This window comes from Scyliorhinus canicula, chromosome 4 (assembly GCF_902713615.1).
Source record: "Scyliorhinus canicula chromosome 4, sScyCan1.1, whole genome shotgun sequence".
NCBI lineage: Eukaryota > Metazoa > Chordata > Chondrichthyes > Carcharhiniformes > Scyliorhinidae > Scyliorhinus > Scyliorhinus canicula.
Window position 1 is genome coordinate 80,590,116 of NC_052149.1, and position 53,301 is coordinate 80,643,416.

Sequence of the window (53,301 nt, forward strand, 5' to 3'; positions counted from 1 at the left end):
CGTGGGAAGGGAAGGATCAAAGTAATGGGGATTAAAATGGGAATGAGAGGTGAGTATCTTCGCTACTGAGGTTGTAGTCTCTGTAATCGGCTATCTTCTTGGCTCGTGAAGTGCTGAAACCATCAGCTGGTTTGGATCTTCTGGCTGTAGCCTTCAGGCTGGATTCTCAGGCTATGGGATCCTCTCTGGGGTGACACTTTAATGTGTGTTGATCTGAGCCTTACCATAGAAGATGCACTTCAAGACTGTTCAGTCGCTTATCTGTTGTCAGCTTCAACAGGCTGACCAACAGTTTGTCTCAGTTAAACAGAATATCAGAGCAGCAGCTTTAACGAGGCCTTAGGGTGATCTAGTCACCTTAAAGGAAGAGGTATCCGGAAAGTCCCTCACTCCCCTCCCCCCCCCCCCCCCCCCCAATCCCCACCCCACAGCTCTGTCAGCAGGCTTTAAATACTCACTAGCTGGATAGCAAGAAAACACTGGTTGCTCTGTTTACCTGCAATGACGCCCAGTGAGATATCAGAGAGACAGTACCACCCTTTCTGGGAGGGACATTTAACAGAGTTTTGCTCAGCTCCTGAGCTCTGATCAAAACTGAAACCCACACAGACAGAGTCACACAGCAAGGAGACTTCCGGAACAAACCTGACCAGTCAGCATCGAGTATTTGCTAAGTCCCGAAATTTCAATGGCTGCTGGCCAAGTCCATCAAAATGTCATCACTGGATCAGGTCAAATAACCCATTGTTTAGGAGAGGTGTTCCTGCAAGTCCAAAGAGCATCTTATACTGGGGTTTGTTCTCGTTCAGAAATAAAGGCTGGGATACTGTGGAAGCCAGCAGCACAGAGAAAAAAGAAATTACACAAGGAAAGCAGGGAATAAAACAGGGAAAGGAAGGTGTAAACATGAGAATCCTTACAATCTTCCTTTCTAATCCCTGTTTGAAGATGGTCTTGACAGCTCTCAGGTGTGACATTCCATGTTAGAACATAGAACATAGAACAGTACAGCACAGAACAGGCCCTTCGGCCCTCGATGTTGTGCCGAGCAATGATCACCCTACTCAAAGCCACGTATCCACCCTATACCCGTAACCCAACAACCCCCCCTTAACCTTACTTTTTAGGACACTACGGGCAATTTAGCATGGCCAATCCACCTAACCCGCACATCTTTGGACTATGGGAGGAAACCGGAGCACCCACGCAAACACGGGGAGGACGTGCAGACTCCGCACAGACAGTGACACAGCCGGGAACCGAACCTGGGACCCTGGAGCTGTGAAGCATTTATGCTAACCACCATGCTACCGTGCTGCCCCGTTCTTTCAGGACTAGTCGGCCAAGTATAATCCACACAGAAATTTTCGAAATGGTGGTTACGTTTGTGTGGACAATACTAAACATCGCCCGGTTGAGGCCTCACCGGGGAGGCTGTTAGTTCCCAGACACTGGAAGAATCCATTGGATGCATATTTATGGCTCATTTAAATATGCTGTCTGGATCTCACCCAGTGTGAGCAAGATGCAGATCTCCCTAGGTTCAGTTGAATCTCACGAGACATCTCAAGCGTAACAAATCTTGCAAGAGGCCTTCAAATCGGGCACGACGGGGCCGGTAAATTGCGCCAGGTTTTCTCATGTCTGTCGCTATTGGTTCTTTTCCCAACCACCCTAAATCTGCACCCTTTCATTCTCCATCCGTCACAAAGGATGTACTCTGTCTAAATTCCTTATGCTTTTGAATACAGCTACCGAATCTGCTTTAAATCCTCTCTTCTCTAAGGAGAAAAACCCCAGCTTCTACGAATTATTCTCATAACTGAACACCCTCTAGCCACTATCTCTGGGGGAGACAATGGGACATAATGGGAGACCAGAAGATCCCGTCACCGGCTAATGGCTGCTGAGAAACATGTCACCACTGGGGTGGCCAGAAAATCTCGCCCCAAAACAAAAGTTCTGATTTTTGTTTGATAGGAAATGATCTCTTATGTTAAAGTGGAGCAACTATTGACTTAAGTTGACCTGATCAAGCTATGCACAATAATGTGACTTATTTCAAGTGATCAAAGTTGGAAAAGTTAATGATAACGAACTTTGCATTTCTTTCAGTTATCCCAAAAATTTATTATAATGGAATGTGGAAAATGACCAAGGAAATTTTGGGCTCCATTCTCAGGAAAAATATGGTAGCGAGCAGGAATTTCCACGAGCTTCCCAGCGCTCAGCCCAGCGAGGCTGGCAACGCTATTCAATGTTAATTGGCCCACTTAAAGAGGCTTCACGGGCTTCTCACCACAAATGTCAGCTTGCCGTTGATTCACCGGTGTCATGATATGTGTATTAACTGGGATGTAAAGAGTTAACAAGTTAATGATAATGCTTCTTACCACCAGAGGGAACCACAGAACAGTTTATCATGTGACTTCTGGAATTCTGGGTAAAAGATGGTTAGCCATGAGAGAGATCAGTTGTGTATTTGAGCGTTCTGCAGTTAAAGATATCATAGTTTAATTCAGGAACCTCACACTTTAGGAATATGTACGAATCTTATATAGTAGTGTTGATAAATGAGTTTTGTTTGTTCACAAAGCTTGTTGTTCTTTGTTCAACACTACGCATCCAAACCATCCAGGTAAAGTAAAGCAGAGAGTAACACAGCCGGGACCACGCTCGCCAGCTCCCTGCTAACAAGGCCGAGTGGCTCTTCAGCTGTATTTTCACAGCCAGCGTGCAGCAATGGCACCAAGGAGACCAGCCCCAAGATTTGGTGGTGCTGACCTAGAGAGGCTCCTAGGTGCAGTGGAGGCAAGGAGGGATATCCTGTTCCCCCGAGGGTCCCGGAGGGTGAACCATAGGGCAGCCTGTGCTGCCAGGGACAAGGTGCGGCAGCTGTGAGCTCGGGGAGTGTGACCAGAGGGACCAGCCTCCAGTGCCGAAAAAAGGTCAACGACCTACACCGGGCAACACGAGTGAGCAAACACCAATGCCCACCACCACCCCAAGGGAGAATCCACCCCCAACCCCCTCCCCTTTCAAACTGTACCCCAACCCTCCCTTCACGCCCCCCCCCTCCCCCTTCCCACCACTGTGAGTCACGTGTGTGTCTAACGATGCCCCTTCTGTGTCTCCTCAGGAAAGCCCAGACTGGCGGAGGGGTGCCCGACTTAAGAATCCTCACCACCTTTGAGGAGCAAGCCCTGGAGGCGACTGGGTGGCCGAGGACCGAGTGGTCACCAATGCGGTGGCTGGTGGACGCCGTAGAGATGAGGGACCACCGGAGGACCTGTCAAACATGAATAATGATTGCCTTCCTGACTGACCCATCCCTCTCACTGACCACTTGTCCATTCTCCCGCAGGCCCTCCAGCCGGCGGTGCAGGCTCATCCCAGGCAGCCCCCTCTCCTGCCAGAGAGCAGCTCGGAGGAGAGCTCCGAGGATGCCGCCATTTTAATCACAGCAGAGCTGTCATCCCCACCCTCCAAGAGCGCAGATACACACATCTCGATGGGACATGTTAGTGGTCAGGCTTCAGAGGCACAATCGGATGAGCACCACACCGCTGATGATGCACATCAGTTGGAGGCAGGAACCCCCAGGCGAGACAGCAGTCAGAGGTCTGCTGTATCCCAGGACCCAACTGGGCCCCAGCCTGATTCTGAGTCTGTGGAACAGGGTTACGCGGAGCTCATGGAGCCAATAGGCAGCAGCCAGGACATTCCGAGGGAGATATCAGCATCACTCCAGCAGATGCATAGCCGCTTGGAGGAGTCCCAGAGGCTACAGGCGCAGGAGATGTCGCTGGCAATGCGTGGCATCGAGACCAACACTGCTAGGATGGCGTCCACAGTGGAGAGCCTGGTGCATGACGTGATTACCATTAGTGAAGTGTCCAAGGTGACACGCAGTCAGTAACGGCCATGGCTGAGGGTCTCGGCAGAATGTCTGCCTTGCTGGGGATGTCACCCAGTACCAGGCTGATCTTGATGAGGTTCTGCGGGATATGTCCTGCTCTCAGATGGGCATGACCGAGGCGCTGCGGAGCTTGTCCCAGTCGCAGCTGGGCATTGCCGAGGCGCTGAGTCACTGAGGAGCATCACTAAGGGCGTCAATACAATGGTGCGGATCATGGGGAACCGCCAGGGCTGGCAGAACCAGATGATGCAGGGGCAGCCGGGGCTTGAACCAGCAATCCCTCCATCCCAAGATGAACCCCAGGGCTCTATGGGCACTGAACAGGAGAGTTGGCTAAGTGCCAACTTGGACACGTCCCATGGAGTGGCGACGGTGGCCACCAGCTCCCCGGGTGCCATCCCTCTGATCAGGCCACATCTCAAAGTCAGCACATGGGTCAGGGCACGGCTGTACATGTGTCGCCGACAAGTGAGCCAGTCCCTCCGGCCTCAGCGCCCCAGAGGACCCCCACCAGGGGCATCAGAGCCCATGGGACGAGGTAAGCAGCTGGCTGCCTCCACCTCTGATGTGCATCCTGGGGAGACACATAGACGTAGCGGTCGGCCTAGGAGGGCCAAGCACATCGAGGATCACTGAGGGCAACGGGAGGGGGGAGTGGGTGGGGGGTGGCAGCACCATTTGGAGAGTGGGGACTTGGATTACACATTATACACTCTTGTGCACAACGAGTATGCCGCCTCTGTCACTTTCCTCCTCAATGCGGGCTGACCTCAGAACCCCTGGCCAATCTCGGCAGGCATCTCCCCATCTCCTTGGCACCAACCCACCCTCCGGCCGCGGACATGTCCCCGGAGCTGTGTTCCATCCCCTGGGTGTTCGGATGTTGGCTGCTGCGTGTATGGTGTTGCCTCCCACAATTTTCAGGTACGGTATCCATGCAGCAAGGTGTGATTGGGATGCTGGGCAATGACTCCCACCTGCTACATGGTCCGCCCACCCACGGGGGTCCACTTGGGATGTGTGACGTGCTCACTTAACCACAATTGGCAATTCCCTATGAGCGATAGCCAGGGGCCTCGGCAGTCGGCTGGGGTTATGGGCGTTGGGTGGGGCAGACAGGCAGGGACAAGGGCTGCCCCCAGGAATGGATAAACACGATCCAGGGGTTGGCATGGTGGTGCTATGAGCCCCCCCAGTTGCCCCCTCAGTGCCTGCCGACCACCCTCCTATGGCGGCCCACCTCTGCGGAGGGACCCACCCCCAGCCGAGGACCCCAACCCCTGCTGAGCACAGGGCTTGGAATCCCAGTACCACCGGGCTCTTCACCAGTGAGCAAAGGTGGCTACTCCCTCTTCTTTGAAAAAAACTCACCCCCAACAGAGCAAAAGTGAAGCAGTAGGCAACACATCAGCATAAATACTCCCCTTCAAACAGTTCTCTTCACAACGGCTCCAATTTCTTCTCTCTGATGAAGGCTTCTATTTGTTCTAGGGTATCGAAGTAGTGATCATTTGAATCCAATGTATCCCACAGTTGCGCTGGGAACACCAACCCAAACCGCAGTCCCCTCTTATATGCTACTGCCTTTGCCCTGTTGAACGCCGCACGCTTCTTTGCCAACTCCATCCCAATATTGTGATATATTTGGACCGTATGCCCGTGCCAGTCGATGTTCCAAATCCTTTTTCCCACTCCGAGACCATGTCCTTCCTTTGATAACTATGGCAGTGGATTAGCACAGCCCTCGGTGGTTTGTTTGGTCTTGGTTTTTGCTTGAGCGACCGGTGTGCTCCATCCAATTTCAGAGGGGCGAACATTTCATCCCCTCCCACCAGCCGAGAAAACATTTTAGGAAAGTACTGGGGTGGCTTAACCGCTGTGACCTATTCTCAAAGTCCTCCACCTTGAGCCTCAGGCCCTTGTTGCTATCTTTCACGATCACTATCTCAGCCTCCAATCAGGCAAGGTGGTCCTTGTGCTGCAACGGGCCTTCTCCACTCCTTTCAATGCCTCGCCTTCTGCTTTCACTACGTTCAAAATTCGCACCAACTGCTCATGAATCGACCCCCAAAGCTTCCTCAACCGTGGCTTTAGAAGATCTTTTAATCTCCAATCCCTGCCACTTGAACTGCTGGTCCATTTATTTGCCAAACTTTTCAAATTCCTGCGCCATTACCATGTCCAGCTGAGATGAAGAGGAACCTCTTCAGCCAGATGATGGTGAATCTGTGGAACTCATTGCTGCAGAAGGCCGTTGAGGCCAAATCACTGAGTGTCTTTAAGATGAGAAAATATCAACCATTATTGAATGGTGGAGCAGACTCGATGGGCCGAGTGGCCTAATTCTGCTTCTATGTCCTATAGTCTTATGGTTTTGCAAAGGGACATGTCTGTAAGTGCTGGTGATGTCGTCTGTGCTGTTTGCTCCAGCTAAATATTCTGTGAATCCTGTGGTAGTTTCTACGTTAAATATATGGCGGCAATTCCGCCAGCATTGTAAGCTGAGGACGGTGTCACGATGGGGCGCTATCTGTAGCAATCATTTGTTTGAGCCGGCAAAATTGGATGCAACATTCGGGAGCTGGGGAGGCAAAGGGTTGGGGAGGGTGAAAGGGCTGGGGAGGGGCGATTCTGGAGTTGAGACAAGTTGAAGGAGAAAGCAGGGCTGGTGGGGTTGAGCATGTTCGGGTACTTTCAGGTGTGGAACTTTGCCTGCTGGGCATTTTCGGCATTCCCAGAGGCACCATCGTCTACCCTGTTGGAAAGGATACTCTCGTGTGCGGGGTCGGAGGAGGACGGCTCATCTGGGATATATGGGCGAATCGAGGGGAAAGTGCGGGTGGGATGGAAGAAATGAAGGGCAGGTGGGAGGAGGAGCTTGGACCCATTCTGGAAGAGAAGGTATGGAGTGAGTCCCTCCGTATAGTGAATGCTACGTCATTCTGCGCAAGGTTGAGTTTGATACAGCTCAAGGTGATGTTTAGGGCACACCTCACCTGGGCCAGGATGAGTTCATTTTTCTGAAGGGGTCGAGGATAAGTGAGCGATGCTCGGATGGGCCAGCTCATCACATGCACATGTTCTGGTCCTGTCCCAAGCTGGTGGGTTTTGGGGGGCTTTTTTCAGCACCATATCGGCAATCCTGAAGGTCACTTAAAACCCTGTCTGTTAGCTGCTGTATTTGGGGTGTTGAACCAACTGGAGTTGAGGACGGGGGTGAGAGCGGTTGCATTGGCATTCGCATCGCTGCTGGCCCAGTGACGGATATCGTGGAGCTGGAGACAGGCGGCACCACCCAGTGTTGCAGCATGGCTGGCTGGTTTAATGCAGTGTTTGTCAAACTATTTCTCCCGGGTCCCACGTTTGCCAACTGGTTGACCTTCAGGACCCACTTGATGGCCGGCACAGACACGAAGGGCCTCTTCATGTACTGTAAAACTCTGACCTGTTGCTCGTTATGCTCTCTCCTTAATTTGCTCTGTTTTAATTATGCGAGCTCAAGAGTCGCCAGGTATCCTTTCGATACCGCCACAAGGTTCAAAACCGAATACTGATCAAAGACTCGATACACCAGTTAGTAAGTTTGAAATCAATGCACATTTATTTACACACACAGTCAATTATACTCATGCACAAACTCTACTCACTAAACTATCACTACTACTAAAAGCCTATACTTAGCTTTGGGTGCCCACTCAGTCAGAGGAACAATGGCCGTTGTCCGGTTCTGAGGCTGCTGGCATCGAACTGGTATAGAATAGTAGCTAGGAGCGTCTATCTCGTAGCGTGCGTTGACATTAGACTTACTTGGCTGGTGCTTGGCGGGTCTCTCGTCGCTGAGAGCCAAGGCCAAGATGATGAAGAAGAGAGCGATCTGTCTTGGGGGCTCCTCTTTATGCCCCAAAGGGGCTTCGCGCCCTTTTGGGCGGTCCTTGAACTTGGCTCCAATTAATTGGACCATGTCCTAATCATTTGTATTGATTTTCTCCAATAAAGGGGTAGTTGCTTGATCGCTGGGCGGGCCCTAGGTGACCGTTGGCCTGCCTTTGTTTTAGTCTGCACTGGCGCCGGGGAGTCTGCTCTGGTATAGTTTGCTTAAATGTTTCTCTTTTGTCCCCGGAGATAGCTCATTACTATGCTAATGGCTGGTAGTATCGGTTTTGTCTGGGAGCTGCAAACTCCAATCCACAGACAAACCTTGCACCTGCTTGTTTTCTTAGCATTGTCCAATTTCCCCTTTACTCTTTGCAACTGTCCATTTTGAAGTCGGGACGTGGCCACCCCAGGTGGCTACAGACCCTATGAAAGTAGAAAGATATTCAAAGTGCAGAGGAGAGCCACAAGATTGATGTAAATGTTTGAATTATGGAAAAAGACAAGATTTGCATTTTGCTAGCGCCTTCACAGCTACATGACTACAAAGTAGTTTGCAGCCAATGAAGTACAGTCATTGCTGTAATGTCAGTTTATTCACAACACAGCAAATTCCCACAAACAGCAATGTGATGAGGACCATATAATCTGTTTTGGTGATGTTGATTGCGGGATAAATATTAGTTGGGACATCAGGGATAATTCACTGTTCTTGTTCAATGTAGACCCATGGAATCTTTTACAGCCACATGAGAGGCCACTTAACATGGTAACTGAAAACCCCCATTTCTAACAGGACAGCACCCCTGCAGTACTACACTGGGGTGTTAGCCTAGGTGTGGAGGTGAACCCACAGCCAACAGTCTGATATAGAGACAAGGGCGTTACCCACTGAGCCACACCTAACAGGAAGGAAAGACTACAGAACTTCAGGCTTTACAGCTCTTGATCTTAAAGATAATCTTGCAGGATAAGATGAAGTTTGCTAATAAATGGTTGGGAAAGATGGATCCAGAACATTACTGTATATTAAACTGTGAGAGTTAGGCAAAGGGATATAGGTTTAAATTCGAGAAGGCCGCTTTTAGGGTTGATAAAAGATTTTTTTCACTTACGAAGCAAGGTATTTTTGTGGGGTTGGTGGGAGGGGGTGGGGTGCAGACAAAGGCAGTGAGTTTGCATAAAGTTCGGAGGATTTCCTTTGGTAGCTGTTGTGAAAGAGTCTGAATGAAATTGCTCTGTTCCAGGTTTCATCTGGTAATTGCAGTAAGTTTTGCTGCAGGTGAGGAAAGAACCCAGAAAGAAAGAAGATGGTTTTCTACAAACCCTATTGGATTGGATTGGATTGGATTGGATTTGTTTATTGTCACGTGTACCGAGGTACAGTGAAAAGTATTTTTCTGCAAGCAGCTCAACATTTTGGCCCTCAACATATATATATGGGGGGCTGGTTTAGCACTGGGCTAAATCACTGGCTTTGGAAGCAGACCAAGACAGGCCAGCAGCATGGTTCAATTCCCGTACCAGCCTCCCCGAACAGGCGCCGGGATATGGCAACTAAGGGCTTTTCACAGTAACTTCATTTGAAGCCTACTTGTGACTATAAGCGATTTTCATTTTGAATAGAACAAAGAAGAACAAGAAACGTACAGCACAGGAACATGCCCTTCGGCCCTCCAAGCCTGCGCCGACCATGCTGCCCGTCTAAACTAAAATCTGCTATACTTCTGGGGTCTGTATCCCTCTATTCCCATCCTATTCATGTAATTGTCAAGATGCCCCTTAAATGTCACTATCGTCCCTGCTTCCACTACCTCCTCCGGCAGCGAGTTCCAGGCACCCACTACCCTCTGTGTAAAAAAACTTGCCTCGTACATCTCCTCTAAACATTGCCCCTCGCACCTTAAACCTATGCCCCCTAGTAATTGACCCCTCTACCCTGGGAAAAAGCCTCTGACTATCCACTCTGTCTATGCCCCTCATAATTTTGTAGACCTCTATCAGGTCGCCCCTCAACCTCCGTCGTTCCAGTGAGAACAAACCGAGTTTATTCAAATTCTCCTCATTGCTAACGCCCGCCATACCAGGCAACATCCTGGTAAATTTCTTCTGCACCCTCACTAAAGCCTCCACATCCTTCTGGCAGTGTGGCGACCAGAATTGAACACTATACTCCAAGTGTGGCTTAACTAAGGTACTGTACAGCTGCAACATGACTTGCCAATTCTTATACTCAATGCCCCAGCTAATGAAGGCAAGCATGCCGTATGCCTTCTTGACTACCTTCTCCACCTGTGTTGCCCCTTTCAGGGACCTGTGGACCTGTACACCAAGATCTCACTGACATTCAATACTCTTGAGGGTTCTACCATTCACTGTATATTCCCTACCTGCATTAGACCTTCCAAAATGCATTACCTCACATTTGTCCGGATTAAACTCCATCTGCCATCTCTCTGCCCAAGTCTCCAAATTATCTAAATCCTGCTGTATCCTCTGACAGTCCTCATCGCTATCAGCAATTCCACCTACCTTTGTGTCGCCTGCAAACTTACTAATCACCAACCTTTGTGTCATCTGCAAACTTACTAATCAATGTCGGAGGGTGAGCTGTGAGGAGGATGCAGAGATCCTTCAGTGCGATTTGGACAAGTTGAGTGAGTAGGCAAATGAATGGCAGATGCAGTATAATGTGGATAAATGTGAGGTTATCCACTTTGGTAGCAAAAATGAAAAGGGAGATTATTATCTGAATGGCCATAAATTAGGAGACACTGATGTGCAACGAGAGCTGGGTACACCAGTCACTGAAGGTAAGCATGCAGGTGAAATGAAAATCGCTTATTGTCACGAGTAGGCTTCAATGAAGTTACTGTGAAAAGCCCCTAGTCGCCACATTCTGGCGCCTGTCCGGGGAGGCTGGTACGGGAATCGAACCGTGCTGCTGGCCTGCTTGGTCTGCTTTAAAAGTCAGCGATTTAGCCCAGTGAGCTAAATCAGCCCCTGCAGCAGGCAGTAAAGGAGGCAAATGGTATGCTGGTCTTCATTGCGAGAGGATTCGAGTACAGGAGCAGGGATGTCTTGCTGCTATTATGCAGGGCCTTGATGAGGTCACATCTGGAATATTGTGTGCAGTTTTTGTCTCCTTATCTGAGGAAAGATGTTCTTGCTCTAGAGGGGGAACGGCAAAGGTTTAGCAGACCGATTCCTGGGCTGGCAGCACAGGAGAGATTGAGTCAGTTAGGATTGTGTTCACTGAAGCGCAGAACAATGAAGGGGGATCTCGTAGAAACCTATAAAATTCTAACAGGACTAGACTGGGTAGATGCTAAAAGAATGTTCCCGATAGTGGGGGTGCCCAAAACCAGGGGACACAGCCTGAGGATACGGGGTAAACCATTTAGGACAGAGATGAGGAAAGGTTTCTTCACCTAGAGAGTGGAATTTGTTACCACAGGAAGTAGTTGAGGCCAAAACATGTACGTTTTCAAGAAGCAGTTAGATATAGCACTTAGGGCGAAGGAGATCAAAGGATATGAGGGGAAAGCTGGATTAGGCTATTGAGTTGGATGATTAGCCATGATCATAATAAATGGCAGAGCAGTACCCTCTACCCCTGATTGATGCTATATTTGCTAGGTTGGCTGGGGGCCAGCACTTTAGTCAAATCGATCTCAGTCAAGCATATCTTCAAATGCATGTGGATCAGGGATCACAATAGTTATTGACAATAATGACACATTTGGCATCACTTCAGTGCCAGCATTGTTACAATGAGCTATCGACCAAATCTTCAAAAGATTAGACGGAATCCAATGTTACCTGGATGGCCTCTTGGTTACTGGAAAAATGAGGAAGAACACTCCGCAACATAGATGCCACACTCCAGAGATTAGAAGATTATGGATTAAGAGTCCTAAAAGACTAATGTGAATTTTTCCAATCTTCATTTGAATATCTGTGTCATATCATCAACCCCAAAGTACTGCAGAAGTTGCCTTCGAGCGTCAAAACCTTTACCAAGACATCTGTACCGCAGAATGTCAACCAAATTTAATCTTTCTTAGGCTTACGAAATTACAACAGAAGGGTTTTCCCTAATCTGCTGACTATTCTAAAACCCTGGCATAATCTACTGTGTCAAAATAAAAAATGGAAATGGGGGGGAACCTTTTTGGACACTAAGGGCAATTTAGCATGGCCAATCCACTTAACCTGCACATCTTTGGACTGTTGGAGGAAACTGGAGCACCCGGGGAAAACCCACACAGACACGGAGAACGTGCAGACTCCGCACAGTGATCCAAGCCGGGAATCAAGCCTGGGACCCTGGAGCTGTGAAGAAACTGTGCTAACCACTGTGCTACCGTGCCCCACTCTACCTGCGCTAGATTTGAAGAGAGCCATTGAGCTAGCGGGACAGGGCTAGCTCAATGGCTCTCTTCAAATCTAGCGCAGGCTCAGCCAACAGCTTCCTCTGTGTGGCCATGTTATTCATTCCACACACCAGCCAATCCCTCAGCATCTCAGAGAGGGGTGGCCCAAACTCGCAATGCTCAACCAGCCGTCAGAGTGAAGTCAAGAAATCCCTAACCGACTCCCCCCGAACAGCAGTGTTGAACCAGTACCTTTGCATGATTACAAACAGTTTCGGGTCATAATGGTTGGATACCAGCTCTTCCCAATTCGTCAAACGATTTTGAATCCGGCACAGCTGGGTACGTGAGGGTTTTTATAATATCAAAGGTTGGGTCCTGCAAGCAATCAGGAAGATTACCTTATGTCGGTCCTCTCCAAAGATGTCATTGGCCTGGAAAAAGAACCTCATCTGCTCTGTGTACTGAGCCCAATCTTCCAGGTCTGCATCAAAGTTTCCCGAAGTGCAGCACTTTAAAAAGTCAGTTTTGCACGTTGCTACTGGGATGTCCAGAATTGGAGTTAAAGTTCCTTTGCTTCATCATCAGTATTAAGGGCCAGGAAGCCGAATGGTAAGGTGAACATTGTTTTATTACGGTGAGATGAAGTCTGCCTATGACAGCGAATGTATTTACAGAGTACAGTCCCCTAGAGAAAATTCACATGCTGGTCCCTCTCTGGGCTGGCCTTTATACAAAGTTCGAATCAACCCCAGCTGGACAGGCCTCTGCTCACCAGCAGGGAAGCTTATATTCCATGAGTCTCACGGGGAGATCAACAGGGTATCCTCGTGGATCTCGTGGGGGTTCTTACACTTGCCACACTTCTTGTGTCCACACGCCTGCTCCGTTGAAGTGACCGAAAAATAATATTCGGCAGGTTGTAAATCCAGTATTTCACTCAATTACCATGGATTTCCCACCATTGAGTTTAGTTAAAATTATCCTTGTAATTATTCAACATGCCAAGCTGTTAGGGTTCGGTTTATCAAAAATAATATAAAAACAGAAAATACTTTGCAGGCCTGGTAGTACAATGGAGAGAAACAGAGTGAATGTTTCAGGTCAATGACTTTTCAACAAGAGCTTTTTAGCAAAACATGTGTGGTGGTGATTTGCCGAAGGGCAGGTTCTCTACTAATTTCTCCAGGCCTCACGGTCCTGCATTTTCCTCTTCAATTGCTTCTCGGAAACACCCATTTTTCACTTAATTGAGCAATATGGTTGGGGGGGGAAAAATATATAATGTGGTTTCTCACTGCCTTTTCCGTATGTGTTTAAAGGAAACCCCAGTCCTCTTCCCAATGGATCGTCTGCCAGTAAGCAGCCATTGTCCTTTGTTGGGAGGTTTTAGCTCTTGTGCTGGCACCACTGAAAATACACATGTTCCACTATTAGCCTATAACCCTGAACATGGGACTTTTACTTGGGCTGGGGTGACTGGCAAAAGGGCAGGGTCAGCCATCTCCTGTGCTATATATTCTATACAATCCTATGTATACACTAATTGCACACATCTAGGATTAGCCAGTTTAGCTCAGTGGACTAGCTGGTTTGTAATGTAGAACTATGCCAGCAGCGTGGGTTCAATTCCTGTATAGAATTTGCTTAGAATTTTCAAGTGTAGAAGGAGGGCATTCGGCCCATCGAGTCTGCACCGGCTCCTGGAAAGAGCACCCTACCCAAGGTTAACACCTCCACCCTATCCCCATAACCCAGTAACCCCACCCTACACTAAGGGCAATTTTGGACACTAAGGGCAATTTTATCATGGCCAATCCACCTAACCTGCACATCTTTGGACTGTGGGAGGAAACCGGAGGAGCCGGAGGAAACCCACGCACACACGGGGAGGATGTGCAGACTCCGCACAGACAGTGACCCAAGCCAGAATCGAACCTGGGACCCTGGAGCTGTGAAGCGATTGTGCTATCCACAATGCTACCGTGCTGCCCCAAAACATTTTTTTTTCCAATTAAGGGGCAATTTAGCGTTGCAATTCACCTACTCTGCACATCTTTGGGCTGTTGGGGTGAGATCCACGCAGACACGAGGAGAATGTACAAACACCACAGGGAAAGTGACCCAGGGCTGGGATTCGAACCCGGGTCCTCAGTGCCATAGTCCCAGTGCTAATCACTGTGCCACGTGCCACCCTCTACATCCCTACCGGCTTACCTGAACAGGCGCCGGAATGTGGCGACCAGGGGCTTTTCACAATAACTTCATACTTGTGACAATAAAAGATTATTATTATTGTATAGAATATATAGCACAGCAACAGGCCATTCATCCCAACCAGTCCATGTCACTGTTTAATTCAATTCAATTTCACTTTATTGACCATATGGAAATTAATTTTGGGTGCATTGTACCACTGGAGCCACCTCCCATCTCTCCTCATCTAAATCTATCAGTGTAGCCCTCCATTCTCTTCTCCCTCTATGTTTGTCAAGTTTCCCCTTAAGTATATTTAAATGATCCCCTGTGGTAGTGAGTTCAACAATCTCATGGCTCTTTGGGTAAAGTTCCCTATTGGATTTCTATATGACTGCCTTACCTACCCTCTCTCATAAGAGAAAACAATCTCCTTGAATCTACTGTAGAAAAACCCTTTACATATTGGGTCAGTGATTAGCACTGCTGCCTCACGGCGCCAGGGACCCGGGTTCAATTCCAGCATTGGATGACTGTCTGCGTGGAGTTTGCATTTTCTCCCCTTGTCTGTGTGGATTTCCTCCGGGTGCTCCGGCTTCCTCCCACAGTCCGAAGATGTGCAGGTAATGCGGGTTTATGGAGAAAGGACAGAAGAGTGGGCCTAGGTAGGATAATCTTGCAGAGGGTCGATGCACCAAATGGCCGCCTTCTGCACTAGGAATTCTATTCTATGTTTATTAGGTCACCTCCTCAGCCTTCTTTTTTCAAGGGAATAAAGACCCAGCCTGTCAATCCTTTTCTGATATGTATACCCACGCGCTTCAAGTACCTTCGTTGTAAATCTTTCCACTTCAGTGCCTCTATATCCTTTAATAAAGATGTGATTGCACTAGCGAAGGTGTTGAGAAGATTATGAGGATGTTACCTGGGCAGGAGCGTTTCAGCTATGAAAAGAAGCTGGCTGGACTGGGGTCGGTTCCTGGGTGATAGGGGTTATCCATTGCAGTTGCGGTTGATGTTGCCTGTCCGGAGGCCACAAACCGACGCCGAGACCCGCTACAGCGACACTCATGCAGCAGGCAAGGGTGTGATCGAGCGGTGCTTCGGCCTCCTGAAGATGTGGTTCAGGTGTCCACTCTGGAGGGGCCTTTCAGTATGGCACGGAGAGGGTTGCCCGCATCATGGCGGCCTCCACAACATCGCGCAGCAGAGGGGCGATGTGCTGCAGGAGGATGAACGCTAGGCCTCATCCGATGAGGAGGATGTGGGGGAGGGGGAGGATGGGTGGGGCCAGGCAAGCACGCCCGGCCGTACAACGTGTGCACCAGGGCCAACGCATACGGGACGCTCTGATCATCTCCAAGTTCACCAACTGTGGCGAGGGGGGGGGGGGGGGGAGGCAACTGGCCTGGGGCACAAATACTGTATCCCACGCCCCGCCCCCCAAATACAATCCCCTGCCTGATACATACCTGCTGCATTGCCGGGTGTGGGCCCTAGGTTGGCAGTAACAGTGGGGCCTGGTCCATGGGATGGAGGATGATAACAACCCACCCTGTGATGAGCTCTGATGCTCTGCATCGTATGACGACATGACTCCCTCCCACAGTAGCACTTTTCACTGTCCACTTGGGTGATCCGAGCTGGTCATTCGATCACACAATGCCATTGGTTCCCTGGGGTGGTGGTGGTAGGGACGTCGCGGGGGGGGGGGGGGGGGGGGGGCAGCTTAGCCCACCTACAACATCTGCCCATCCCTCACTTCCCTGGCCCCTCTCTGGCCAGCTCATCCCTCACACACATCAGAGCGCCGAGGCAGGCTGTAACAGTGTTTACAGGTGTTTAATGTGCACAAATATATACAGATACGTGCCCTAGCCCTTATAACTAAACCGTACTCTGCACCTGTGCCAACGTAACTGGTATCTAACGTTTTGGCCTTCCGGGCCCTAGCATCAAGGTGCATCCCCAGACGGTACATCGGGAGTGGAGGCGGCCTGCTGTGATTTCCGCCCTGCGACTTGGGTCCTGTTGGCGGGCTTCTCCCGGGGCAACCCCTGGCCTGGAAGCGCCAGCTGCTGCTCGAAAGTCCCAGGTGGCGTGGTGCTTCCCTGTTCTGCCCGTTGCTTTCAGATGCGCCAGGAAGAGGAGAGGGGTGGGGGGAGTCCGAGGTGCTGCAGTGTTCCATCAGCTCCTCCTCCCTCGGGGTGCCCGATAGCCCCCGGCTACTCCATGGGGTGGGGGTGTGAGCGGAGCTATCCCCTGAGGCACCCCTGCACCTGGCACTGGGTGCCCGCTCTGGTCTGGACCAGGGTCTGCATGCTCACGGCCATGGAGCACAGGGAGTGGACCATCACCATCTGGGACTGTGCCACATCACACTGTGATTGCGCCACCTCCCTGTGTGTCTGTGTCACATCAGCCAGTGACTGTGCCATCTCCCTCTGTGTCTGTGCCACGTCGGCGACTGAGTTGACTTCTCCCAGAATCCTCTTCTGCCACCTCTGCTGGATAATCTTCCTCCTGGTTGTCACTGGAGGGGTTCTTCGGCTACCCACCAGTACAGTCGGGGTGACTGGGTTAGCTGACTTCTACCCAGTAAAGATCAACCATGATTGAATGGCTTACAGGCTGAGGGGTGGAATAGGTCCTTGTTTTGAGTTCTAGTGATGTTACAATAACAGTGGACAGATGCATCTTTTCTTCTTAAAATAACACCAGGTTAAAATCCAACAGGTTTGTTTCAAACACTAGCTTTCGGAGCACTGCTTCTTCCTCAGGAACGTGGGTGTGATTCACCTGTGGAAGGAACAGTGCTCCAAAAGCTAGTGATTGAAACAAGCCTGTTGGACTTTAACCTGGTGTTGTAAGACATCTTACTGTGCTCACCCCAGTCCAACGCCAGCATCTCCACATCGTAAAATAAATAAATAATTTGTTTACCAAAGTAATTTGCAATTTTTTATGTCGTTGCTGACCTGTGGCACAACTTTTAGTAATGGATGTATTTGTGATCTGAGATTTGCATTCCTCCCCACCTAGACTCGCACCTTCCAAGTAGTCCTATCCGTCCGACCCCACATTGAGTCTTGTTTGTTTCTGGGTCAGAAACATTCTGCACCAAAACTGATGTGGAGATGCCGGCGTTGGACTGGGGTAAGCACAGTAAGAAGTCTTACAACACCAGGTTAAAATCCAACAGGTTTGTTTCAAATCACTAGCTTTTGGAGCACTGTTCCTTCCACAGGTGAATGAAGAGGTAGGTTCCAGAAACATATATAGACAAAGTCAAAGATGCAAGACGATACTTTGAATGCGAGCATTTGTAGGTAATTAAGTCTTTACAGGTCCAGAGAGAGGGGTATTCCCAGGTTAAAGAGGTGTTAATTGTCTCAAGCCAGGAGAGTTGGTAGGATTTTGCAAGCCCAGGCCAGATGGTGGGGAGTGAATGTAATGTGACATGAACCAAGGTCCCGGTTTAGGCCGTACTCATTTGTGCGGAAGTTGGCTATAGGTTTCTGCTCGGTGATTCTGTGTTGTCACGCATCCTGAAGGCTGCCTTGGAGAACACTTACCGGAACGTTTGGGTAAGCATTCTACAAGGCAGCCTTCAGGACAGGCGACAACACAGAATCACCGAGCAGAAACTTATAGCCAAGTCTGAAACACACCTGTTGGACTTTAACCTGGTGTTGAAAGACTTCTTACTGTCTTACACCAAAACTGACCGAGGCTAAACGTGACCAGGCAGGGTCTCGGCGCGCGTACACGCAGGAGTGGCGCGGGGGCGCACGGCTGGCCCGGCTCCGACCCGGCCCCGGCCCCTCCCCGGCCAGGCCCAGCTCCTCCCCATTCCCCTCCCCTGTGCGGAAGCGCCGGCCTCCGTTTACTTTGGGCTTCGGCGGGCGGCTCCTGAGCGAGAGGGTTTGAGGCTGCTCCCGGTCCCCGACATGTCCAAGAACACCAGAACCGACAAGTTCCGCCGGGTTAATGTCGATGACTACGACGAGAACAACTACGTGGACGACGATGATGGAGGAGAGAACCAGATCGGACCTGACGAGGCCGAGGTGGAAGCTTCCATCAGGCAATATCCTTCCTGAGCTGGGCCGCGGGGTGGCTGGATGGGGAGGGGTCTGGGGCGGTGAGGATGGGGTGTTGAGCGGGGGCAGCGGGCGGGCGGCCGGGCCTGGGCTTCAGGCCGCGGTGGGGAGCAGTCAGGGCGGGGGGCTGCCCGCCCACTCAGGAAGTCCCCTGACGGCTGCACTCGCTGCATTTCCCTATGCTCTCTGGGCGTGGTTTTTGCTTCCACTTCAACGGCTTAAAACATTAAGGGTCTACTTTTGTGCTTTTGCGTTTAATGCCATTTTAATTAAAATACCTTTATTTAATTTGAGAGATTTAGTGCAAGGACATCTTGTTCTTACACAATCCCAGTTATTGTATTCAAATGATGAGTGGTGGTTAAATAAATTTAAACTACTGTACTCACTGAAGGACCTGGCTGCAGATTCGGCTTTGAAGGGGAAGAAGAGGAATGTCACAGGGTGCAGGGTCAAGACACTAGTGCTGCATTAAAATATGCAAAGAAGGTACAGCAGAAGATTCACAGATAGAGAAGGGGCGGGGTTGTGAAGAGATTTGGAGGTGAGGACTTTATTTTACTTCAGTATGTTTAGGTGTGTGTTACTATATATTGGTGAGGGTAGATGTGGCAGGAGTGGAGAAGATTGGACCTTTTGAAGGATGGAACTCAGGAGAAATTGCAGATTGTATTGGATTAATGAAACTGAGTTGATCAACACTAACTTGCATTTATTTAGTGCCTTTAATGTCGTGAAATGTCACAAAGTTCTTTTCAGAATTTCAAACGACTTCAGGACACATCAGGACCAAAAGCTCATTCAAGGAGGTGGGCTTCAGTCAGCATCTTAAATGAAGAGAAATGGTAAGTGTAGGGAAGGTGTTCCCAGATCTTGGGAGCCAGTGGTGAAGAAGTGAAAAATCAGAAATGAACGAGAGATCAGATTTGGAGGAACCAGTGATCTTGAGGATTGTAGAGCTTGAAGAGATTTCAGTTACAGTAAGGGGCAAGGCCACAGGATTTGACAGCAATGAGAAGAATTTTGAGGCCAAGGTGTTGTCAGAAAATGAGACTCGGTGCAGGTCAGTGAACATGGGTGATGAGTTAGGGAATGGGCAGCACAGTTTGAGGAGGATGTAAAGTAAGATGTTGGCGTCAAATGTACAGCAAATAAAGGCATGGATGAGGGTCTAAGCAGCAGATGAGTTGAGGTAGGTGTGGTAGCAGGTGATGTTACCAAGGTGTACATGGCAATCTTGGCGATAGAGGAGTTGAAAGCTCAGGTGAAGGCAAATAGGATGCTCATGTATTTGCTCTGTTTGGCCCCTTGTTCCACACTAACCAATCACTGTTTGTCAGTGTACCATTTGTCAATGTTCTCTGTTGATTATTCTTTTGTCTACTACATATGTAGTGTGTACATTCCCTCAGCTGCAGAAAAATACTTTTCATTGTACTTTGGTACATGTGACAATAAATCAAATCAAGTCCTGAACTGTCTAACTCAGCCTCAGATGGTGACCAGGATGAGACATGTAGTCAGTGGCTAGGGAATGCAGTTTGACAGGGACCAAAACAATGGGTTTTGGTCTTCCTAAGACTTGGAGGAAGTTCTGCTTATCAGGTACTTTTTATCGGACAGGTAATGGAAAGTTTGAGAGGGATGGGGTAAAATAGAACTGAATATTGTTGACGTACATGTAGGACTTGAACAGTTTTGGGATGATATTGTAGAGGGGCAGCATTTGATGAGAAATAGGAGTGAACCAACGATAAGAGATGTCAAGAGGTAATTGTTGGGGCCAGAGTCAGAGCGTGATATAAAGCTCGAAATAGGCAATCCCAGTGGTGGATAAGATGTGGCTTTTGAAGATCTTCTCAAGGTCAAACAGGACATTGATGCATAGTGTCAAGTTCAATTGTCAGAAGGTGGACTGGAGCTAGAGGGTGGCTGCAGAATTACTTTTCTCAAGATGAAGGAAGTACAGGTACTCATTTTGAAACATTCTCGTCACTTTCTCATGCAGAAGGAGGAAGATGTTAATTTGTGAAGTATTTATGTGGAAAACAGTCTGAGGCTCTCACCGAGATCCTTAGCAGATTAATTTTTTTTAAGGATCATAAAAATACAACGTGAAATGAAAATCGCTTATTGTCACGAGTAGGCTTCAATGAAGTTACTGTGAAAAGCCCCTAGTCGCCACATTCCGCGCCTGTCCGGGGAGGCTGGTACGGGAATCGAACCGTGCTGCTGGCCTGCTTTAAAAGCCAGAGATTTAGCCCAGTGAGCTAAACCAGCCCCAACATGGATGTATCCGTGCACTATCATCAACTCTCCAACGGTCGCATGTGGTTAGCACGGTTGCTTCACAGCTGCAGGGTCCCACGTTCGATTCCCGGCTGGGGTCACTGTCTGTGCGGCGTCTGCATGTTCTCCCCGTGTCTGCGTAGGTTTCCTCCCACAGTCCAAAGATGTGCAGGTTAGGTGGATTGGTCACGCTAAATTGCCCTTAGTGTCCAAGAAAATGATTCACTGGGATATTGGGATAGGGTGGAGGCGTGGGCTTAAGTAGGGTGTTTTTGCCAAGGGGCGGTGCAGCCTCGATAGGCCGAATGGCTTCCTTCTACACTGTAAATTTTATGATTCTATTCTATGACGCACGCACTTACACAGACAGATGGACACGTGCGCTCACACAGACGGACCGAAGGAGCCACTCACACAGAGGGGCCAAAGCGCACAGGCCGCGCTCACCCGGAAGGGCCGAAGCGCGCACGGGGGGGGGCGCTCACCCGGACTGGCCGAAGCGCGCTCACCTGGACGGGCCGAAGCGCGCGGGGGGGCACTCACCCGGACGGGCTGGCGCACGCCAACTGTACTGAGTGAATTTACCTTGGACAGGGTGATAACGACACCATAATTGGTTCCGGACTAGGAAGAAGGAGGAAAATCAATCTGGGTTATCACTCGTGCTCTTGATCCTGGCGATCTCCCTGAAAAGTACATGCATCTGCACATCTCATTGAGTACTGAGCCAGTTTATTATGTGATATCTTCCATGATCAACGAACTTAACCTCTCTAGCCCCATGTGAAGTCGAGTTGTTGGAGGGCCCCTGTAGTACTGCAGCCTAATATATTCTTAATCTGCAGATGATTGATAGTTTGCTGTGTAACTTGTTTTATAAATTTAGAGTACAGAATTCATTTTTTCCAATTAAGGGGAAATTTTAGCGTGGCCAATCCACCTACCCTGCACACCTTTGGGTTGTGGGGGCGAAACCCACACAACACAGGGAGAATGTGCAAACTCCACATGGACAGTGACCCAGAGCCGGGATTGAACCTGGCACCGTAGCGCCGTGAGGCATGCAGTGCTAACTACTGCGTCACTGTGTTGCCTTGCTGTGTAACGTTTGAATAGCAAATCAGAATGTGCTCATGATAGGGGGATTCAGAATTGAATTCCCTGACAGCATTGCCATATTGCTCAGAATATGATTATATGGTGAGATGCAAATAATTTAGTAATTGGTTGCAGCAGATGTCAGTCCAGCGTCTCCCGGCATTGCAGCTTTGTTCATGTAGATGACTGGGCAGGGTGGGTTGTCAGTAGAAGAGATGGTTCAGCAACTTGGAAGTGTGTTGAACAGATCACAAACTGTCTGCCATACAAGTTGGATAATGTGACACAGACAGAAACATATCACAGTTCTGGGTGGCGCAGAGGTTAGAACTGCTGCCTCCGGCCGTCATCGAGGACCCAGGTTCAATCCCAGCCCTGGGTCACTGTTCGTGTGGAGTTTGCACATTCTTCCCGTGTTTGTGTGGGTCTTACCCCAAAACCCAAAGATGTACAGGGTAAGTGGATTGGCCGCGCTAAATTGTCCCTTAATTAGAAAATAAATTAATTGGGTACTTTAAATTTAGTTTAAAAATGAAACATGTCAGTGTTAACAGTGCTGCCTGATGTGTTGTGTTTAGTTAAGCATTGCCATGGCTGCTTTGTCATACCTGCATTTAGTTTCCACCAAAATATAGGTATCATTTATAAAGAGTCAAGTTTTTACTAATGATGAAGCTTTTCTATGAACATAATTTTCTTTAAACATAATTCCTATTTGCCATGGGGGTGCAAAATGTGCATTATTGATGCTTTCAAAAGGTTCACCTTGTTTGCTGTGTATTATGATGTACTTCACACCCAACCTTTACTTTATGGTCAATGAAAACAAAATACTGTAGCTAGTGAAAATATGAAATTCAAACAGGAAATGCTAGAAATGCTTCGCAGATCAATCGATATCTGTGAAAATAAGAGCGTAGAGTTAATGTCTCAGTTCGATGATGTTACATCAGATAATTTGCAGTGAAAATTGTGGAAGTGAATTGCAGAACACTGTATTTTCACTCCTAATCATAAAAGTTAAGGCTGTTGGTTTGTGGTTATTGGGGAAAGTCTACTGTCTAACATCTGAATACATTGAATACAGATAACGTAATTTTAAAGCCACTGAGTATGTCTTGATGTTTTTAAGTTAGTAGTGTGGATTTGGCTAATGGTGTGCCCCACCTTTTCCTGGCTACTGATGCCTAATGCCATAACCACTGTGATAACTTTTTAAAAGTCTTGGCAAGATCTTCAGCCTGAACCCAACTAATTTTGAATAGGGAAGTACCACACTTGCACATTACTGTTTTAAAATGGAGGTTTACGTGCGGCCTCCAGAGAGCCTGCATGTAATTTGTCCCTATTTTTTTGTAAACCTGATCTAGTGTTTCTCCAGGAATCTTTGGAAATGACCAATTGTCCCATTTTATCTGTGCTGGAAGTAGCTCTTCAATGGAAAAGCAGGTCACATTTTAACTTCTAATAGCATCTTAATAATCTTTATTAGTGTCACAAGTTGGCTTACATTAACACTGCAATGAAGTTACTGTGAAAATCCCCTAGTCGCCACACTATGGCGCCTGTTCGGGTACGCTGAAGGAGAATTCAGAATGTCAATTCACCTAACCAGCACAGTTTTCAGGACTTGTGGGAGGAAACCGGAGCACCCGGAGGAAACCTATGCTAAGATAATCCCGAGCTTTTCTTCGTTGCTAACCAGCTGCTTAAACATCCAACAAGTGTGATGAGCTTGTGCACTTCTTTTGTCACGAAGAATGAGACCATTCGGCAGCCTTTGCTACTTCATCTCTGCATGTCCACCGAGACAAACCTTCCCCTACCTTAGCTATAATCATGGATCCTTCAAGTAATTTCTGTCTCTGATATCATCTTCTCTATGAAATCCATCTCTTGCCTCCTTAATTCCACTAAACTGGTGATGTCTACCCTCACCCGCTCCCAAATTCCCTTCTGGGCCCAAACTATAGCCACTCCCCCAACTCCCCCTCCCAAAACCACTGTCCTGGCCAGTTGACATTGGAAATGGTTCCTTCTCCCCTGGTATTGGCTCCCCTCAACTTCTCTGTCGCTCGCTTCCTCACAAAAAACAATGCATATAGCCCTTTTCTTTCTTGCAGTCATCGTATTGCTACATTCCCTTTCCTTGCCAAAGTCCTTGAAATTGGGAAGCATCAGCAAGTTTATATTCAAGTTTCCCACAGCAACAGATTTTTAAAAAAAACAGATATATACTTGCCAATTCAATGATTTTTTAAATGTTTACCTTCTATGACCACTAAAGACAAAACGCAACAAGTTTTCTTTTATTTTAAAAAGAGGATAGTTTTTGGTAGTATAGAACTTGACATTGCTGAAAAGACATTGGTGAAGCTTTTCAACTTCCACTCATCAGTGCAATTTGCAAGAATACCAAATATAATGGAAACAACAATTTATATTGCATGAGAAGAGAGTGCTGATTGGTTGGCAAGTGGACTCTGATTGGTAGAGGTATTGCCGTGGAAAATACACCCAGGGAATGACTGTCACCTATATTCTTTAGTTGAAAGGCGCAATGTGTGTACATGTTTTTTCCTTCTGCAATGAACAGGACCCTGTGTATTAATATATGCAGCTTCTAGTACGTATAAGTGAGCCACACTATGAGCCTGACTGATCATTTTAAGTTGGTTGGCAGTGTAATTCTTAGCACACTTTGTGCCAGGTATGACTCCAACCAGCGGAGAGTTTTCCCCCAACTCCCATTGACTCCAGTTTTGCTAGGATTCCTTGATGCCTTACTTAGTCAAATGCTGCCTTGGTGTCAAAGGGAGTCACTCTTGCCTCACCTCTGGCATTCAGTTCTTTGAACCAAGGCTGTAATGAGGTCAGGAGTTGGGTGACCCTGGCGGAACCCAAACTGCGTACATGAACAGCTTATTGCTGAGTAAGTGCTGCTTGATAGCACTGTTAATAACTCTTTCCATCACTTTGCTGATGATGGAGGGTAGACTCTTAGGGCGGTAATTGGCTGGGTTGGATTCGTCCTGTTTCTTGTGTACAGGTCACACTTCTGGCCAATTTTCCACATTGCAGGGTAGATGCCAGTATTGTAGCTGTGCTGGAACAGCTTAGCTCAGGGTGTGGCAAGTTCTGGAGCTCAAGTCTTCAATACTATTGCCGGAATATTGTCAAGGCCCATAGCCGTTGCTGTATCCAGTGCATTCAGCCAATTTTTGATATACTTGATGTTTCTCCTTGCATGTTCTCCTGCACTCTTCATTGAACCTCTGGCTTGGTGGTAATGATAGAATGGGGGATATGCGGGTCATGAGGTTGCAGATTGTGGTTGAGTACAACTCTGCTGTTGCTGATGGCCCACAGCCTCAGAGATGCCCAGTCTTGAGTTGCTAGATCTGTTCAAAGTCTATCCCATTTAGCATGGTGGTAGTGCCACACAACATAATGGAGGGTATCCTCAATATGAAGAAGGGACTTTGTCTCCACAAGGACTGTGCAGTGGTCAGTCCTATCGATATTGTCAAGGGCAGATGCATCTCCGGCAGGCAGGTTGGTAAGGATGAGGTCAAGTCTGTTTTTCCCTCTTGTTGGCTCCGTCACCACCTGTTGCAGTCCCAAACTGGCAGTTATGTCCTTTAGCACCCAGCCAGCTCGATCTGTGGTGCCACTACTGAGCCACTCTTGGTGATGGACATTGAAGTCCCCCACCCAGAGTATATTCTGCGCCTTTGCTTCCTCCAAGTGGTGTTCAATATGGAGGAGTACTGATTCATCAGCTGAATGTGGACGGTCTGTGGTAATAAGCACGAGGTTTCCTTTCCCATGTTTGACCTGAAACCATGAGACTTCATGGGGTCCAGAGCCAATGTTGAGGACTCCCAGGGTAATTCCCTCCTGACTGTATACCACTGTGCTGTTACCTCTGCTGGGTCTGTCCTGCCGTTGGGACAGACATATCCAGGAATGGTGATAGTGGTGAATGGGACATTGTCTTTAAGGTATGATTCTGTGAGCATGACCAGACAGGCTGTGGCTTGACTAGTCTATGGGACAGCTCTCCCAACTATGGCACAAGCCCCCAGATGTTAGTAAGGAAGACTTTGGAGGGTTGACAGGGCTGGGTTTGCCATTGTCGTTTCCGGTGCCGAGGTCAATGCTGGGTGGTTCGTCTTTCTGTTTTCGTAGTGGTTGAATAGGACTGGGCTTGCTAGGCCATTTCCGAGTCAACCACGTTGCTGTGGGTCTGGAGTCAAAAGTAGTCATAACAGGTAAAGATGGCAGATTTCCTTCCCTAAAGGACATTTGTGAATCAGATCAGTTTTTAGACAATGGTTTCATGGTGGCAGTGGTATTGTCAATAGACTAGTGATCCAGAGACCCAGCGTAATGCTCTGGGGACCCGGGTTTGAATCCCACCATGGCAGATGGTGAAAGATCTGGAGTTAAAAGTATAATGATGACGATGAAACCATTGTCGTAAAAAAACAACTTGGTTCACTAATGTCCTTCAGGGCAGGAAATCTGCTGAGCTTGCCTGGTCTGGCTACATGTGACTCCAGATCCACACGTTGAAGCGGTTGACTCTTAACTGCCCCAGTTCAAGGGCAATTAGGAATGGGCAACAAATGCTGGGCAAGGCAGCAAAGCCCACATACCAAGAACAAATTTTAAAAAAACTTTAAATTCCAAATATTTTATTTAGTCTGCTGTGGTGGGATTTAAACCGGAATCCCCAGATTATTACCCCCAGTCCCTGGATTACTAGTCTAGCGACAATATCACTACACCACTGCCTCTCCATATGGCCTACATACCTAGGACCATGCTATACTGAAATTCATATACTACATTACTCTTGTATGATATGCAGAACGTCATTTTGGCTTGATGGCAACATCCTGTTAGTGGTGAACACCACTGGTGTTGCTATTGCATTATAGCAGCGTGAAGCAGCTAGCTTCACCAGTTGCTCAAATGGTCTTATCAGCGTGCAAGCTTGATGCTGAAATAGGGCACATCAGAGCTATCCTGTGAAGTAATAACTACAGCTGATCAGACCATTGCTCGCTGCAGATCCCTAAGTCATGAATGGGCCTAACGCCACCACTTTCGGTCCCAGAAAATGTTCAGTCTACCTCCAATTACCCTGGGAGGGTATGGTGTATCAAAAATGTCAAACAATCTAGTGCCTTTGCAGACAGCTTATCTCCATTTCAGTAGATTTGGAATGTAGCAGGTACAGTGATGCATATGTGCAATCCTCTTTGACTATGATTCTAAATCATGGGAATGTGCCTGGCCTTTTTTAATCAATTAGGGGTTTCGGCCAATAAATTCAAAACTCATTTTTGATATAAAGAAGAGTTTCAGAGCATAATTCTGACTGTGAACATGGTGCAGTTTCTATACTCCCTCTTCTCAACAGTTCTGTAGCCCTACCTCTTGCACCAACCCCTTAATTGTTCAGCGGATAAGGACTGCCCTCGCCTGGTTCTAACCTTTCAGAGCATTCCTCCTCATGAGCTTTTCTTTCCACCCTGTTCTATTATTTTTAGGATCCCCTCTGAATTTGTGTATGGGCCTTACCTCTTTCTCATCTGTGCCCTGTCCTGTCCCTTAGTGATATATTTTAAACACTTTGCATCAAACTTATGTTGACACCCAGGTCCACTGGCTACCATCCTGATGACATCAGTGTTTTCCGACTGCTTGGCCAACATCCAGTCTTGGATGAGCTTTTGATCCTTCTTCAAAGTAATCCACCTTGGCAAAGCTTTTTTCACTTTCTCCTAATATCTTCATTTGTGATTCTGCCTCTGTTTTTGCCTTAATATACCTTTGAAGTGAATTGAAGTCCAACAAGTTAGTTGCTTACACTTAAAACCCATGAAGGAACAGACAGTTTTGATCAAGAGATCTGTCAATGTTCTGATTCTCCTTGAATAAGAACCTAAATTCTACTGACGCTCTGGGTGAAAGGTCGCTTTTGAGGCAGGTAATTCTGAGCTAACTGCTTGTCTGTAAACTGTATGAAACCACATACCTAGTCTGGTATCTTTAGGGTGGAGGGTGCGGAGAGAGATGGTATATCTGACATCCATCAGATGTCCTAAACAATATTCCTAATTACTGTAGCAGTAGTCCATATTCCCTAGTAGTTGGCTGCCTTTGTTGGTGCCTTTCATCCCATCATCACAAAGCCTTTGCCAGCTTTACTCCTGGCATTTCCCTGCACCCTCCATCAGTGATTATTTTTACAGCCACGTTACGTGCCTACAGAATATTAAATTCACCTCAAAGTAATTAATTGGGAATTGCTTTGAGGTGTTGTTCAGATGCAAGGCATTTTATAAATATGAATCATCTTTTGCAATCTTGCTGTACTAGCAGTGGGAGCAGTAGTTACTGATGTCTCTCAGTAATGGCGGCAGTCGAGTTGATGTTCATTGCATTGAAAAGCTTGAAGTGCTATGAGCACGGCCATAGTCACCTGAAATTTGAGACTTGCACTGACATCAGATGTCAGTGGTGCCAAATGAGGACTTGGGTGTTGTGATGTGTAGACATACACACTACAAGTGACTGTGACTCCCACACATGAATGCTCTTATTCTGGGTAATGTTGCTCATTAGCTTATTTTCTGTCCACCGTTCAATGCTTCCCTTTTCCTGCTTCTGACTCTGAGCTCATTTGAAAACTTTTGGCGTGCTTTCAGATTAATTGTTCTCTATTCTTAACTGTAACCAGTTTGTATCTCATGTTAAGCCCATTTAAGGATATAACAAGAATGAATTAAGAACAACGGTTTAAAATAAGAATTTTGAAACATTTTCTCCAGTGAGGTGGTGACGTGATTAATCTCGGGAGGGAGAATGAGAGGCAACTGAATTATATATTTGTAAAGAGGATGAAGGAGCCTGCGGCTGGTTTAGACATGCATCTCTTTAACAATATCAAGGTAAGTTGCAAAAGCACAGAGCTTGAATCGAGGCAAAGCACAAAAGCTTGGTTAGGCCTCAACTATTATGTTCAATTCAGGGCACCACACTTTAGGAAAGTTGTCAAGGGTTTCGAGGTGGTGCAGAGAAATATGCAGGAACAGTACTGGAAATGAGGAATTTCAGTTATGTGGAGAAGCTGGAGTTTCTCTCGAGTGGAGAGGGTTAAGAGGAAGATTTGATCTAGGTGTTCAGAACCATCAACAGTTTTGTTAAAGTAAATAAGGAGGAATTGTTTTCAGAGGCAGAAGGGTTGGTAACCAGAGGACACAGATTTAATGTGAACCTGAGGCGACATGCAGAAACAATTCTTTACGCAGTGAGTTGTATGATCAGGAATGTACTGCCTGAAGGGCTAATGGGTGCAAATGAAACAAAAGTTTTAAAAGAAATTGAATAAATACTTGAAGAGAAAACATTTGCAGGGCACTGGGGGACGGAGAGGGGCAGTGCGATTTATTGGTGAGCACTACCAAAGAGCTAACCTGGGCCCAAAATGACCACATATGCTCATTCTTGTATTACTCAATAGAAGAGCATTTGATGTGGAAGCTGAAGTTTTAATAACATTTTGATGTGGCTCTAATTTATAACCTTTGGTTTTTTTTCTCTGCAGGAAGCCCAGAATCTCATTACATTAAATATAATTTCCAGACATGTTATTCAGTTATCGTGTGCCATATCATACATCACGGATATCTCAGTGCTTCACATAACAGTGAATAACTGAAATAATTGGCCAGTCTCTGATTGTTTAGAAAATTGAGTTAGCTCTATTCAATTTGTTGTGTACAAATGTTTTACATACTGCAGACCAGTGGCTGCGCTAATGTGCAATTTGTGCTGGGTTAATGTGTCACGGAGCAGAAGGGGAGTTGTAGCCTGCATGATGCAGTGGAGCACGCTACCACAGGGTAAGCAAATATTTTGGTGCATTTGAGGGGACAACTAGGCAAGCATATGAGGAAGAAAGGAATAGAGAGATACAATGATAGATTTAGGTGGAGAAAGATGGGAGGAGGTACGAGTAGAACGTAAACCTCAGCATGGACTAGTTGGCCCAAATGGCCTGTTTCAGTGCCATATATCAAGAACCCTATGGATTCCATTGTATGTTGTTTTATAATTTAATTGTTGAAAGTCAGCCATGATTTACAGGTTGCATAGCAGAAAGCTTCTTGGGGATGTTGAAAGGTTAATATAGATGGTACAGTGTGAACTTGCAGCTGTCTATTCCCAGCCACACCGGAAGCCTCAGCTTGTGCTGTGCAGTGTTGAAGCTGTGAAACTATTGCATTCTCATCGGGACATGAGGTTTGTCTCCTCATACATTCAACTTTGAGTGACTTTGACGGGTGAGTCAGTTCCTGAGTTAACCAGACTTGTTTCCTGTATCTGTATCCAAATATACCAGAACACCATTGCCCATCTTTTTGAGGATAAATTGCAGCTGGAATTTAAGAGAATATTTTAAAATAATTTCGCTATTGAAAGGAATCTTGGTCAAAGTCATGTTTCAGATTTGTTTGCAATAGACACCAAAATGGCTGCATTCATTTTCTAAAATGTTTTTATTAAGGCATTGCCAAACACATCCAAAACCAAAAATAGAACAAACAGGAAATCATATTACAAATAAATGACGAACACCTCTGCGCCCCCACCCTCCCTGCTGTTACCCTCCACCCACCCTGCCTCTTTTTTTCATCCCAGAGTCTCCCACTTCTGACTTCTTAACTATCCTTGAAGAAGTCGTTAACGGTTTCCATCTCCGGGCAAACCCCTCCACAGTCCCTCTCAAGGCAAACTTGATTTTGTTTTCCAAACTAAGGAAATTCGTGAGATCGTACACCCACCTCAGTTTCGGCGGCCTTGAGTCCTTCTATTCCAGCAAGATCTGTCTCCGAGCTACCAGGGAGGCCAAGGCCAAGACGTCAGCCTTTCTTGCTCCCTGGACTCCCGGTCTTCAGACACTCCAAAAATTGTGATTTCTGGACTCGGGACAACCTTCACCCTCAGCACCTCAGATATAACATGGGCAGCATGGTAGCATAGTGGTTAGCACAGTTGCTTCACAGCTCCAGGTTCGATTCCCGGCAGGGTCACTGTCTGTGAGGAGTTTGCACGTTTTCCCCGTGTGTGCGTGGGTTTCCTCCGGGTGCTCCGGTTTCCTCCCACAGTCCAAACGTGCGGGTTAGGTGGATTGGCCATGTTAAATTGCCCTTAGTGTCCAAAAAATGTTAAGTGGGGGTTACGGGGATAGGGTTGATACGTGGGCTTCAGTGGGGTGCTCTTTGTAAGGACTGATGCAGACTCGATGGGCCAAATGGCCTCGTTCTGCTCTGTAAAGTCGATGATAACGTCAGCAAACCCCAGGCAGAATCCCTCCAGTTTCAGACAGGCCCAAACATGTGGCCATGGTTCGCGGGCCCACCTGCGCACCACCCACATGTATCCTCCACTCCTCGAAACTCCAGGTGGATTTTGTGGTGGTGTCTACGGGTAAGGCAGTGGGGCAGTTGCAGAGGGCCAGGGGTGCAGTCTATGAGTATGGGGAGAAGGATGTTGTCTCATCAACTGAAGAAGCGGAAAAAAGGTGAGGGTGATTAGAAAGGTGAAGGATAGGAGGGGAAGAGTGGTCTTAGACCTGGTGGGGGTTAAAGGGGTTTTCGAGGACCTTTATAAAGAGGTTATATGAATCGGAGCCAACGGCCAGGGTGGAGTGGGGGGGAAGAGAATGAGGCATTTCTGGATGGGTTGGAGTTCCCCAAGGTGGAGCAGGACCTGATAGAGGGGTTGGCAGCACCCATTGGACGGGTAGAGGTGATGGAGGGTATGAGGGCGATGTAGGCAGGAAGGCACCAAGCCCAGATGGCTTCCTGGTAGAAAGCTTTTGGGGATCCTGCAGCTAAGGGCATTTAATGAGGTGTGGATGTGCGACCGCCCACTCTCATGGCTGCCACCGGAAGTCCCTAGGCTGCATTCATTTTTAGACTAGAAATTTTAATACCTGGCAGAAGTGTATATTTTGAGATTTGGAAAGAAGCTCAAATATTAAATCTCTAGACATGTATAATACACTCCACGGTATCAACAATGGGGAAATAAGTTGTTTGACTTTGGTCAGACATCACAACCTGTCTTCTTCACTTGAGCATTCGGATTATCTGAACTTCTCTGGAAAAGTTGGTATTTGAAACTTTAGGAACTCGAGTGACTGGATGTTGCCAATTAAAATATTAGGATATGGATCCGAATGGCTCCTTACAATGCAGAAGTGTCACAATTGTCCAGACATTTAGGGAAATAATTCATGACTCTCAGCAAAAATACATCCCAGTGAGGAGAAAAGACTCTTAAGAGGCGGAAGAACCTGCCATGGATAAGCAAGAAAGCTAAGGAGGGTATTAAGTTGAAAGTGGAAATATATAACATGGCAAAGATCAGTGGTGGGCCAGAAGAATGGGATGCAGTTATTCAGAATGCAGAAAAGATGGACGGGAAGAAAATCAGGAAGGAGAAATTAAACTTGAGGGCAAACCAGCGAGAAACATAAAAACAGACAAAAGCTTTTTTAAGTATATTAAAAGGAAGCGAGAAGTAAAAGAAAACATTGGCCCCTGAGAATTAAACTGGAGAAGTAATTATGGGGAACAAGAAAATGGCAGAGGAATATTTTGCATCAGTCTTTACTGTAGATGATACTGCAAGGATCCCAGAAATAGTAAAAGTTACGGGGGTGGAAATAAATACAGTAACCTTCACCAGATAATTAGTTTTAGGCAAACTAATGACATTAAAGGCTGATGAGTCCCCTGGACCTAATGGTTTGCACCCCAGGATCTTAAAGGAGGTAGCTACAGAGATTGTGGATGTGTTGGTCCAGAAATCCTTGGATTATGGAACTGTGTCAAAGGATTGGGAAACTGTCAATGTGGTACCCTTCAAAAAGGGAAGAAGCAGAATGCAGGAAACTACAGGCCAGTTACGCTAACTTTAATTATTGGAAAAATATTAGAATCAATTACGAAGAAGAGTATACCAGTCCATTTGTAAAGACATAATTTGATCAAGATAATCAGCGTGGTTTCATGAAGGGTAAATCATGTCTGACAAATTACTAGAGTTGTTTGAGGACCTATCAGCCAGAGTAGATAGAGGAGAATAAGTTAGTGTTGTATATTTGGATTTTCAAAAGGCATTTGGTAAGGTGCCACACATGTTGGAGTTAATATTCTGGCAGGGAAGAGGATTGCCTAAGTAACGGGAAGCAGCGAGTAGCAGTAAGCCTTTCTAAGATTGGAGGGCAGTAACTTGTGGAGTGCCACAGGAATCAGTGATGGGACTGCAGCTTTTCACAATATAAATGATTTGGAGGAAGGAACAGACTATACTGTGGTCAAATTTGCAGATAATGCAAAGGTGGGAGGGAAGGCAGGTTGTAAGGAGGATGTAAATAATTTCCATAGATATTAACAGGTTAAGTGAGTAGTTAGAAAATTGGCAAATGGAATTCAATGTGGGAAAATGTGAGATTTATCATTTTGAAAGAAAGAATGAGAAGGTTGATTATTATTTAAGTGGAGAGAGACTGCAGAAAGGGACTTTGGGGTTCGGGGGGGGGGGGTTGTAGTTCCTTGTCCATAAAACCCAGAAAGCAAGCATACAGGTGCAGAAGGTAATAGGGAAGACAAATTAAATGTTTTACCCCAGGAAGTTATGGAGGCTGAATCCTTGAACATTTTTAAAACTGAGATGGATCGGTTTTTAGCCAGTAGAGAAATTAATAAGGCAGGAATGTGGATGTAGTGAGCGCTATTAGATCAGCCATGATCTCATTAAATGACGGAGCAGGCTCGAAGGGCTGAATTGCCTACTCCTGTTACTATTTCTTACAGTCTTACAGTTACTGAGCATTTAGTTGTGGTCATTCAGTTTCCTTTGTACTTGCAATCAATGAATACGAATGTGCCTCCCCGAAATGAGCTTTTCTGCTTGTACTAATTCTTAATCACGTTGCTGAGCTGTTATATTCATCCACTATCTCGCATTACTTTATTTTTAGATAAGTTCGAAGTTAAATTTATTTCCTTTTCAGAAGTGCTGTTTCTAAAGGCAGGTCCTTGGCTCGACTGCTGATGCTTTATCCAGAGAAATTTCCTTGCCCGTTTTTGTCGGTAGTGATTTGCCATTGCCTTCCACTCTTAGGGGCAAGGCAAGGAGGTAGATCCCAAGTCTACCTTAGCTGGAACAGAAATTGAACCCACGCTGTTGAGATGAGATGTTAAACCAAGGCCCATCTGCCTTTCAGGTGAAGGTAAAAGATAACATGGCACTAGTTTGAAGATGACCAGGGAAGTTTCACTCCGTGTCATGGTTAATATTTATCCCTCAATAAACATCACATCAGGTGTTATCCTGAACCACACACTAGCCATCTAACCAACTGAGCTAACCAACCCCAAATCTTTTTCTGAAATATGTAAAATTACTTTTATAAAGGTCTGCATTTATCTAGTGCTTTTCAGGACCTCTGAATGTCTCGAAGCACTTTACAGCCAATTAAATCAGTTGACGTTTAGTCATTGTTCTAATGTGGGAAATGAGGAAGCCACTTTGTACACAGCTAGCTCTCACAAATAGCAACATGATAATGACTAGATAATATGTTTTTGTGATGTTGATTGAGGGATAAATTCTACTTCTATAGCAAGCTTTACACCTTGGATCCTCCCCCGGGGCGGGAGGGGATGAGACACTTTCTGGAGGAACTGACCTTCCCAAAAGTGGGCAGGGGATTGGTAGACAGGTTGGGGGCCCCGATCAAAACTGACGAAATATTGGGGTGCTTGAGGGCAATACAATCGGGTAAAGCCCTGGGGCCGGATGGGTATTCGGTGGAGTTTTACAAAACGTTCTCCGAGATAGTGGGGCCGGTGCTGGCTAGGGTTTTTAATGAGGCAAGAGACAGAGGGGTATTACCCCCGACGATGTCACAGGCCACCATCTCCCTGATATTGAAACGGGAAGCATGTGGGTCCTATAGGCCGATCTCTCTGCTCGACGTAGATGCTAAAATTCTGGCCACGCTCTTGGCGGCTAGGATTGAGGACTGTGTGCCAGAAGTCATTATGGAAGATCAAACCGGTTCGTTAAGGGCAGGCAGCTGGTGGCCAACTTAAGAAGGCTGCTGAATGTGATTATGATGCCCCCGGAGAGAAAGGAGGTAGAAGTAGTTATGGCAATGGATGCGGAGAATGGTTTTGACTGGGTTGAGTGTGACTTTCATTGTACGCCAACGTGGCTGGGATGGATGAAATCATGGGAATCCTGAAGGATTGGGGTACAAACTGAACATGGCAAAGAGTGAGTTGTTTGTAGTCTGGACGAGGGGCCAGGAGGATAGGGTGAGGGTCAGGCTAGTGGGGGACAGTTTTAGATACAGGTGACGCGGGACTGGGGCCGTCTGCACAAGTTGAACTTGTCTCGGTTGGTTGAACAAATGAGGACTGAGTTCCGGAAGTGTGATGTGCTCCCGCTGACACTAGCCAGGGAGAGTGCAGATGGTTAAAATGACGATCCTCCCGAGATTCCTGTTCGTCTTCCAGTGTCTCCCCATTTTCATTCCGTGGTCCTTTTTCAAGAAGGTTAATAAAATGATTATGGGATTTTTGTGGACGGGAAAGTCCCCGCGGGTGAAGAGGGTGACGCTCGAGAGGAACCGAGGGGAAGGGGGGCTGGCACTGCCAAACTTCAGTAATTACTACTGGGCAGCCAACATAGCTATGATAAGGAAGTGGATGGTGGTTGCTGGTCGGTTTGGGGGCAGATGGAGGCCGCTTCGTGCAGGGGGACCAGTTTGGTAGCCCTGGTTACGATGCCCCTGCTGCTCCCGCGAGCACGGTATTCCACCAGCCCCATAGTGGTGGCGACTTTGCGGATCTGGGGCCAATGGAGAAGGTACGTGGAATGAGTAGGAGCATCAGTTTGGTCCCAAATTTGCGACAATCACCGGTTTGCCCCGGGAAATATGGATGGTGGGTTCCGAGCATGGCGGAGGGCTGGAATTGAGAGGATGGGGGATTTATTCTTGGAAGGGAGCTTCATAGAACATAGAGCATACGGTGCAGAAGGAGGCCATTCGGACCATCGAATCTGCACCGACCCACTTAAGCCCTTACTTCCACCCGGGGATGGGACAATTGGGCGCGGCCGTTTTGGCGTGGCCGTTTGGACGCAGCCGTTTGGGCGCCATGGGACAATTTGGCGCGGCCGTTTGGGCACAGACGGCAGAAATTCTTTTAGTTTTTGTGGCTAGTAACTTGTTGCAAATTGTTGCAAGTAAATTTAAAAACCTTAAATTAGTTCATTTAGTTTAGTTCATTTGGTGATTATGAGCAAGGCTCCTCAAGTACTCAAATTTTCAAATTTAAGAACACTTTCATGTATTTTATCTTTATTGTAAATTAAAAACCTTAAATTAGTTCATTTAGTTAAAAACTAAAGTTAAAAAACCTTTAGTTAGTTCATTTGGTAATTATGAGCAAGGCTCCTCAAGTACTCGATAGCATCCATGTTTTCAAATTTAAGAACAGTTTCATGTATTCTTTTATTTGCATCTCTATACTTTTTTAGTTTTTGTGGCGGTTCATGGCCGGCTAGTAACCTTTCATAATATGCATCTCTACCTTTCTGTACTTTACGCAGGCCATCAATTAGTTTCCATATGGTGGGATAATGCATGCCAAGTTCATATTTCAATCGACGGTGGGCTGCCTCCGCATTATTGTTTGTGCGGTCTTCCCCGTTTAATGTTCTCTGATAAAGGTTCCAAATCTCAGGGCGAAATAAAGGTGTTCGTCTACCATTTCCTCGTCTGTTCGGATGACCAACATATGTATCTTCAAACCAGTTGAGTAAATCTTGAAGTTCTTGCGGCAGTTGGGTCGCTAAAGCATCCAGATATTCATCGATTTTGTTCAAAGGTACAAAGGCAATGGCAATAATCATTTTAGCTTTTAACGCAAAATCTGGATCAGTGTTATACAAACTACGGAACCCCATACTAGCTAGATGTTTTTGCATATTTTGAGCTAAATGAAAAAAACATCCTTTTATTTGAACATCAGGGAATATGTCTTTCATAGCACTGTGCGCAGCTTGTTCATAATCACAGACGATTGAACTGGGTTTCAAGTTGGGTTCGATTTCTTTCAATAATGCGAACATTCTCGCATATGTGGTGCGTTGCTTGTTGGGCAAAAGAGCATAAACCGTAGGAGTAACTCCTCCGTGTTTTTTTACCATAATTACATAAATCTGAGAAAAGAGGCTGGGAGCAATACTGAATGTGCCATCTGCAAACCACATATCAGATGTCAATAAGTGCTGTAGCCAGCTCTGTCTTCCGAAGATTAATATCCGGTCGTGACCTGGTCCGCTATCACAAAGTAAAAAATTTTCTTCCACTCCTGGTTGAGGGACATATATCCTGTAGCATTCTGGCACAATCAATTGTTGTAAATCACTTGGATTGGTGGGGGCGTTCAATACATAATTACGCTTTCTGCTTATCATTCTCCTCAAAGCAGATATATTAGGAATGGCTGGTAGACTAGCTTGGGATATGTCTGTCAAACATTCATTAACAACTACAGTTGGTGCCTCAAGGGTTTCCTGTGCTCTCTTTTTTTATTTTAGTTTTCACGAGTGCAACCTCTACTTGTGCAGCAGAAGCATCATGCGAATGGCTGTTCAGCTGCCTCACCACGTTTGCAGCTTTAGTATGGAGACGTGCTTTGCACCGGTTTTTTTGCTCACAACGCCAAAATTTCACTTCGCTGTCACCTTTGCTTGTTTTGTCAAAGACGTAAAGGAATCCGTTATAAACAAATTTTTCTTTACCACGTTTCGTTGATACTGCCTCAGCCATCATATGGGTATGCGAATTGGTTTAGTTAAAAAATATATAAAAAGATGGTGATAGAACGCACCAGCACCCAACTCAACGCACCCGCACCAGCAGCCAACTCACCTGAGGCTAATTCACAAATAAAGAAATGTTATTTTGGCGCCAAAACGGCCGCGCCCAAATGGCTGCGCCAAAACGTACCTAACCCCTTCCACCCTATCCTCGTAGCCCAATAACCCCACCTAACCTTTTTGGACACTAAGGGGCAATTTAGCATGGCCAATCCACCTAACCTGCACATCTTTGGACTATGGGAGGAAACCCATGCAGACACGGGGAGAACATGCAGACTCCACACACACACACTGTGATCCAAGCTGGGAATCAAACCTGAGATCCTGGCGCTGTGAAGCACAGTGCTAGCCACTTGTGCTGCCCATGCATGAGGGCGTTAGAGGAGAAATTTGGGCTGGTGAGAGGGAATGAGTTTAGGTACCTACAGGTGCGGGACTTTCTACACAGACAGATTTCGTCCAATTGAGCATGGCCAGTCCACCTAATCTGCACATCTTTGGACTGTAGGAGGAAACTAGAGCACCCGGAGGAAACTCACGCAGACAGGGGGTGAAAATGCCAACTTCAAACAGACAGTCACCCGAGGCGGGAATTGAACCCGGGCCCCTGGAGCTGTGAGGCAGCAGTGCTAGCCACTGTACCAACCCTGACAGCAAGACAATGTGAAGAGACTGCCTCTCTTTTGTTCTGTGCTTGAGCATGGCCCAGTTGTGGCTCTGTTGGTAATAGCATTTTTCTCCTTTGTTCAGAAGATTGTGTTCAAATCCCACTCCACGACTTAATGCAAAAATCAAGACTAACACTCCACTGCTGAAGGAGTGACACTGCAATTCTAGAGGTGCCATCTTACAAAGGAAACATCAAACTAAGGCTTTCCTCTTATGTGGGTGTACAAGATGTCATAGTCCTACTTCAAAGAGAGTGTGCATAATCCCCAGTGTCCTGTATTCCTATGCGTGAAATATGAAATCTGTTATCCTTAATATCTGTGCACAGGAAATCTAAATGCAGCTCTCCAAGCAGCATTGAAAAATCCCCCGATTAATACAAAGAACCAAGCTGTTAAGGTAAGGCTGAAGGATTGAACATCCTTTCCGTTGCAACATTTTGAAACTTCCAAGAATCTTGCAATTAGGATCCAATCTGTTTGCCAAATTCATGTGAGATGGAAAACTGATATATTTTGATGTACTGATTTTGTTTGCTGCTTAAGTTTGTCAACTTTATGGGCTAGATTTCAATTTGACTTGTACTTGGATTAATGTGCAAAATTTAGATTAATAGGCTGAGTAGATTTAATTCAGTTTGGTGAATGGCATAGTTTACATTTGGCAGATCTTTTTTAAATTGAGACCTAATTGAATTTTTAGCAGCAAAAACACTGACTTCAAAACTACTATTATTTGCTCAAATTCTGATCTGTGTACATCCTGACCCACTTTGGCATTGGTTTTGCACTTGAATAAATTGGGGCATGTGCTATCACAATCTACAACATGTGGGACAGTGATCTGTGTATCATAGTGTCACTTTTCATGCTTTAAAAAAAATAAATTTAGAGTGCCTAATTATTTTTTTCCAATTAAGGGGAAATTTAGTGTGGCCAGTCAGCCTATCCTGCACTTTTTGGGTTGTGGAATGAGACCTACACACTGGGAGAATTTGCAAACTCCGCACGGGCAGTGACCTGGGGCTGGGATCAAACTTGGGTCCTCGGCTCTGTAAGGCAGCAGTGCTAACCACCACCACCATGCTGCCTTACTCTTTATGCTTATATACAGTTGAACTGCATGTTGTGTCTGCCCAAGCAAATGCACATAACATGCATCTGAGTTGTTAAGGGGGAGGTTGTGGAGTGGGAAGCAGATAAAGCCTTTTGTGAGCTGCCTTATTGAAAGTACTCTATATAACTTTCCACTCCACTGATTTACTTAAGTTTAATAAATCTGGGGACCTCAATAGTACAAGCTATTTGGTGGAGGTAGTAAGTTAATGCCCCCTGCCCTATTATTGTTTAAAGCAAAGAAATATGTGTTATTCAGTTTGTAACAATTGTAAGTATAATATTACCACTGATGAAGCTTCTATTTGTCTTTAACAGGATCGGGCAGAAGCTACTGTTGTTAAAGTGTTGACTTCATTTAAAAGTAATGATATTGAAAAGGCCGTTCAATCCCTTGACAAGAATAGCATTGACCTCCTGATGAAGTACATCTACAAAGGTTTTGAAAAACCATCAGATAATAGCAGTGCAATTTTACTACAATGGCATGAAAAGGTTAGTGGAGCTTTAGTATTTATCAATGTATGAAAAATGAATCCATTGCATTTCCTATACAAGAGCGTAGCCCACCTTGGTAGGTTCTGGGGAAACTATGGCCTCAATATTAATATGATGGTGGTTTCTGGTAGGGAGGGGGAGTTGCATGGAATTTGGCAATTTACCCAGCAGCTTTTTCAATTAATTAATTTGCCTTCTGGGTTTTGTGTCCCTAAGCTGTGCAGTGGATGTGATGCACATCGCCATGACTCTATATTTAAAAGGAAAATGTGCAAACAGAAATTGAAGGTGGTCAGAAGGGATGATGAACATTGGAGCAAGGGAAACACCCATAGTTAATGATACATTCCTAGAATTACTACTAGGTGCAGTCAGGAGGAGGAAGAAAATATTTTTCCCAGCAACGGGACAAACCTGCAGTTCATCAACAAGACCTGGTTGCGGATGGTTGAGGAGGAGAACAGCAGAAAAATTGTGTCCCAGTCTTGAAAGCCATGTGGGAAGCAGTTTAATTGCCTAACTAGGTTAGGGAAAGTGAGTAAATTGCTGAGTCAACGATACCCTTTGGTTTAAGCTCCGATCCCCTCTCACTCTAACTTGCTAAGCATTCTCCATCACATTAATTCATTCACGCTCAACTATTAGTTGCTCCCAGCTTCACTTGCTGTGCACTTCTTCAGATCCCTAGTTATTCATCAGTGCCACTTACTCTAATTCCTATGAAATTTAATGCATTTGTCTCAGTCACCTTCACTGATGGCACTGCATCCATTGGGTGAATGTTTGACCTTCACTCATCCACAGGTCTGTTTTCTAACCTCTTTAGAAGTGAGTGAAAAGCATGAGGGACAGGTCTGGAGGTGGACTGCTGCAAATAGTCCAGCTAACTGATCCCAAGGAGGAGACCCTGGAAATAAGTGACTGCATTCTTGGTGAGCTAGGGATCTCACTGATAGCTGGCGACAGAATTACAGATACATCTAACAGGCAAATGCTTACTTTAATTCATTATCGACTAAACTAAGAGAAGATGGTTGTCAAAATTGTGGCTTTGCCATGATATAATATTCCTTTCTTTTGTATTTCAGGGATTTTATTATTTCTGTACAGCATGAGGACCTCAGTTATTCTGAGGGTGCACGGTCATAGGACATACAGACATGCACCAGTCAAATACTCTCACTTTAGTGGATCCACTTTGATAGTCAGTTGTCGTTTCATTTGGTGATTCACCCCCCACAAGTGAGCATGAGCAGACACTGGTGACGGGGACAGTGGTGCAGTCCACATTGGGGAGCATAATCCTCTCCAAGCTCTGCTCAGCTAAACACTGAAGCTGCATCCTGGAGGTGCTGTTGTTGAGTAGGAGAATATTAGGGATGTATCAGCAACGTAGCCAGGTACTGAAGATGTGCTTGGTACGCTTTCAACAAAAGAATGTTTACCATGGTAGAGTGACCGCCTTCATGGACCTTCAAGCACGACTCTGAAATAGGTCTGTAAAAACATGACTGTACAGATTCAATCTTCTCTGCGGCCTTAAACGTTGATGCCATACAGTCCCTGTGACCCTCCAACATGCCACTGATCTCCACCAGACTGGTCTGCAACCAAGTGGTAGAAGGGATGAAGGGGTTGGCTCAGGATTGGATAAGAGGGGGCATTTCCACTCAAAGCAGCTGCACTCTTCCCCAATCCAGTAATGGCATGCTGTCTCACCTGATGGTCAAGTCATTCCTGTGTTTTTGCACGAGAAATAACACTTGGCAGAACTCTTTGGCTTCTAAATCCAGCAGGTATAGATGAAAAACATCTCCCCAGGCAGCAGAGCAATATGTCTATACCTCAAAGGATGCACAATATGCACAGGGGCTGGTTTAGCTCACTGAGCTAAATCGCTGGCTTTTAAAGCAGGCCAGCAGCACGGTTCGATTCCTGTACCAGCCTCCCCGGACAGGCGCCGGAATGTGGCGACTAGGGGCTTTTCACAGTAACTTCATTGAAGGCTACTCGTGACAATAAGCGATTTTCATTTCATATACAATGTAGCAAAGCTCAAGAATTGTAATTCATCAAGGGTGTGATCACGGATGTTTGGCAAAATGTAAAGTTTTGAATGATGCCACAAAATGTATTGATCAGTATTGCTTCTACGTCTTATTTATCATTGCATCTTGGTGCTAATTTACTCTTTCCTTGTTTCATCCTGAATGTTGGTACATGATATGGCCCACTGGAGGAATGAGGATTACAGGACTGTTTAATGCATATGGAGCAGACGGCAGAATTTTGTTCCTTGTGTTTTCCACAAGATGAACCTTTGCAATATTAGGACATCCTTGGCATCATGAACAGCAACGTATAATTGGCTGATCTGGTACTGGGTGCCCCATTTTCATCTTCCTCTTTCATGCTCACTTCATCCAGAGCTCGTTGATCCTTCTCTGCCTTCACTCCTCTGTATGCATTGTGTAGTTTGCAATACAACATTGTAATTATGGAGACACTTGCTGGCGAAAATTGAAGGGCACCTCCATCCATATTGCTGCATCTCGTCAACATTGTGATGGTTTACTCTATGATGCACTCAGTATTCATGTGGTGGGGTCCCTCACGGCCAGTTTAAAGGAGATATCCCTTGTCTCCTATAATCGAGCCCTCAAATCAGTGGGACGTCTGTTGTCCCAGAAGGATCCAGAGGCAAGGGAAAAAAATTGGTGTGGTAGTGATTTTCATTTTTTTTATAAATGTTTTTATTGGGTTTTTGAACAAGATATATTTACCATTATGTACACAGAATAAGAAATATATATATATATATATACATATTATATATACATATATATATATATATATATATATATATATATATAGAAGAGAAGCGCACACCCAAACATACCAATAAAAAAAGTAATAATAAAATAAAATAGAATAACTGTTAGGGTATTGTGCACCAGCTCATCAGCAGCAACTCTGTACAACTGGCAAAATTATTTACAACACTTAAGTAGACAACTGTTTATCGGGGGGAGGGGTGGGGCGGTGTGGAGACTGGGGAGGTAAATATACATTTGGGTGCTAGAGAAACAATTACGGAGGGCAGTACTCGAATGGGTTTGGTGTTGGTGTTGTCACTTGCTTCTCACAGACAGATCTCGCTGCCGTTGTCGTCTCGCACTCACCTCCGCTTCAGCTGTTCCTCCCGTCTTTCGCCTGTATTTTAGCACGGCTAAATCGCTGAAAGCAGACCAAGGCAGGCCAGCAGCACGGTTCAATTCCCATACCAGCCTTCCCGAACAGGTGTGGAATGTGGCGACTAGGGGCTTTTCACAGTAACTTCATTTGAAGCCTACTTGTGACAATGCCTCTCTTCCCCCCCCGATCTCCCTGGTTCTCCTCTCTTGTTCCCTGTCTGTTTCCTCTTTCCCCCCCCCCCCCCCCCCCCCCCCCCCCCCCCGTGGTTCGCCTTTCTTTCCTCTTAGGTTTAGCTGTACCCCTCCCCTCTCCCGGTCTATCTCTCCCTCTCATGCTTGGCGACTTTCCCATAATTCTTGGCTACCTGGCTATTGCTCGTTGGCCACAAACGGGTCCCGGAACAATTGGGTGAATGGCTCCCACGTTCTGTGGAAGCCGCAGTCTGACCAATGGACGGCGAATTTGATTTTCTCCATTTGGAGAGATTCCGAGAGGTCGGACAGCCAGTCTGCAGCTTTGGGTGGTGCTGCTGACCGCCACCCGAACAGGATTCTACGGCGGGCGATCAGGGAGGCAAAGGCAAGGGCATCCCGCCCTCCTCCTTAGGAGTAGACCTGTCTGGTCTGAAACCCCGAAGACCGCCACTTTAGGGCATGGCACCACCTCATCCCCACCACTTTGGACATAGCCTCGAAGAAGGCTGTCCATAACCCAGCAAGCCTGAGGCAAGACCAGAACATGTGGGTGTGGTTGATCGGGCCTCCTTGGCATCATTCACATCTATCCTCCACCTCCAGGAAGAACATACTCATTAAGTGGGCTCTGTGTACCACTTTTAACTGCGTCAGACTGAGCCTTGCGCACATGGAGGTGGTGTTGACCCTGTGCAGTGCTTCGCTCCAGAGTCCCCACCCTATTTCAATCCCCAGGTCCTCCTCCCATTTCTTACTTGTTGCGTCCAGTACGGTGTCGGCCCTCTCTACCACTCGGTCATACATGACGCTACAGTTTCCTTTATCTAGTATGCTTGCGTCCAGTAATTCTTCCAGTAATGTCTGTCGTGGCGGTTGTGGGTACGTCCTTGCCTCCTTTTGTAGGGAGTTTTTGAGCTGTAGATACCTTAGCTCGTTTCCCCTGGCTAGCTGGAATTTCTCTGTCAGTTCGTCCAGTGTTGCGATCCTGCCGTCCGTGTATAGGTCCCTGACTGTCAGTGTCCCTCCGTCCTGCCCCCACCTTTTGACGGTGGCGTCAGTCAGTGCTGATGTGAACCTACGTTGTTGCAGATGGGAACTTTGTCTGACATTTTGGTCAGGCCAAATTGCTGCCGTTGTTGGTTCCAGGATTGGAGGGTGGCTATCGCCACTGGGCTACTGGAGTGTTTTTTGGGCGGGGATGGGAGTGCTGCCGTGGCGAGGGCCCAGAGGAATGTCCCCATGCAGGAGACCTCTTCCACGCGCACCCACTCGCCTTCTGGCTCCTGGATCTATCCCCTTATTCGCTCGGCCATCGCCACCCAGTGGTAGAATTGTAGGTTTGGGAGGGCTAGCCCCCCCCCCCGGATTTTGTTTTTTGTAGAACCTTCTTTGGGATCCTAGCATAGTGACTTTTCATAACCACTCATGATGTGTGGCTACCAGGTCCAGCAGAGCACAGGCTTTCCTTCAGGAGACTACAGATATTTAATTTGACAATTGCAGCCTGTGGAAGCACTTCTCTTTTGAAAGATCATGTAAACGGAGCCTCTATTTGTAAAAAGTGTGACATGGGGCAAGCCTCCTGCAGCCACTGCTGTGCCTGTGTTGATGCACATTGTGGCTGTCATGAATGGTGATTACTTACCTCTGATGTCAGATGCACCTTGCTTACTGTCCCTGCCTTGAGCAACCCATTCTTGGTGGCATCACAGCCATCACCACACTGCACGTGAGGAATTATTGGTTTGAAGAGGACTCACTACCACTTTACTCTCCCGTCACCCATTTCCTCCTACTCTTTCTTCCCCCCCCCCCCCCATAAATAAAAGTTTAATAGCTTAAAATTCTAAGCAGAATTATTGTTGAAACTGCCATTACCACTTTGCATATCTTATTCCTTAGGTATTAGCAGCAGGAGGAGTGGGATCTGTAGTGCGAGTTCTAACAGCAAGGAAAACTGTTTGAGCAATGGAACCAAGAGCAGCTGTCTGGTACAGAGGAATTGCTGGTGCCGAGACCAAAAGAACCAGTTCGTGCAACACTGGAGTCATATAATCTCCTTTCATTAAAAAAAAAGTTGGCTTGCTTTTTATGACCAGTATGTATATGTAATTATTGCTGTTCATGTCAGTTAACCAGAATCAAAGATGCAATTTTAATTTGGTTTTATAAACTCAGTATTTAGTACAATTTTTGTATCTGAACAAGAACATTTCTGAAGCTGTTTTATTTTAAAAAAAGACTTGCCAGAAAATTGGAGATTTTTCTTTGCAGAAAACTATCCTTTTTTACTTTAAATGATTGATTGAATAAAGGTACAGTATATGAATGTGTGATGCACATTGACTAAAATTTTATGCATTCAGATGCAGTTGGCCATACATACAGCTGTTCATGAGCATTTTAAATTTGAAGCTGGGATGTGTAGCTGAGTGATGATAGCTGAAGCACACAAAATCACCCAAAGTATTTCTAGTTGAAATCATGCCTTGATTGATGATGGCGAATATTGAGGTTCCAGCAGCTTGGGATTAATTAATGTGCTTTATTATACCTGGCATGAGGGGCAATTGTGATATAAAGACCGTGGAGATAATTGCTTCCGGTCAACCTGTAGGGGCGATATAATGCCTTTCACTTTTTTTTTGAAGATGCATTTTAAATTAAAATTTAGAATTGCGTGAGAAGTACACAGCGAACAAATAAATTCAGTTGGTTACTACATCAGTATGTCCAGGGGTTTACAGTACAGTGGTCACTCACAAATTATCTGAATAAAGCTTTGAATTATTATGTTAAGAATGAAACTTGAACACAATACTATCGCTGATTTAAAAGATAGAATGGAAACTGTCAATTGTATTTTCCATCTATTAATTGAATAGCTCAGTTTCACGAATGGTGCATCAGCTCACGACAATGGCCTTTCAGTTTTTATCCTGCGTACTTATTCTAACTAGAGCAATTATTTCAAATGGTATATTGAGCTGATGGTGAAATTTAAAGCAAATCACTATTTTTTTAAAATGTTGGTTTCACAGTGAAACTGCAAAAATGAATAAGCTGTTTTACTGCTCTTCGGTTCATGCCTTTAGCCCACGAGGTGGTTTCCCCCACCTCGTGTCCAACACCAGCACCAACCCGCCCCTCTCCCATCTTCCTGAACCTTGTTAATCCCAAGGTTCAACATCTAGTTACTCCCAATTATAACGCACATCAAGGCACAGTTTGACAATATACTTAAAAATTGACAAACACCAGAAAAGATCTATTAGTGGCACTGACATTTTGTCTCAGAACTTAAGTGATTTATAGTAATGGTGTCTATTGTAAAACAGAACAGGAGCCAAATAAATAGCAGTTAAAATTTAAGCTCTGGTTCTGGGAAGTCTGAATAATCAGTGAATTATGAAGCACCCTGTTGTTGGTTATGAAATAAATGTGTTTTGATAGTAGATCTAAACAAAATGCCTGAAATGAGTATGTTAAATAGGAATTGATATTTTAAATTGAAGTAATTACTGTTAAAATTGCAAGTTTTTTAATCAAATTGCCACAATATTTTTTAGAAGGATCAATATTATTAAACTACATGGTTAGCACAGTTGTTTCACCGCTCCAGGGTCCCAGGTTCAATTCCTGGCTTGGGTCACTGTCTGTGCGGAGTCGGCATGTTCTCCCCGTGTCTGCATGGGTTTCCTCCGAGTGCTCAGTTTCCTCCCACAGTCCAACGATGTGCAGGTTAGGTGGATTGGCCATGCTAAATTGCCCTTAGTGTCCCAAAATTGCCCTCAGTGTTGCATAGGGTTACTGGGTTATGGGGATAGGGTGGAGGTGTGGGCTTGGGCAGGGTGCTCGTTCCAAGAACCAGTGCAGACTCAGTGGGCCAAATGGCCTCCTGCACTGTAAATTCTATGATACAATTGCAATTCCTCATTACATGGTCAGGATTTAAATTGCTAATATACACAGCTTGCCTTAAGGTTGACACAAGTTCTCTTCTATACTGCTGCTTCAGATACGAATTGGACTTAATTTAAAGTCTAATTCAATGCAGGGTTTGGCTCTGTAGTTTAATTTCTTCCTTCCTCCTGTGGGGGGAATTACTTCGTTTGGGAACACAGGATTTTAATCTCCCTGTTGGTGGGTTTCACTACCCGCCCACCCCAAACTGTCTCAAATTTTATGGGTGGTGGTGGAGGCGTCAGGTGACCCACCCGCCTTTGACCCTATTGAGGCCCTCAAGTGGCAAATTAAGCGCCTCTTCCCACCCTCTCGCTATTTTGTCAGCAGCGAGGTGAGACCTTGGCCAGGTGGGAAACCTAGCAACTTTAACAGTGTGGGATGGTGTTGGGCAAGGGGTGTGGGAGATCTCTCCTTTCTGGGTCCACTGTGACCAATGGAGGCGCACCAATTCCCAATGGGAAATTTCTGCTTTTCAGTGGAATTTGTGGAATTCTATCCTTTTGTGTTTTGGACCTCTGCTGCCTGCCTCCTCTCCACAGTCAGTTGCTTCACTCGGCGATGTAAGTGCGTTGTTCTGCTCGTGCCCAATCCCAACCATTGCCACTGCTGATTATTAAAATAAAAACAAATACTGCAGATGCAAAGATCTTAAATAATACTAAAGTGCTGGAAAACTTGTCAGGTCTGGCTGCATCTGTGGAGAGAAAGAGTTGGTGTATCAAGTCCAAGAAGACTCGTCACAGGAATCTGGAGTTCTGAAGGGGATTTGTATTGGACTAAAAGTAACTTTCTCTCTTGACTCATGTTGCCAGGCCTCCTGAGATTTTACTGTTCTAAAAACATAAAATGCTGGAATCATTGGCTGAGTAAGAGGCGTCTGATTCGGCCCTCGTTTAACCTACCTCGTGTGAGGAGCATTGTGGTGGATTTTGTTGTTGGGGAGTTAGAGAATGTGGCAGGTGCTTACTTCAGACCTGATGCCCAAGGTAAATGAGATAAAGCAATTGCCACTGCATGAAGTTACGGGTCAGGAATATTGATCAGAAAATAACAACCCTCACAGCCTTTTAAGAAGCTGCAGAAATAAAATACCACCAATTGCACTGAGATATATGGCCACAGCATGAAAATGAACCGGTGGGACAAGGCTGGGGATGTCCGAATCCCCTGGGATTTTGCCTTCCAGCAATGGATGAACAGGTCAGCGATCATGATCAGTCAGTTCAGCCCACCATCCTAAGACTTGGCAAAAAGGACAGTATGTCAACCTGGAGGCAGTTCAGAGGAGGTTTACTAGATTTGTACCTGGAATGAGTGAGTTATGTTATGTGGTTAGCTTAGATAGACTGGAGAGCTTGAGGGGTGACTTGAAAGAAGTATATAATATCCTGAATGGTTTTAACAAGATGGATTTTGAGAGGCCATTTTGTCTTGTGTGTAAGTTCAGGGTAGTGGGGCACTGTTTCAAAATTAGGGATCACCCTTCGAGGGCACGGATAAGTGTCATTGAATGTTTTTAAGGCAGAGGTAGATCAATTCTCTTGCCTCACAAGAACCTCAGATTATTGGGGGCAGAAGGGAATGCGGAACTCATCAATCATGATCTTATTGAATAGTGGAGCAAGCCTACTTCTCATATTTTGGTTTAACCTCTGGAATCAGCCTCTGCATAAATGAGCAGTTAAAAATTAGGACCTCTTAGGCCAGACGGTTCAGTTAGGCGTTGCCATTATTAGCTAATCCATCTCGGGAGGTTACGTTGTTCTGTGCCACATTCCCCGAGTCCCAAATCATTGTCCCTGCTGGATGGAGAGGCACAAAACCTTCCTTGCTGTTGATTCAGTGCAGAAGCTCTTAAGTGCTGGCGAGTTCAGTGGTTGAGCTGTTAGCTGGTAGTTGCTTGCACAGTGATCTGGGTTGTCTGCTCTTTTTTTTAAACATTGAAACAAGGTGCTGATTTTAATTACCTGTTTGTGTAGCCTAATTGATTCATGAATGTCAGGCCTGTGAGGATTCATGTGAAATATCGATTAAATTGCCAATTAACCCTAATTGTGCACAGCCACCCCTCGTCTTTTTCCTCATCCCAAAGGCGAGTGGATTGGAATAAAGTAATTCTGCCCACCCTGAACAGCAAACTGCTGAACTGGAAAGGAATCCACAGCAATTACAGCATTCCATGGCCTTGAGTCACATGTTGTGATATGAGTGTGTTCATTGTGGCTGTCACGTAAAGGAGGCACAACCCGTTCTCATCACTTGGGTAGGGCTGATACTTCAGTTGGGGCTGATATTCTGTTTCTTGTAACTGGAAAGTCAGCATCCTGATCAGATTTGGAATCCAAAAGTGAGCCCAACAGTATTCTCCTCATGGTACTTTTACAATTGCTGGTGTGTCAGATGATGTTGAAAAGTTTGTTGATCCAAAGATTCCATGTTAAAGTAGCTAGTAGGTGAATAATTAACCAGGAATTGCAGCAGTCATTAAATAGTTGCCACCAGTATAGAGAGCAGACAGCATTGTTACTGGTGTGCTTGAAGGTCGGAACAATAGGAAATTTTGAAATAAATGCACCAGGGACTGGTTTAGCACATTGGGCTAAATAGCTGACTTTTAAGGCAGGCCAGCAGCACGGTTCAATTCCCGTACCAGCCTCCCCAAACAGGCGCCAGACGGGCTTTTCACAGTACCTTCATTGAAGCCTACTTGTGACAATAAGCAATTTTCATTTTTTCATTTCTTGCATGGAATGTGGTCAGTTATGAACATTTCCCATGATTTTGCTGCTTTCTGTTTTGACCTGAAATTGTTTGTAAATACTTTGTCCTAATGTGTACGTGTTGAAATGCTGTGGTCACTTTGCTGATTTGGTACCTGCATTGGTCCACAGTCTTGACTAATAAGGTAAACAAAGTGATAACTATTATTTCTACCTACTTGATGACTAATAACTCCACCTATTTAAAGTGGCCTAGAAGCATTTACATTCACTACAGGAAGTCGGAGGGAAGTAAAGTGGGGACAGAAACAAAAGTCAGTAAGGGGAAAAGTGAAAGGCAGAGAAACCAGAGTAAAACATCAAAAAGGGCCACAGGACAGAGACTAGATAACTCAGCGAATGGGTCCAGTAAGGTGAAGAGAAATAAAACATGGAGAGTGTACTAAACATGACCGGACAGATGGTCTGAGAAAGAAGAGCAAGAAGCCTGATGGGCAAGGCAGATGAACTCAGGGCATGGATGGATACATGGGACTGGGATATTACTGAAACATGGCTGAGGAGGGGCAGGACTGACGGCTCATTGTTTCAGGGTACAGATGCTATTGGAAAGATAGAACAGGAGGTAAGAGAGGAAGGGGATTTGCGCTTTTTATTAGGGAAAATATCACACCAAACAACATGGGCTGAGTGGCCTAACTCTGCTCCTATCGAGTCTGCTCCACCATTCAATCATGCTGATATTTGTCTCACTTCAATTCTCCTGCCTTCTCCCCGTAACCCCTGATCCCCTTAATAATCAAGAACCTATCTCTGCCTTAAAGACACTGTGATTTGGCCTCTACAGCCTTCTGCAGCAAAGAGTTCCTCTGGCTGAATAAATTCCTCCTTACCTCTTTTAAAGGATCGCCCCTTGAGTCTGAGATTGTGTCCTCTGATTCAAGTTTTTCCTACAAGTGGAAATATCCTCTCCACGTCCACTCTATCCAGGCCTCACAGTATCCTGTAAGTTTCAATAAGATTCCCCCCTCACCCTTCTAAACTCCAACAAGTACAGAGCCAGAGTGCTCAACCGCTCCTTATATGACAAGCTGTTCACTCGGGGATCATTCTTGTGAACCTCCTCTGGACCCTTTCCAAGACCAGCACATCCTTCCTTAGATACAGGGCCCAAAACTGCTCACAATACTCTAAATGGGGTCTGACCATTGCCTTATACAGCCTCAAATGTACATCCCTGGTCTTGTGTTCTAGTCCTCTCGACATGAATCGGCTAGAGAGGAAATTGCTGAAGCCTTGACAAAAATCTTTGGATCCTCACTCTTCAGGTGATGTCCTGGAGGACTGGAGAATAGCCAATGTTGTCCCTTTGTTTAAGAAGGGTAGCAAGGCTAATGCAGGGAACTACAGGCCGGTGAGCCTTACGTCAGTGGTAGGGAAATTACTGGAGAGAATTCTTCGAGACAGGATCTACTCCCATTTGGAAGCAAATGGACGTATTAGTGAGAGGCAGCATGGTTTTGTGAAGGGTAGGTCGTGTCTCACTAACTTGATAAGAGTTTTTCGAAGCGGTCACAAAGATGATTGATGAAGGTAGGGCAGTGGATGTTGTCTACATGGATTTCAGTAAGGCCTTTGACAAGGTCCCTCATGGTAGACTGGTACAAAAGGTGAAGTCACACGGGATCAGGGGTGAGCTGGCAAGGTGGATACAGAACTGGCTAGGTCATAGAAGGCAGAGAGTAGCAATGGAAGGGTGCTTTTCTAATTGGAGGGCTGTGTCTAGTGGTGTTCCACAGGGATCAGTGCTGGGACCTTTGCTGTTCGTAGTATATATAAATGATTTGGAGGAAAATGTAACTGGTCTGATTAGTAAGTTTGCAGTCGACACAAAGGTTGGTGGCATTGCAGATAGCGGAGGACTGTCAGAGGATACAGCAGGATTTAGATCGTTTGGCGACTGAGGTGGAGAGATGGCAGATGGAGTTTAATCCGGCCAAATGTGAGGTAATGCATTTTGGAAGGTCTAATGCAGGTAGGGAATATACAGTGAATGGTAGAACCCTCAAGAGTATTGAAAGTCGGAGAGATCTAGGTGTACAGGTCCACAGGTCACTGAAAGGGGCAACACAAGTGGAGAAGGTAGTCAAGAAGGCATACGGCATGCTTGCCTTCATTGGCCGGGGCATTGAGTATAAAAATTGGCAAGTCACGTTGCAGCTGTATAGAACCTTAGCCCACACTTGGAGTATAGTGTTCAATTCTGGTCGCCACACTACCAGAAGGATGTGGAGGCATTAGAGAGGGTGCAGAAGAGATTTACCAGGATGTTGCCTGGTATGGAGGGTATTAGCTATGAGGAGAGGTTGAATAAACTTGGTTTGTTCTCACTGGAATGACGGAGGTTGAGGGCGACCTGATAGAGGTCTACAAAATTATGAGGGGTATAGACAGGATGGATAGTCAGAGGCCTTTCCCCAGGGTAGAGGGGTCAATTACTAGGGGGCATAGGTTTAGAGTAGATATACGAGGCAAGTTTTGTACACAGAGGGTAGTGGGTGCCTGGAACTCGCTGCCGGAGGAGGCGATGGAAGCAGGGACGATAGTGACATTTAAGGGGCATCTTGACAAATACATGAATAGGATGGGAATAGAGGGATACGAACCCAGGAAGTGTAGAAGATTGTAGTTTAATCGGGCAGCATGGTTGGCACGGGCCTGGAGGGCCTGTTCCTGTGCTGTACTTTTCTTTGTTCTTATGAATGCTAACATTGCATTTGCCTTCCTAACTGCCGACTGAACCTGCACGTTAACCTTAAGAGAATTGTGAACAATGACTCCCAAGTCCCTTTGTGCTTCTGATTTCCTAAGCCTTTCCCCACTTAGAAAAGCTTAAACCTCAATTCCTCCTTCCAAAGTGCATAACCTCACATTTCTCCACATTGTATTCCTTATTTGCCCACTCTCTTGACCTGTCCAGGTGCTTCTGCAGCCCCCTTGCTTCCTCAATATTACCTGTCCCTCTACAGATCTTTGTATCATCTGTAAACTTAGCAACAGTACCTTCAGTTCCTTCTTCCAGATCATTAATGTACATTGT

General features: G+C 46.1%; 1 protein-coding gene across 1 annotated transcript; it reads left to right on the top strand.

Annotated features, from left to right (window-relative positions):
* The first annotated feature begins 18,212 nt into the window (after positions 1 to 18,212).
* Positions 18,213 to 45,855, top strand: LOC119964713 (actin-related protein 2/3 complex subunit 5-like). The gene is made up of 4 exons (XM_038794597.1): positions 18,213 to 18,454; positions 38,840 to 38,912; positions 39,947 to 40,123; positions 45,418 to 45,855. The coding sequence occupies exons 1-4, from the start codon at positions 18,315 to 18,317 to the stop codon at positions 45,478 to 45,480; spliced, it is 453 nt and encodes a 150-aa protein (XP_038650525.1). The 5' UTR covers positions 18,213 to 18,314; the 3' UTR covers positions 45,481 to 45,855.
* Positions 45,856 to 53,301: the final 7,446 nt, after the last annotated feature.

Excerpts from the sequence above, each read along its gene's own strand:
- LOC119964713 (XM_038794597.1), top strand. The coding sequence starts at position 18,315 with ATGTCCAAGAACACCAGAACCGACAAGTTCCGCCGGGTTAATGTCGAT. Across the intron at positions 18,455-38,839 it reads GTGGAAGCTTCCATCAGGCA|AGGAAATCTAAATGCAGCTC; the intron begins ATATCCTTCCTG and ends ATATCTGTGCAC. Across the intron at positions 40,124-45,417 it reads TACTACAATGGCATGAAAAG|GTATTAGCAGCAGGAGGAGT; the intron begins GTTAGTGGAGCT and ends CTTATTCCTTAG.